Here is a 72,089-nt window from a genome sequence, read left to right as displayed (position 1 = left end):
TACTAACCATGATGCAGGCAGCCCTAATTCCTCTAGAAATCCTATTAACTCCACTGAACTTACAAAAATTGAAATGGAGCCTATGCCACAGCATGTTGATCCACCCCAACCAAAAGTTGAGTAGCCTCCAGAAGCTGAACCAGGACCAAATGGTTCTGAACAAGAAGATGAAGAAGTTGCAAAAGACACACAAAAACCCCAACATGATGAATTGGAACACTACCAGCTTGTAAGGGACATAACCAGGAGAGAGGTAAGGTCCCCTGCTAGATTTTCATATGCTAAACTAATTTACACTGCTTTACTTGCAGGTACAGAGGTGCAGAGAACAAAACCAATTTCATATAAAGAAGCTATGAGGTCTAAGGAGAAGGACAAGTGGAGGGTAACAATGGAAGAGGAAATGAGGTCATTAGAGGTAAATAAGACCCGGTCCTTGGTTCCCAAGCCAAAGGACTAGAAACTGATCCAGTGCAAATGGTTCTTTAAAGTAAAAGAATGTATTTTATCTACTAACCCCCCTAGGTACAAAGCTCGGCTTGTTGCCAAGGGGTATACCCAAAGAGAGGGAATAGACTTCAATAAAGTCTTTTCCCCAGTAGTAAAATATAAGACAATTAGGCTAATGCTATCTTTTATTGCCCACCACAAGCTAGAACTAGAACAATTAGATGTGATCATTGCCTTCTTACATGGAAATCTAAAAGAAGAAATTTACATGTGCCAGCCAACCGGTTTTGTAGATTATAGGGTGTCTAATCATGTTTGCCTCTTACATAAATCATTATATGGACTAAAACAGTCCCCTAGGTAGTGGTACAAAAGGTTTGACACCATTATTTTGAGCATAAGGTTTACTAGAAGTAGATATGATAGCTGTTTTTATTTTACCATGAATGAGAGCATGCCTATATATCTATTGCTATATGTGGATGATATGTTGCTGATTAGTGAGTCTAAGTCTAGAATACATGTTTTGAAGAATAAACTCAAGTTTGAATTTGACATAAAAGACATAGGAAATGCTAAGAAAATCCTAGGTATGGTTATAACCAGAGATAGGGAAAAATGTGAGCTAAAAATCAGTCAACATTCATATCTTAACAAATTGGTAACAAAGTTTGGAATGGCTGATTCCAAATTGGTTTCTATGCCTCTTGCTAACCATTTTCTGCTGAGTAAAACCCAATATCCCAAAACTGAAGCTGAATTAATAAGAATGGAATATGTCCCATATGCTAATGTAGTTGGATCTGTGATGTACGCTATGATAAGCACTAGGCCAGATTTATCTTTTGCTATCTCTATGCTGAGCAGATTTATGGCTAACCCTAGTAGTGAGCATTGGGCTGCTCTAAAGTGTGTTTTAAGGTATATTAACAGTTCACTTGATGTTGGGTTAGAATTTTGTAAAAGGCATGCTTCACTTGAGTTGGTTGGTTTTGTAGATTTGGATTTTGCAGGTGATAAAGACTCAAGAAAATCAACCACATCCTATTATTTCACTCTCGGTGGAAATTGCATAAGTTGGAAATCTCAGCCACAACCAGTAGTAGCCCTTTCATCAATTGAAGCAGAGTACATCGCCATTGCCGATGTGTTCAAAGAGGCCATGTGGTTGCAAGGGATATTATCTAAGGCAGGTTTGACTAAAGGGAAGGTAATCATCTACTCTGATAGCCAAAGCGCAATCCATTTAAGTAAGAATCCAGTTTATCACGAAAGGACAAAGCACGTAAATGTTCGCTTTCATTTTGTGAAGGATCTAGTCAACCAAGAGTAATTGATTTAAAGAAAGTTGCCACCGAGGACAATCCTACAGACATGGGCACAAAGATAGTCAATCTTACCAAGTTCAAGCACTGCTTGGACCTATTATTTGTGAAGTCGGCAGATGTGGCAAGAGCTATGAGGGACTTGGTTAATGAGCTTGCTACATTAAAGGAGTCTCAAGCCTTCAAGGTGGAAATTGTTGAAGTGAAGGCTTAAAACGGTGCTGCATTGGGAAGTTAATGGAATGCTATCGGTTTGAGGTTTAGTTGGGTTGGATCCTGACCTTCCATCCAAAGCTTATCCAATGGCTGCAATTCCACCTTCAAGTCAACAATTTAAAAGAGGGCAAATAGTTTAGTTCATATGGTTTTTTTTTTTTTTTTCTCTTTCATTTGGTCTTTACTGCATCAATTGTTCTCTGCTAGGATTGCAATTGTTTTCTGAAATTTCAGTTGTAACTTGAGTGGATCTTGAGTGATTAAGGATTAGTCATTTGGTAAGGGTGTACTTGCTCTTAATCTAGGGATTCCAGGTTGAGTCTCTCTAGGGGTCAAGTAACGGGTAGTTTCATGTTGAAGAGAAAGATTCGTGAGTTCTTGTAAATATTTGTACTCTTTGATACGTTTGATAATAGTGCAGCAAACTCTCTCATTTCCGGAACTCAACGTGGACGTAGCTTGCTCAAATCTTGAGCAAGTGAATCATGGTAAATCTTGGTGTTCTTGTGTGTGATCTAATTGTGTTTGTGAGTTTTGTGAGTTGGTTGATTCTGGATTGAAGTATAACAGTTAAGAAAGTCAATGTACCTAAAGATGAAATTTCAAGTGTTTATTCGACTCATTCAATATGGTAAAATGGAGTCCAAATCCAACGCAGCTGGCATTTGACAGACTGAGGCAATATGGTAAAATCTAACAATAGCCAACTCCACAAACAACATTCTTTTATCTTGAAATATTGAGAATTTGTGATCCATGAGTAAGATTTTAATAACTGAACGACACTGCAAAGCAATATTCTATTTTTGTATCTATCTCGCCGCAGCACAAAATAATTGGGATTTACCCTATTGTTGGATTTGTTGTATCCATTATATACAACTATTTAACGAGTGAGACTAGTTGATAAATATTTATATTAAACTATTATCCTTGCATGCATGTTGCATAAAATTATTTGTCATTGTTGCATTTGTATTTATCACTAACTTTTCTAATGTCGATCTAATAATAAATAGGCAATAAAATCATCAATATGTAGTAGTAAACCTCTCTCCTTATGGGTTATGGCTGGATGGTAAGTCCTTTAACTACTGGGGTTAGCTATACTCAAGAGTCTTGTGTTCGAGTTCAATTATATTGGTTCATTGGGTTTGTAAGATGCTCCGTGACCCTGAGGATTAGGCGAGCTTGGCTAACAATTGTACCCGGATACCTCTGATTTGAAAAAAAAAAAAAATGTATACAATATATATCAATTATAGAAAATAACACACCTATCTTTATACGTGTGATATTATTATAAAATATAAATGTTTTTTTTACTAATAGGAGAATTCTCTATCTAGCTAATTAATAAATTAAAGGGATCGACTAACAATTGTTCAAACCTTAAGAAATGGCTGAAAAATTCACCCTGTCTTATATAGGGATTATTTCATATCATATGCTGAAGTATTGTTACACATTTAAACTATCTATATCTAAATTACTACATATTCCATTTTTATAATTTTTTTTCATTTTTCATTTATCCATTCACCTCGATTGTTTTTTTTTTTTTTTTTTTTTTTTTTTGTGGTTAATTAGTTTATACAGATAATTTGTATATATAACATTATTCTATTTCTTATTGAAGGGATGTAAAATATTAAAAGCACTAAAATTTGAGGACTAGTTCAAAATGGTCACAATGGATACACCTTATAATTAACTCCAAACTTTAATTTAGACAAACACTATTCAATACAAAAGGTCAGAATCCTAAAAGTCTCTCACCTTATTATATATTAGAATCAGATATATTTGAATGCGAGAGTTGAAGTATGTAATTCCAATATCCAATTATAATCATTTTCATGTCCCTCCAAAAGCTAAAAGACAACAGAAATTTTAAAAGCTTCACCTGATCTGCCGAGTGGTACTCTCCCCATCACCCTCAAGACTTTTCAATATCCTCACCCTCTAGCTTCTCAGCCTGTTTTTGTGTTGGTTTGGTCCATTCTAAACCATTTATTTAATTCTTATGTTGCAAATGAGAACAAGAATTTATAACAATTTAATGGTGGGACTTCAGGAAAGTTTTAGTTTAATTTTCTTGGTTCCTGGACGATTGATTCCTGAAAGATCATAATGGAAGGGGAGGTGATAATCGTCGCGGTTGATGCAAGTAAAGAAATCAATGATATGCCTTGGATGGTCTGTTTGCAATGTGATTAAAGCAATGGATACTCTGGTTCTTCTTGCTGTTCTCCGGGATCTAGAGGTCGTCCTCCGGCTTCCGGGAGCCAGGCTCATCTTTTTCTATCCAGTGAGTTTTCTTCTGCATTCTTTTCCTGAAAAAAAAAAAAAAAAAAAGTGTTTGTCATGTGTCCCGAAAATGAATTTACGTGTTTTCATTCATAAAATATTTTCTTTTAACTGCTTTTTTTTTACAATACAACTTGAAGATGACGAAACCTGTTAATTAGATCATGTTTCAAAGTTTTTTTTTTTTGTGTGTTGTTCTTCGACCTACCCCCCCTTCCTCCACTTCCTCCTCTTCACCCTCTCCTCCTCTCCTTTCTACGTGTTTTTTGAGGTGGTAAAAATTGGTGGTGGGGAGAAAAAAAGAGAAGGTAGAGGGGGCGTTGGGGTTGGTGGGAGGGTAAATAAGGAGGGGTAGGAGAGCCATGGAAAAAAGAAAGAAAAGTTAAGTGGGTTTACTAACAAAAAGTAGGAGGGAGAGTGTAGTGTTGCATGAACGTTACGTTCTGTTAGGTTGTGCATCGGTTCAATAGGGGTGGACGGTCACTGTGCGGTGAGGTTGCTGGGCGTGCCCGCGGTGGGGGTGAGCCAAGTGCTCGTTGGGTTCGGATGTAGAGTGCATCGGGGCCGGGTTGCGGGTTGGTACATCAGGTAAGTTTGTTTGTGTGTGTTTGCTGTTGCAGAAGAGCGTACTAAAAAAAAAAAAGAAATTTAAGGGAATCTTGGTGGGAAAATAAAAAAAATCAATTCGCTCTGTAATCAGTTCCCCAATTCATGTTACGGATGTTGGTGATAAAATATTCAAGGCGTGACTGCAGGTTCTAAGTACTAAATTGACATTGCAGGCCTGTTACAAAAATGGGGTTATAAAGTTGCAGTGCCACCAATAAAGCTGAGTGGGGGGAGAAAACTGATATGATCCGCTATCATGCCTTACGCAAGACTGTCTACTTTCACCCCAGTACGTCTTTGCACGAGATACCATGGTATTAGTGAGGGCTGATGGGTGGTCAGGTGCTAACCGCACAGCTGTGATGTCAAGGGCAGGGTTAAGATGAATTGTGGGGCTTTCAGATTTGCTTTCCATAAATATGCTTGAATTCATTAGTGTTAGTTCTATGGTTTTGGGGTTTTTATTTTTTTTTTTTGGGGTTTAATGAGGTCTACATTTTTAGATTCTGAAAGCAAATTTCTTTGCTGGTTAAGAACAGGTGCATCAGACGTAAAAGGTTGTGGAGTGAGGTGCCATCAGCTGGGCTCCGTTTGCTCATCTCGTGTGGCGCGGCGGGAGAGGACAAGGTGTTGCACGGCGCGACCTGGTAGTGTCATAGTACTACTAGATAGGGTCCTCCTCATAAAAAAGAAAAACAACCAACAAAAAAGTCTTAAACAGTAAGCATGGTACCACTTGCTTTTCTATGTATATGGGATGAACAGTTTCAATGCGCATGGGAGAGTGCGAAACCTTGCATAGGGGGGGTGAAAAAGTAGTCGTCAGGCGAATTATTTGTTCGAAAAAAAAACTGAGGTGGATTAGGGTAGAAGTCAGGGGGGTGGGGTTTGGGGTTGGGGGGGGGTTGGGCGGGGGGGGAGGCAGGAAAAAGAAAAAAAAAATTCCCACCCAAGGTTTGCCTTAATGATATTTTCTCATCCAAAATTAATATTTCGCTACTATCCAAAGCTATTGGTAAGATTTTTTATTGACTAAATAATTTTTTCCCACCGATGTTTTCCTTAATGATACTTTCTCACTCAAAAAGTTTCAAATACTACTTTTCTACTTAAAGTTAATATTTCATTACTATCCAAAGCTGATATCGACAACAAAAATTCTCTCTATCACTATCATTTGAACCTCCGGTTTTCTCGCTACAAAACACCTCTCACTCCCGCACTTAATTTCTAAGCGATTGTCAACCACCATAAAGTTAGGTTTTCTTGTTCTTAGATGATTTTCGACGGCGAATATTCAATTGGTCACCATCATTTAATCCACTAGCCTTCAATCTACAAAAACTCTCTTACCATGGCTCCTAGTAACTCGTTAAACACCGACTGAGAAAGTGAAGTGTATTTTGGGTATTAACACAACGGAATATAAATATTGGATGGGAAAGTGGAATTTGGAAACTCTTTGGGTGGAAAAGTGTCATTAAGGCAAACCTTGGGGGGCCAAAAGTGTTTACTCGATTAAAAATCTTACCAATGGCCAACCCTATTTTTTACGGACCATGACATTAATTTGCTAAAAACTGTATAAGAAGTTTAAAATATATATTTTTCCCTTGCAAGTTAAACAATTGAATTAAATTAAAGTTTACACCCTCTTTATTAAACTTAATTTACCATGAAAACATATTATAAACAAAACCAATTTCTCACCCATCATTAAAAACTTCACAAATTTCTTCACCCAAAATTAAGTATCAATAAACAAATTCCTAATAACTTATTTCATATGTGATATAATTGTTTGACCACATATAAATATTAAAAAATTTTGGGAGATTGAACAACTCAACATTCAGAGATTACATTCAGATAATCTCTTCATACTAAAATATTAAATACTAAAGCAATATAAACAATAAACACATTTCTTATTTTCTGTTGACTCAGTTTCATTTTTACCAAAAAAAAAAAAAAAAAAAATTGCAGGCGCTTGAAGAAAGAAGGAGATTGCTGTCTCAAGCAATTAGCCTGCAATGTTGTTGTAATAGACCACGCCATCCCAAAAATCCTGAGAGCGGTTAATCCGATGACAGTCAAAAAAATTTATGCAAGTGAAGATGAAAGCGATCCAACTGTTGCTGATATGCTCGGAGTCAGTTTGCCTAAAAATGGTGCAACTGACAACACTAGTTCAAGTACTCTTAGCTCAGGAAGTCCAAGTTTCTTCACAGATGGTTCCTCCTCTCCCAATAAATCTAAAACCAGCCGGCGACGTTCGTTCCTTCATTTGAACTCCCACCGGGAACATAAAGCTGATGATCAAGTCACATTCGGTACTTCTGCTTCCTATAGTAAATCTCAAGAATTAATCACTAAGGCATCAAGTTTTGATGTTCTTGACTCACCTAGAAAATCACCAGCAAACTCCTTGAAAACAAAAATAAAAAGCCACAGTGGCCTTTTGAAGACAAAAAGTGGTAAGATTTCTGATTATTTTAGACGAGGTTTATGAAAACTTTTCATGATTTTTGGATAATTTGCTGATAAATTTTGAAACGAGTAAGGCCTGGCTACATTTAAGCTGCACCTTAGAGAAGGTCTATAAATGTTATTGATTTTTGCACAATTTTGAAACAGAAATGACAAATTTCAATAGTGTCAAGGCAATGAAGACACCACCTAATAATCAAGCACGAAGATCGATAGATTCACCGTGCCTGCAGCGAAAACCTGAAGGCCTGCAAAAGCAGTCATATGATCAGCTTATAACAAGAAGAAAGTCCTTGTCTAGTTACAAAAGTGAAACACTTGAATCATCACCAACTTCTTCAACTATAGAAAGAACCTCAAGCATTAGAAAAGCAATGTCTATTTCCATCAAAAATCCACCTATGCCACCACCCCTTTGCTCAATTTGCAAGCACAATGCTCCTATTTTCGGCAAAACACCGAGGAAATTCAGCTACAAAGAGATTGCAAGAGCAACTGGTGGTTTCGTGAACGAGAACTTCTTGGCTGAGGGTGGATATGGTAAGATATATCGGGGAGTCTTACCTGATGGGCAGGTTGTTGCAGTGAAGCAACATAAGACGTTGAGTGCACAAGGAGCCTCAGAATTTGTGTCTGAGGTTGAGGTATTGAGCTGTGCACAGCACCGAAATTTGGTGATGTTGGTTGGCTATTGCTTTGAGACAGAATGGCTTCTGATATATGAGTTTGCTTGCAATGGTTCCTTAGACAAGCATTTGTATGGTAAGTTCTACTTTGTTTAGTAACTAAAATCAATTGGAAAGAGTTATGCTATAATTCCAAGTTGCGTGTCACATCCCACATCATCTAGCGAATGAGTTTAAGATTCAGTTTATTAGGTTCGGATCTGCCTAACTAATAAAACGTGTTTTGAGTGAAGGACATTGGCGTGAAGCCAGTTGGACCCAGGATTAACATATAATGATAAAATCCACATGAAAACCATAATCAATACTACATCACTTGAGATGAATAGCATAATCATCATTATTATTATTATTATTTTTTGAGAAAAGCACTTTCACTGATTAAAATTTACAGGGAGAGAGAGTGATGAGGTGATGTCCTGGACTAACCGGATGAAGGTTGCAAAGGGAGCAGCAAGAGGTTTGAGATATCTACATGAAGATTGCAGAGTGGGTTGTATCGTACATAGAGATTTTAGACCTAATAACATCCTCCTCACCCATGACTTCAGACCAATGGTCAGTTCCATTTCTTCTGAAATTCATATTAAATTTTGATTCATTTAATTTTTCCAAGAAATACCCTGAATATATATACCAACATTGATTGTTATGTGTCATCACTATCACAAACAGGTGGGAGATTTCGGTTTGGCAAGGTGGCAGGCCGACGGACAGTTAGCAGAGGAGACACGTGTCGTAGGTGCTTTTGGGTACAAAAATATTCTCAGTCTTGCTGATATAGCTTTAAGGCCTATTTAATTTGTGATATTGATTCAATTCTTTAGTTTTTTAATGTAAGTAATGAATTAGACCTTAAGAAAACATATTTGGTTGAGAATTTTCAACAATTATTTACTTAATGTTTTACTATTGAATTTTCATTACCTTTTTTAATTTAGGTATTTAGCGCCAGAATACACTCAGACTGGACTCATAACAGAGAAAGCTGATGTATATGCATTCGGAGTTGTTTTGTTGGAGCTATTAAGTGGCTTCAAAGCAACCGATTTTTCGAGAAACACAGGAAAACAATTTGTAATGGATTGGGTCAGTTTCTTTACTCTTGTTTACATATCTGAAATAATACGAATGTACGATTAATATTCTACATAATTTATGGTCATCGATCACGCTGACATTGTCGAGCTAATTTATTTGAATATGGATGATGCAGGGGAAACCATTACTAGAAAAGAAAATGGTGAATGAAATAATAGACCCCAGATTGGATCAATTTTATGTGGAGAAGGAAGTTGAATGCATGATGTATGCAACTAGCTTATGCATTTCTCCTATTCCAGAACAAAGACCTACCATGTCTAAGGTTATTTTCTAATTTTAATAATATTACTATTAGTCAGAAAATTAGAATTTAATTCTCAGTTAGTTTTGTTAAATATTGTTCAGGTACTTAAAATATTAGAAGGAGATATAGCTGCTGATCATATGGCTTACAATTTATCTAGACATTGCACTCCTAATTACCCAAAAAAATACATAAACAACATCTACGGTGAAGAGACTCCGATTTGCCAGACACCAAACTCTAGAAATCCCCAAAATTTACTCCTGCAAGCGAAGAACAAAATGAATCTGAGTCCTCCCAGATTGATGCCATTGACAACGTTAAAACAACATAAAGTGGTAAGCAATGGAAGGGATTTGAACAAGTCTGATGAGCTTGTCAGTGAAGAATATCAAGAATATTTACATGAGTCATTGGCCAAGTTTATTCAAAATTTGAACGAAAAGTGAAAAACCTACTGAAGATGCAATAAGAGCAGAGTAAAAGAATTGTCTATATTTGATCCTCTTCATGTTTTGACATGTATCTTTGATGGGTTGAAGCATTTTGTATATAGCTTTTGTTTAGAAAATTGTATATTACATGTACATGCATGGCATGCGGTTTGAATTATTAATCGACTAAAGTTTGGATTATATTCAGGATGATGTTATATTTTCCAAGTTTGTATCTGAAGACAATATCATACAAAAGAAAAGAATAGCCTTGAAATTAAGAATGGAACCAAGAAGAGTTAAAAGAGCAAAGGCAATTAATTTCAGGATGGAATCATTTCAAATGATATCTACATGTATCTTTCTTGCTCAAATCATTCTCTTTTCTTTGCTTCTTTTACAGACTTTATCTTCTGTTATTCTTTTGTGTGTTTAATTATTCTTTTCCTTTTCATATTGTAAAAGAATGAGAGAATTTCACTGTAGTTTTATGAACACGGTATACAAAAGTACACAATATTATAAACCCAATACATAATTAACAGAGCGAAAACAATCATAGTTTTTAATCATGCTCAATCCAATACATCGAGCGGAAATAATCTCAATTTCTAAGATACTCTACCCATGGTGTTTAATAACTCTTACATCAAATGTATTTTGTCCTCACATTTTTTCATAACCTTGGAATTTTTCTCACCTCTATATTTATAGGTAATTTATGAGACATTCTATTTTTAATAGAATTCATGTTTCATTTCTTAATAGGATTCTCATAATTCTATTTCTATTTATAATTGTATTTCATTATTAAATAGTTTTCCTGAAGATATACAATTTTATATGGGAATTATTTGTAAAACGAACCACATATCCCAACAAATTTTGTCGTCATACTTATAACACAAAACGTTGTACAAACGTTTATACAGAAATCTAATAGACATATATTTATAATTCTTTACTCATGTCATGGTTAATTGTTCAAATTCCTTGCTTCATGCTTTCGCTTTGGGAAATAAATAAATTTATCATGTCAAGTAATTGTTTCATAGACAAGATCACAAGAATATATATTAGATTCTAACTTAGAACATTTATTAAAGAAAATAATAACCTTGCATGAATGTAACCAAAGAAGCCTCAAGAGCCAAGGCAAAGCATGGAATAATTTCATTTATTTTGTACTTAATTGCCATATGCTTAAATATACATTTGTAGGACTCTTTTAGGAAAAAATATATTTGTTTAAAAGGAGCTGCTACAGTACACTTTAATATTTTTTATTATTTGTTTAATATGGTTCTTCGTTTTGCAATAGCGTCTTATTTATTCTTAAAATTACATACAAACACAAGATTTATAATAGTTCATTATTTATATGTCCACTTTATTGCCATAGAATTTCATTATGAAGAAAAAAAATTACAAGAGTCTTACAAGCCTCAAGAATTAGCATTCTCACTAAACCTCTGTTTCATGGACTCTCTAATTGTGGCCTTGTTTTTTCTTTTTGTACTCTATTGTACCTATCTCTCATATTTAACCCATTTTTATATGTTATACATGAATACATTTTAATAGGATTCAACTCTCCTATTACTTTAATGTTAATTCCTAATACAATTTATATTCTTATTCTTAATTGTATTTCTCTTTTCCTAAAGAGATTACAATTCTATAATAAACATATTAGGAAAACCCATGTCCCAATTTAATCCTAATTTGACTTGAATTTGGTTCCACAATCTCAATGATTCTAACTAAGAATAATAGAAAAAAAAAAAAAAAAATTAAGGGTTGATCTAGGATTATTGTAGCTTTAAGTTTAATCATTTTTTTCCTACTTTAAAAATAATTAACTTAAAATATAATTTGAAATGTGTTTGGTAAATCATAATCTTAAAGTTATTTTTTATTCAATCTTAAAGTTTGAAGAGAATATTAAACTTGCTCAGATCGTTTTAAGATGGAATTAAGCATAGCCTTGAGTTGAGAGCAAAGGCAAAGATGTAATCACTTAAAACATGAATTTAAAAAGATTATGGCTATAAATTGTGTTTGTTTCCTATTTTTGCCCTATTCTATTCCTATCATTTTCAAAATACACATTTGTTTCCCTATTATGAAAATACTATTATATTTTATTAAATTTTTAAACCCCCTAAGTTTGTTAATTTAACTAAACACCCCCAAAAAGAAGTTTAGAAATTTATAAAAACACCCCCACCCACCCACATTTTCCAGATTCCAGCCATTACCGTCGGAAGGTGGCCAGAATCTAGTATAATGGCACACTATCGGCTGGATCTGACTGATAGTGCGCCGATCTAGCCTTTTTCAGTTAGATTCACCGTGGATCTAGCCAAAGAAAGGCTAGATCTGCGGCCAGATCTTTGGCCGTAGCTAGTTGTCAATGACATCCATATTTTTGGCTATCGTTGACGACCAAACACGGTCAGATCTGACCATCAATGGCTAGATCTAGTCATAGATCTGACCTTTTCGGGTTAGATCTATGATGGATCTGGTTGGAAAATGTCATATCGGTGCACGATTGGCTAGATCCAGCCAGTCGTGCGCAGATACGATGACTCTAGCCACCCTCCAGCGGTGGTGGCCAGCTACCGATATTTAATGGGTGAGTGGGGGTGTTTTTGTTAATTTTTAATATTTTATAACATGAATGTTTAGTAAATTAACAAATCTAGGGGTTGTTTTCGTTAATTTTTAAATCATATCTCGTAATAACCATCAAACTCTTACTTTTTAAAAAATATTATCTAAAATACTAAAACAAACGCACTCAAAGTGGGTACTGGGTTTTGTACCCTAGTTCAAATTTCATACTTTTCTAAGAAAATAAGGGCTTAAACCAATTACCTCCCCTATGGTTTCTGAAATTGACAAGTGGTCCCTTGGTTATGAGAATACTCCAACTATCTCTCCTGTTGTCAGATTTTGATGTTAAATATAACCGTTGACCGACTCTGTGCAATAACAAAATTACCCCTAAAAATGAATTGCTAAAAAACTAAGAAAACTATGTAATTTTTTTTAAAAGAATTAACTTCATGCAAATTTCAATAAAATTATGTAAAACATAAAAAATTAAAAAGAATAAAAAAACCCAAAAAAAATTAAAATTTTAAGAAATTTTTTAAACTTGCTAGTGGTAGGCTTTTATTAATTTTTCCCAAAAACATATATGATTTAATTTTTTTTTTTTTTAATGAATTTAACATAATTTTAAGAATTTTTTGGTATTTTAAAGAAAAAATTTCGAAATTTTTAGGCTTTTCTTTTGAACTTTTAAAAATATTTTTAAAGGGTAATATTGTCATTTGATGGTCAAAGTCGGTCAACAATTAGATTTAATGGCAAAAGTTTACGACAACAGAGGTAATTTGATAATTCGCATAACCAAGGGACCAACGGTAATTTCGGAAACTACAGGGGAGGTAAATGTAAAAATCCAAGAAAATAATGTAAATTTCTTTGAATTTTCATAATATTTTCACATTTTAGTTTACAACTTCTGCATTTTTCACTATCCTCAATGCCTCATCCTTTATTTTTGTTGGAAATATATTGAAATTTAGTTTGGTGATTTAACTAAAACAATTATTTTGGATAGGATTTTGGGGATAGTATTGGATAATTGAATATGGGAGTATTACGAGGTAAAATTTAAAAATTTATAGAAAAAACCCCTAAGTTTGCTAATTTCATAAATACCCCAACATGTAAATTGACAAAAATACCCCCACCACCTGCAGTGCCAGATTCTGGCCACCACCGCCGGAATCTGATCGGAAAATCGCGTTACGACACAGACCAGTCGGATCTGTGTCGTAACGAGTTGTTATGGCCTTTTCCGGCTAGATCCACCACAGATCTGGCCGGAAAAGGCCAGATCTACGGCCTCCGTGGCCGTCGATGGCCGAAAAAGGCCAAAACGATGGCCAAAGATATGGCCGTCGTTTTCGGTCAACGATGGCCAAGATTTGGCCGTCGTTCACGGCCAGATCTGGCATTTTCCAGCCAAATCCGTGGTGGATCTAGCCGGAAAAGGCCAGATCGGTGAACTTCCGGCCATTTATGGTCGGCAGGTTGGCCGTTGGATAGATTTCAGCTACCATCGACGGTGGTTGCCGGAATCTGGCGAGTATGGGTTGCGGGGGTGTTTTTGATAATTTTTAAACTTTTTTTTAGGGTGTATTTGATGAAATTAATAACCTTATGGGGTCTAAAAGTAATTAAAAAATAGGGTAATATTCTTAGAATAATGTGCCAAACGTTATTTAGAGAATAGGATCCAGAATCTGGATAAAAATAGTAAGCCAAACATAGTGTAAGGTTCTCCTGGTAATTAAACAGAATATGATAATTGAAACATTGCAAGAATTCATCAAATTCTTTTAGTTCTCTGGCTTTGTGAAACACATGAATTCTTAACACTGCTTTCAGGATGGAACTTTTCTCTTTTATTATATTAAAGTACAGCATAATATTCTTTGTTATTTTATTTTTGTCGATTCCTTTCTTAGAATGTAATTCATTGTTTATTCATGAATTCCTCGTTAAGAAAAGAATAACATTGCTTTATGGTTTTTCTTCACACTAAGCCATAAATTTGTCCTACACCAATGCTTGAAGTCCTACGCGTAATCCTTATTCAACTACAATCACTCAACAATTACAAACACAGAGAAAATGGACAGCCTGTTCGGTGCAGCATCCCATCGGCTTGGTTACAAGCGCCATTACATGGACAACATTGAAGAATTAATAAAGCAAACTGAGGGACTCAAAGCTACTAGAGATGGATTACAGCAAAAGGTTGACGCCGCTAAAAGAAATGGAGAACTTATCCCACGTGGTGTTCAACACTGGATTGCAGAAGTTGATAAAATTACTGCAGAAGTTGATAAAATTAATGCAGAAGCTGAAAATGTTTTGGAAGATGAAACCAAAGCAAATATGTGCCAAAATATCAGGTCACGTTACAAACTGGGTAAGGAAGCGACAAAGAAGGCTCTCAGGATTTTCCAACTCCAAGAGGAGGGAAAACTTGTAGTTGGAAAATTCGATAATCTGTCTCTCCTTACTCCTCCTCAACCTCAATCATTACAAGGTTCCACGTCTAGCCACAATGATCCCCAACGCGAGGAGGTAAAATCACTCTTCTTATTTTATAGCTTATTTTTTTGTTTAACACTTGGATACAGATTAGTTCTACTTAGTACTTATAATTGGTTAAACATATATGATGTGTTCATTTTCTACATTGATGATGTCTAAATAGGCATAATTTGCAAATCCCCAAGGGTTTGGTGCCCACTAGTTTAAAAAATTGGATCTTGACCCTTATTTTGTTAAACTTTATTGTTTTAACAGTAAAACAGTAAAGTTTAATGGAAGGCTATTATTCACCTTTTGCATTCATTAGAAAACCTTTATCTTGTTCTGCTTTCTTCTTTTATTTTTTTCCCTTGTCACCCTTTTTTTCTCTTTCCCTCCTTTTCTTCTTCATTCTTCTTCTTCCCCACCATTTTTGTTACCAAATCCGGCCTCTTCCAGCTATGATGAAGCAAGATCTAGCCACACTGGTTGGGATGAAGCCAAACAAGGCCTCTTTGCAGCTGCCCAAGGCTAGAAACAACCTCCTCGCAGCTATCAAAGGCTACAAATGACCACTTACAGCTGCGGTGAGGCTGGATTGGCCGTTTAAACCTCTTACCCCCGCAATGAGGTCGGACTGGCCTTTGATGGCTTCGAATAGCCCAAAACTAGGGGTCACCCTATTTTTTTTCTTTTTCTTCTTACTCTTTTTTCCTTATTCTTCTTCTCCCCCACCATTTTTGTTACCAAATCTGGCCTCTTACAACTGTGATAATACAAGATTTGGCCATGTTGCTGTGACGAGGCTAAACAAGGCCTCTCCACAGTTGCCAAGACTAGAAATGACCTCTTACAACTGCGATGAAGCCGGACTAGCCGTCTAAACCTCTTACAACCACAACGAGGTTGAGATGGCCTTCGATGGCCACATACAACCCGAAACTGAGGTTAATTACATTTAGTCCATGTGGTCCTGGTTCACTAATTTGGGGTTAATTACGTTTAGTCTAGGCGGTTTTGGTTCACTAATTAGGGGTTAATTACATTTAATCTATGTGGCTTTGGTTAACTAATTAGGGGTTAATTACATTTAGTCTATGTGGTTTTGGTTCACTAATTAGAAGTTAATTACATTTATTCTATGGTTTTGGTTCACTAACAGTGAACAACCCATTAATTTTTTACTTTCGAATTCGTCACTTGATAAATGTTAGTCTAAAATAAAAGGGTAAGGGGTAAATGTGTCTTGGCAGCGACAAATAGAATAAATATTGCCCTCTTTGGGCCCAAGCCCTCACGGGTTTACTTTTGGGTTTCATGCAAGTGTCCTTTACTAAAAACGCCTCGTGACAGTTGAGGAACTTACAAGTTATATAACTAGCCTTTACCCCTCTTTTCCGGGTGATACGGGATGTCACAATATTCTAACACCTTGGCCCACTATAAAGATATTGTCCACTTTGAGCCTAGGCTTGCACGGGTTTGCTTTTAGCTTTCACGGACACTTCCTTCACTCAAAATGCTTCTTGATGGATTAGGGGATCATAGGTCATGTGGGACGTCACAATTCACCCTTTTCAGATCTAGCGTATTCCTTTATGGGCTACTCTAAATTATCCTCACATCTTTCGGTCGGTTGATTTTGACTTTGATACCAATTGTTGCACTCTGATCCATTGTCAGGATATTATCCACTTTGGGCCTAGATCTACACATGTTTACCTTTGTGCTTCACCATTGTTCTTCATCCAAAACGCTTCGCCTTAGTAATGAGAACCAAGCCTTATAAATTGAACCCAAGGTTCATTCGCTAAGTAATGTGGGATGTGACAAACTCCCATTCTATCAGGTAGTGAGCTAGCTTTGATACCTTGTCAAATCATGAGTTCAACCAAGTAGAAATTGTTCGCTTTGGGCTTAAGCTTGTACGAGTTTGCTTTTGGGATTCTCATACGTGTTCTACACCTAAAACGTGTCTACTTAGTTATGTAGACCTAAGCATTATGCTCTCCGAGGGACTCGAACCTGTGACAAGCTTTGATATTGTTAGGATTTAATCAAAGAAATAGGCAACAGAAAAATAAAATTTACCAATTAAAACCCTAGAAGCCCCAAAATCCGTATATGAGAGCTACGATATTTACATGTTTTAAATCATCCAAAACTCATACAAGGTTTAGATTCTTACCCATGTTTGGAGGCTCCACCGTTTTTCTATCCAAAGAAAACGCTCACACTCTAAGGATAGGAGTGAACCAACAATATCCACACAAAGGCAAGAATCAACACACAATTAATATACTAGTTTGATTTGTGAGGTTTAAAGAAGATAGTGTAAGTGAGAAAGTTGAGAGAAAAAATTCTCTCAATGAGTTTCTCTTGGGGGCCAAATGAGCTCTTCTAAATAATTTAGGGAAAAGTGCTATTTTTTATAGGCACACCTTAGCATCCCTTGATTAATATATTTAAAATATGCCCTTCCACTAATTATTCAATTAGTATTCATGATTTCCTAACAAAATCCTAAGTTTATACCATTATTATTTTAATCTTCTAGTAATGATTTTTCAATATTTAAAACATCTATACACTAATATATATTTAAATAATGACGGTTTATTTATTTACTGTATATATGCGACATTATATATATTTAAATAAATAACCAATCTTACATATTAAATCTAATACAGGATTGGATCTATGCAAAAACCTTTCCAGCAAATTTAATTACTACATAAGATTTACCAAAATACCCCTTTGTCAACAAATGATGGAAATGCCCCTCACTAGTTATCTTCTTTAAATTGTCTTTTATGTGTGTGACCTAAAAACTCCTCATCATGTTGGTAGTGAGTAATATTGCGATCAACACTCTATTAATCATCTCATTACACATAGACCAAGATTGGCCTCTAATAAGACATCATGGCCACCTGACAGATTTGGATTCAGTGTATTCGCTACATGTCAACAGTATGGTTACCGTGCAATCAAATCATTTCATCTTCTATTATCTCATCAAGGTTTGAAGCATAGAAGTAATGTTAGCTTCAAGTATAAACCTCTTTGACATATTCAGATTCAATTATTAGATCAATCGGCCAACTAAGCATCAACTGGATTCCACTGTGGCTATAGATTCCAAGGTCGTTGTCCTTTACCACAATCTCACAGAGATAATTTCTTCTGGACCTAGGAGTGATGAATACTCTGTCGAAGCACCATCGTCATGATGTACTTCTCAATGTAGCAAATCACTGCCATACTGATAACCCTATCAAGATTACGTTTGATTATTGTCAAACTGCACCAATAGGTACACACGACACTTCGGTGATCTCAAGTCTAAGAACCACATGCACTACCATCTGTTAAAGGATGTATTCCATGGACATAAAGGTTACCATCTATATGGAATCTTTTGATGGGCCAGTCCGGTGAACTTGTGAATAACAAGCACCCATGCATCGCACCAAGTTATCACCAAACAACCTTGACATGTGAGATCTATCATTACTTTCCGATAGGGTCGTTCAACGCTATGATAGCCTTATCGTATTATCTGTGCCCTAGGTCAAGATAATATTAGGGCTACAGATGTTACTAGAATGGCCACCATAAGTGATAATAGAGATCTTACAATCAAGACTTATCACTACTTGATCCCTCGTCATGGTTCAACCACTCTAAGGGCATGTATTAATACATACATATGAAATATGCTTTACATAATGTAAACGACACCTTTCATAGATTGAATAATCATGATCCATAGAGTCAACATACAATAATACGATTGGCTTAGGGGCACCTACTCTAACAGATACCACTTGTTAGGATCAAGTGCTTACCACCAAGCCAAAAGATATAACTTGTAGTAGAGATGCAACTCTATTTTCTTATACCATCAACTCTACACTTACGACTTAAGGTGATTCGGCCTACCAGCCTCCACCATGGTAGGATGTTGGGCCACCAAACCAAAACAAGCCTTACAAACTAAATCCTAATCTCATTCGCTAGCTGATATGGGATGTGACATGTAAACATATCACATTTGATTATGCTAGATCGTACTAGACTTGATAATTCAACATTTACTAGTATAATTTAACATCCTGATTAAACATGCTGAACCATGGTAGACTTAGTAGTTTAGTACATTCCGACTACTTTTGTACCTGTTATTGTTTATTTAGGACAATTACGTTAACTCATGTGATTTTATGGCTAAAACTGTCTTTAAAACAAAATCTTTGCATTTTGAAAACTATAATTATTGATAAGACTATACAAAGGCACTTCTCATAAATATATCAATCATCTGTCATTTAATATTCACATAGATATATATTTATCATATCAAAGGAGGATATTTTAGGTAAATTAATTTACGAGTTTATCAAATTTAGAGTTTAGGTATAGGTTATGTAGTCTAACTTTTCCTATTCAATGTTTTTTTATTTGAAAATATGTGTAATTTGGCAAAAGAACCCTTAGTTTTAATAAAATGTGGAATGGTTCAAGCCAATGTTATAAAACCTAGCCCAACCGACTAGTTGAACCAGTTCAATTGGGACTTTGGGCTTTCACCGAGTCGGGTTACCAATTTCCCTATTCACCCAATATCTTATAAGTTGGTATGATGATCGGCAAACAATTGAAGGTTGGGATGTTGGGGCTTTTAAAGAGGAAGGGCTAATAAGTGTAATGGTGGTGACAGAAGTGACTTTCGATGAGTGAATCGACTAGAAATAGAAAAAAACTAGCGACAACAATAGTTGACTTTTGCCGGTGATTGGTGATGCGAACGGGGTGGGGTAAGATGGGTTTTGGTCAAGAGCCTGAGACAATATTTTTGTGTGATGGGGAGGGTTGTCGAGGTTGATAGTGGTGAGATCTGGCCGAAATCGGTCGACGTCGGTGTTGGTAAGATTTGACATGAATTGATCAATTTCGACCAAATCTTGGGTAGTTTGTTTTACGGAATGGGCTCAAGGGATGATTGAGATTGCATTTGGTGTGTCGCCGTGGCCAACCAATCAACTGCCGATTTGTAATTGGGGTATTATTTGATAAATTTCAAACATCTAGGGACTTAATAAATTTTTAGGAGTGTATTTGCTTAATTTTAAACTTTTTGCCACCTAGTTTGATTGGCCAGTGAAACCTGGACTCGAAAATTTGGTTGGATTTTACCTCGGGTTGGTTATTAAAACATTAGTTCAAATTTAAAAGATGTATAGGTTGAAAGGGCGGATTAATGATGTATAGGACTATTATCAGTGTTTTAAAACCCGACCCAGCCCAGCCAGTTGAATCGGTTCAACCGGGACCCAGAAGCTTCAATGGGCTGGGTTTATACTTTTCTTATTCACCCAAAACCCTAGGATTTGGGAGGATGATTGGTGAACAATTGATGGCTGGAATGTTGGGGCTTTTGAAGAGAAAGTTCCTGTGAATGCAATGGTGGTGACGGAGTTGATTTCCGGTGAGTAAATCGACCGAAAATCGAACAAAACTGGCAGCGGCAACAATGGGATTTTGCCGGTGATTGGCGAGGCTAACGGGGTGGGGTGAGGTGGGTTTTGGTCGGGAGGAAGAGGGGAGTAATTCCTGGGTGATTGGGAGGGTTTTTGACGCCGGCGCTAATGAGATCTGGCCTGAAATACCAACACTGACGTCGATGAGATCTGACCGAAATTGAACCTATTTCGGCCAGATCTTGGGTATATTTTGATGGAAATGGGCTCAAGGGACGATTGGGGTTGCATCTAGGGTGTCGCCGCTGCCAATCAGTTGCCAGTCAATTTGCATTTGGGGTGTGTTTGATAAATTTTATACTTATAGGAACTTACTTGTAATTTTTGGGGGGTGTATTGGCTAAATTTTAAAAGTTTTTGTCAAACCAATTAAACCGATCAACCTGGGACCTGGAAGCTTTGCCGGGTTTCACCTCGGATTGAGTTTTAAAACATTGGTTATTATCCCTCACCTCCACTAAGGTTTCAGTTTCATCATTGACACCCAGAGGTATACAAAATTCTTCCTAAGTTCCCTTCACGTTTGATAAATTATCTAATGCCTCTAGGTTAGAGGTGTATATGAGCTGAGTCAAACCGAGTATTTGTTGGCTCGAGCTCAGCTCATGAGCTACAGTTGTGAGTTTGAGTTCAAGCTTGAGCTATGTCGCGCTTGAAAACTCCAGCTCAAGCTGGAGCTCGACATCCAAAATGTATAATTGAGCTCAAGAGCCTGCTCAAACTCGTGAGCTGCTCGTGTATGGAGGACCTCCGGATGAAGATGGTCGGAACTTGGGGAAATACCGCTATACAAATTCATTTTCGGAGTAAATTCGAACACCAGGCTGTCCAAATTCACAACGCCTACCGTATGTCTCTCTCTCTGTCTTCTTCCCCTTTCTTCACTTCCTGCTTGTTATGCTAACCCTTATTTCTTCTTCTTTTTTCCTTTTTTCAGAATAATCGAACAAATAAGACTCTCTACTCTCTAGACACTCCTGGAAACAAAATAAAGGCAACTCAAAATCTGGATTTCTTTCTATTCTTAGTATCCACCATGTTTCCAACAGAGATTAGAGATTAATAATTGTTCCTCAAGATGTTTGTAGAAATGATCGAATGAAATTTGAAACTTCATCTTCAACTATAGTTGTTCCATCATCTCTAACACTGACTAAACCTTCAATAACTTGTTGTTCAGCATCTTCTTCGTCCACTAAATCCCAATGAAAGAGGAGAAATAAGGGGAAAAAAAAGAAGAGAACAGGGAGAAAAATGAAGAAGAAGAGATTCTCTTTTCACGATGAAGAAGAGGGACAAAAGAGAGAAAGAAGAGATATGGCCCATATGGGGGAGGGAAAAAAAAAATATATTTATTTTATGTTTTTTGACGACTCGGCTCGGCTCGTGAGCTTGATGAGCCGAGTATTTGGAACATCGAGACTCGGCTTGTCTATTGAGCAGAGTAACGCGAGCTTTCCTCGTGAGCTGATCGGCTTGGCTATCACCTCAGCTTAGAGCTGTTTGTTTATGCCCTGATGGTAAGGTTCACAGGGAATGCAACATTATATATTTGCCCTCTATTAACCTTCATAAATGGCAATTACCATTTGGCCCTTAATCAGGCATCTCCTCAGACGACGAAATGGTGCCATTCAACATATCTGAATGGTGATAACCATGATTCGTTGGCGTTTTTTGTCAGAGTTCCATTATTGTTCGGCTTATAAGTTGCGATCGGCAGCTCATTTGGTTACAATAGTAGCATCGGTTATCAAATTCAAACGTGGAGACTTTAGAGCTGGTGGCGGTACACTGACGCTTGTCAAAAAAATTCGAAGAAGTTACTTTGCAATTCAGCTTTTGGGCGGCGCGTTAGGCTGTTTCCGGTCATATTTTTCGTCGGAGATGGTGTTTATTAACTTTACGACATCCCTTACATCTCTTACTCACGGGGGTGAGATGAATAGAGGCGGTGAATATGGCAAAGCACTATGGCATGCGACTGATTCTACGGTAGTGCACCATGGGTTGCAGCTTCTCTCCTCTTGGAAATTTTACGCACTCGTTTGACCGTCACTTAATGGCTTTGAGGGAAGGTATTAGATAATTTCTGAAATGTGAAGGGAAATTAGAGATATTTTTTTTTATACCACTGCGGTGTGAGTGAGTAGGAGTTTTATCAAACACTATATAGACAAATCGTACTTCTTTGAGATACTCATATCAACCAACAGGTGTAATAGAATTTTTTTTTTATATTCTCTTTCATTTTCTTTCTTTATCAGGCCAAATATTCAATGTAAAAATCAAAATTCACTTTTTTGTTTTTTCTGTGTCAATATCTTCTATATGCAAGTACAAAAGTTTCTATTGGCTCTTTCGAATATGAATTTCTTTGTCAATGTTAGTTCCAACACCATTCTTTGTTTTTAGTACACTACAAAACAAGGAAAGGACTTGCAATTTTTTGATACAATATTTGGAAACTATAGTTTGAAATCATTTGCATTATTAAATTTTAGTTTACTCTCAGATTTAATACAACTTACGTCAAACTTAATGAAATTAATCTTGTTGTGTTTTAATTGGTGTGTCTCATCCTTCTCTTCTACAGGGATCATCTTTGGAATTTTCAGACACTTTGGATTTTTCAGACACTTTGGAATCAAGACGATCAATAATGAAGGAAATTGTGAGGTCCTTGAATGATGATAACGTCAGCATAATTGGAATATATGGGATAGGAGGCGTGGGTAAGACGACGATGGTCAAAGAAATTGGCAAACAAGCAAAAGAAAGAAAGTTATATGATGCAGTAGTGATGGCAGTTGTCACTAAGACCCCAAGTATTCTGAATATTCAAAGGAATATTGCTCGCATGTTAGGTTTTAAAATTTTGAATAACAATGCTACATCGTCAAGAGCACATTCCCTGAAGAAAAGAATCATGGAAGAGAATAAAATCCTTGTTATATTGGACAACATTTGGGGAAGAATTGAATTGGATGAGATTGGTATTCCTTTTGGGAGTAACCATAGAGGTTGTAAAATTATACTCACCTCACGAAGCAGAAATGTTTGTAATGAAATGGATTGTCAAAAGACATTTTCTGTTGGGAGCTTACTAAATCCAGAATCGTGGGGCCTGTTCAAGAGCACTGTTGGCTTGGATGTTGAAGATTCTGATATCAACCAATTTGCTAAAGAGATAGTTGCTGAATGTAATGGTTGGCCAATTGCGATTGTAACTTTAGCAAGAGCGTTGAAGAATAAGAACAAGCATTTGTGGAGCGATGCAGCACGACAACTTAAAATGTCCTCCCCAACAAACGTTGAAGGGATTAATGAAAAGATAGTTATAGCTCTGGAGTTAAGCTACAACTATCTAGAATGTAAGGAAGCAAAATCAGTGTTCTTATTCTGCAGCTTATTCCCAGAGGATTTCCAAATTCCAGTTGAAGATTTAGTTAGCTATGGGATGGGTCTACGGTGGTTCAAATATACAACGTCAATAGCAAATGTCAAAGTCAAAACACATAATGTAGTAAGTACCCTCACCTCATCCTTTCTTTTGTTCAATGACAATGAATGTGGTGAAGAAAGTGTAAAAATGCATGATGTTGTTCGCGTTATTGCATTAACATTAGCACATAAATACAATCACACATTCATGGTGGAAGATGGCATTAGACTAAGAGAATGGCCCAGCAGAGATGCAAATAAAGATTTTATAAGCATCTCGCTGATATCACATGATATTCGAGAGGTACCTGAGGAGTTGGAATGTCCAAACTTGCAAGCCTTATTATTGCAGCAAAACTATAAATTGGTGGTCTCCAACAATTTCTTTCAAAGAATGAAAGATCTGAAAATTCTAGACTTGAGTCGAACCTCGGTTTTTTTGCCTAAGTCACTTTCTTTACTTGTAAATCTTAGAACATTATATGTTAAGTTTTGCAAGTTGGGTGACTTATCTGTAATAGGAGAGCTGAGGAACCTAGAGATTCTTAGTTTTTTTGGTTCTAACGTTAAAGTTATCCCTACATCCTTTAACCAATTATGTAATCTAAGGTTGTTAGATCTGAGACAGTGTAGAGAGCTAACTGTAATATCACATGGTGTCCTTTCTTGTCTTCATAAATTAGAAGAGTTGTACATGATTAAAGGTTTTAGGCACAAGAATTTTCAGGGTTCCAGAAGAGTTTTCGCTAAGCTTGATGAGTTCAGGGCCTTGTCTCATCTAACAAGCTTGCAAATTTTTATACCAAATCCCATTTTGTTGCCTGATAAAATGTCGTTCCAAAACTTATCTAGCTTTATCTTAGAGATAGGTCTGCAAGATGATTATTGGAATGCAGATCAGTACTCAAGAAATTTGATGCTCTCACAAATGAAGATTGTTGACAAATTTGATTGGATTAAAAGTTTGCTACAAAGAAGTGAGAATTTATTTTTTAGTGAAATTTCCAATTTCGATACAGTCTTCCGTGACCTAGCTAAAGAAGGCATCAATGAATTGAAGTCTCTTGCTATCAAATCTTGTGAGGTAGAAAGCCTGCAAAATACAATAAAATGGGCAGGGAACTTAAATTTCCGCAGTTTGGAAGAATTGCATATCAATAAAACTCCCAACTTGGTTGAAATATGTCATGGTCCACTGCCAACTGACTCCTTTGGTAAATTAAAATTTTTGGAGGTGAAATTGTGTGATCTGATGGTAAACATTGTTCCAAGTCATTTGTTACAAAGATTACAAAATCTTGAAACTTTTAAAGCATCTGCTTGTAAATTAGTGTTAAATATATTTGATTTTGAAGGGCTTGAGAACAAAATTGGAGAAACAAAGTTGTTTACAGCGTTGAAGGATCTAGAGTTGATCATGCTGCCTAAGATGACACATATCTGGAAGGGTGACATTCAATTTATAAGCTTGCATAGCTTGAAGAGAATAAATTTGGAACATTGCCAGAAGTTGGTAAAACTATTTTCACCAGCTCTATTGCAAACCCTTGGTTGTTTGGAAAAATTGGAGATAAGTTATTGCAGTAACTTGGAGGACATCTTTGGAACAAATGATCAAGCCACAAGCTCTCCAAGTTTGGGAAATCTGACATGCATTGCCATAAGTTATTGCAAGAAACTGAAAAGGCTCTTCGATCCCTCCATTGTCAAAAGCCTAGTAAAGCTCAGAAAACTGAAACTATTACATTGCTCAGCAATACAAAAAATAGTCACAGATGAAGGAGAAAAAGGTGGATCAACAAGGAAGATTGTGTTTTGTCGTTTGTATTGCATGGAACTTGAAGATCTGGACGGCCTCACTTGTTTCTACTCAGGGGTCAATGCTATTGAGTTCTTAGCTTTGGAAACATTAATTATATGTCAATGTCCAAAAATGAAGACTTTTGGTTACGGAAACCAAGTGACACCCAAGCTCCAGAACGTACATGTGAAGAACGTTGGATTAAGAATTTCATCAGAATCCGTTATTTCTTCAATGGACAGGTGTGTGAAGTATTGTTTAAAAGTTACCATCACTTATATTCTTGAATTGTTTACATCAATCTCTTATTTTCTTTGTCTGCACTTAATTTTTCATCAGAATTTAAACTACTATTATTTTTAAAATTAATTTTTTTTTTTTTAAACAATATCATATTAGTTTTGAACCTTAACCCTGATAATCAATTTCTCTTACAATTCAATGCATCTTTTTTAGGCATGAAATTTTTTTATAATAGTTAAAGGTGATTCACAGTTTTCTTTTGTCTCTCTTTTTCAATTCTTTTGGTATATATCCAAAATTGATCATTTTGTGAATTTGTATACGTTGAATACGGATTGTTGATAAACTGGCATTTATGAAATTTAATTTGTAAAGGTAATTATCAATTGGGAAACTGTTCTCTGTTCTCCAGCAAGTGTTTTATGCCAGTCAGCTTGAATCTTCAATTTGATATTTTGTGATTGAGAAATACACTCTAATCAAACGCTGAAACCAAGATAATATTTTTGTAGAGATGCTTATGAGGATGCTGATGCTAATGCTGATTATGAAAGCATGGAGATGCAGGATACTGGTATGATCTGTCTGTCTTACATGTTTATAGAAAGTTAAAATGATTTTTGTTTTTCTCTTTTTTGTTAATTTAAATGGCTTTTCAACTCCAAAAAAGCTTTTTTTGAAACCATTCTAATATCTATATCTTGATAAACAATTGGTAGAGAAACAATTCAAGTACGTGATCCTTGGTGGTGGCGTGGCTGCTGGATATGCAGCTAGAGAGTTTGTTAAGCAAGGTGTTAAGAGAGGAGAGCTTGCAATTATCTCCAAAGAAGCAGTGGCTCCATATGAACGTCTCACACTTAGCAAGGAATATCTTCTCCCTGAGCGACCTGCTAGACTTCCAGATTTCCATGTGTGTGTTGGAAGTGGAGGAGAGAGACAACTTCCTGAGTGGTACATAGAGAAAGGAATAGAATTGATCCTTAGCACAGAAATTGTTGAAGTAGAGCTTACTTCCAGGGATCTTGTTAGTGCATCTGGCCAAGTCTTCAGGTATCAAACATTGATAATTGCAACTGGTTCCACACCGGTAAGGTTGAAAGATTTTGGTGTACAAGGAACTGATGCGAAAAATATCTTCTACATGAGAGACATTGATGATGCTGTAAAATTGGTTGATGAGATTAAGGAGAAGAAAAATGGGAAGGCTGTGATAATTGGAGGAGGATACATAGGTCTTGAAGTTAGTGCAGCTTTGAGAGTCAACAGTTTTGATGTTACTATGGTTTATTCTGAGCCATGGTGTGGGCCTTGGTTCTTCACCGCTGGTATTGCTACTTTCTATGAGGGTTATTATGCCAATAAAGGAATCAAAATTATTAAGGGAACAGTTGCTGCTGGATTCACAATTGACTCTGATGGAGACGTCAAAGAAGTGACACTAAAGGATGGCAGGGTGCTAGAAGCTGACATTGTTTTTGTTTATGTAGAAGCTAGACCTCTGACATCATTATTCAAGGGGCAGGTTGAAGAGGCGAAGGGTGGAATAAAGACTGATGCATTTTTCCGGACAAGTGTTCCTAATGTTTATGCTGTGGGAGATGTTGCTACTTTCCCTTTGAAATTGTACAATGAGATGAGAAGATTTGAGCATGTTGACCATGCCTACAAATCAGCTGAGCAGGCTGTGAAGGCTATCAAGGCAAGTGAGACAGACAAAACAATTGAGGAATATGACTACCTCCCTTACCTTTTTTCTTGTTCTTTTGATCTCTCGTGGAAGTTCTATGGTAGCAATTTTGGAAGGAGTTTACTGGTTGGAGACACTGATCCTGCAACAGGAAATCATAAGTTTGGAACGTTTTGGATAGAAACGGGCAAGATTACTGGAGCTTTCCTTATGAATGGGACTTCTCAAGAAAATGAGGCCATTGCCAAAGTTGCCAGGGTCCAGCCTCCAGTTGATTATTTGGATGTTTTGAAGAAGGAGCTGGGTTTTTCCTCTAAAGAAGAAGACAGGTGAGAAATATAAATATAATTAAAGTCTGATATACAAATTTGGAAAAGATAGTATTACTCAATTTCAATATAAATATTAAAAAAGAAAAAAATTATCTCAATATGGAAGCTAGTTTTTAATGTCCATCAATCTCGAAAATGAATGAAAACCTATGTATTTGATACCTCTATATTCGTAAAAGCTAAAATTAGGCCTAGAATGCAATATTCAATAATCCGGTATGAATTGCATAATAGAAACATAGAGGACACAGTATTGTATTGTTTTACTTTTAAAGAAATATTGCATTATATATGAAATACTTTTTTGAAATCAAGAGAAAACAAATCTTGATAATCTTTTATTTCAAGCATATATGATTGTATTATAGACCTGCGTTTGTATAATTGAACTAAGATCCAAGTAGATAACTCTTAGACTAGGATTAGGTCTCTTGACTGATATTCTCTCTTTTTATTTCAATCGTTTAAACAATATAAGACTTAGATAATTCCTAAATTGATCATATTCTAATCTAGAAATCCTACACTCCCCCTCAAGCTGGTGAATAGATATTTATCATTCCTAGCTGGGAAGCTAGATTATCAAACAACTGTCTAGGCACTCCTTTTGTAAGAATATTTGCTGTTTGCTGACTTGTAGGCAAGTAGGTAACACACAACTTATCTTCTATCTTCTCCTTGATGAAATGTCTGTCTATTTTAACGTGCTTAGTCCTATCATGATGCACCAGATTGTGTGCTATCCCAATCGCAACCTTGTTGTCACAGTGCAACCTCATAGGCTTCGCACTTTTAATTCCGAGCTCTCCCAAGAGTCTTCTTAGCCATATTAGTTCACAAATCCCATGAGCCATAGCACGAAACTCATCCTCGGCACTACTTCTAGCTACCACGTTCTGCTTCTTACTTCTCCAAGTTACTAAATTTCCCCAAACAAAAGTGCAATAACCTGAGGTCTATCTTCTATCATCTACAGAACCAGCCCAGTCCGCATCTGTGAATGCTTTTACTTTACTTTCATTCTTTTTACCAAAAAGTAGCCCCTTCCTAGGGGTTATTTTAAGGTACCTCAGAATTCTACTCAATAGACTCAAAATGCTTCTCCTGTGGGTTATGTATATGTTGACTCACTACAGTCATCCGAAAGGCTATGTCAGGTCTAGTATGAGATAGGTATATCAACTTCCCAACCAGCCTTTGATACCTACCTTTATCAACCAGAGCATCACCACTCATTTTCTCAAATTTCAGATTTGGTTCAATGGGAGTCTCAGTTGGCTTGCAACCTAGAATACCTGTCTCCTTTAGTAAATCCAACACATATTTTCTATGTGAAATTGAAATTCCCTTTTTACTCCTAACAATCTTTGTACTAAGCAAATACCTCAACTGCCCCAAGTCTTTCAATTCAAAATCCCGAGCAAGAACCTTCTTAACAGCATCCATTTCTTCAAAATTATCTCTAGTAATAATAATATCGTCTATATAAACAATTCTAATAGTAATCTTACCTCCAGAGGTTTTAAAGAATAATGTTTGATCAGTCTGCCCCTGAGTAAAACCATACCTCTTAACATCCTTTGTGAATTTTGCAAACAAGGCCCGTGGAGACTGTTTTAGATCATTTAACGATTTCTTCATTTTGCTCACTTTCTGTCCTTTCCACTCCCTTCAAACCCTTGTGGCATTTCCATGAATACCTCTTTTGCAAGTTCACCATTGAAAAACGCGTTTTTCACATCTAGTTGCTGTAGAGGCCAATATAGATTTGTTGCAAGAGAGAAGAGCACCTTGTTAGTGTTTAGCTTACACATCGGAGCAAAGGTCTCCTCATAGTCTACTCTCTAGGTTTGTGTAAATCCCCTTGCCACCAGTCTTACCTTATACCTTTCAATTGTTCCGTTTGCCTTATACTTAATAGTAAACACCCACTTGCAGCTCACAGTTGTTTTCCCTTTAGGTAAACTCACTAGCTCCCAAGTCTTGTTTTTCTCAAGAGCCTCCATCTCCTCTATCACAACTTTCCTCCACTTTTCATCCTCTAATGCCTCATGTACTATTGCTGGAACCTTCGCAGCTGAGAGATTAGTGGTGAATGCCAAAAAATCATCTGCCAATTTATCATAAGCCACATACTTAGCAGTAGTTTACAATGTACAGGATCTAACATCCTTCCTTAGTGCAATAGGTAAATGTAAATCATCATGCCCTAATTTAGACTCATCAGAAGATAGTTTTTCCTTACCTTGTGACTGTGAATCATTGGTTTCTTCCAGTTGGGATGTTTGCTCATGTAGATCATTAGGTTTCCTTCCACTTTGATAGTCAGTTCTCCGAGAATAACGTTGGAGACCCGACTGATTTAATCTCTCCAAACGTACCCCTAGTTCCAATCTTTCATGAAATTTTGGTTTATCAAGAGTGGGTTGTATAGTTGGAGTAGGACCTAAATTGGTAGGCTGAGTAGGAGACTGACTCATCCTTATAGAACTAGGCTGACCCATAGGAACCTGACCTGAACTAGGCTGAGCTATAAGAACCTGACTTGAAGGCTGAGTAGGAGACTGGCTTAAGTGTGGTTGTAAGAGTAACACTACTTCCCACGAATGACCTTCACAATCTCTAAAATTCTCCCCCTGAAGGGAAGTGGGAAAGAATGGATGTGACTCAAAAAACGTAACATCACTAGAGACATATAATTTTCTCTTTATAGGACAATAGCATTGATAGCCTTTTTGTGTGGGAGAATATCCAAGGAAGATACATTTAATGGTCCTAGGGTCTAGCTTTCCTCTATTAGGAGACATAACATGTACAAAAGCAACACATCCAAACACCTCTAAGGGTAAAGTATTTAGGATCCTACATCTAGGAAAAATCTTTAGCAAAGTCTCAAGAGGTGTATGAAAATCCAGAATTCTAGTAGGTAACCTATTTATCAAATATGTAGCTATTAAAACCGTATGACTCCAAAAATACTTTGATACATTCATGGTAAACATTAAGGCTCTAGCTACTTCTAATAGGTGCTTATTCTTTCTTTAAACTATCCCATTTTGTTGTGGGGAATTAGCACAAGAGCTTTGATGTACAATCCTATGATGTAGCAGGTAGTTTCCTAGGATAGAGTGAAAATATTCCTTACCATTATTAGTCTGTAAAACCTGGATTTTTTCTCGAAACCGAGTTTCAACCATTAAATGAATGTTTTTGAACAATTGACCTACTTCAGACTTGTTTTTCATTAGGTATACCCAACATACTCTAGTGTGATCATCGATAAACGCAATGAACCACTTAAACTTTACAATATTTGTAACTCTAGATTGCCCCCAAATATCACTATGAATTATTGAAAAAGTCCTAGAGCTCTTATAGTTATGAGTTGGATAAATAGACATGGTGTGTTTTACTAGTTGACAAGTTTCACACTTAAAAAGAAAATAAACTTTTTATTTCTAAATAACAATGGATACAATTTTTGTAAATAAGGAAAGCTAGGGTGTCCTAGTCTACGATGCAATAGCATAATTTCCAAATCAGTTGAAGTAGAGAAAGAATTACACCTAGAAACTATGTCTTTATTTCCACCGTTATTCTCAGATTATGCTTTATCAAAGTAGTAGAGTCCCCCTCTTGCTCTAGCATTGCTAATCATCCTTCCCAATGAAAATCCTGAAATTCACAGCAAGTAGAGGAAAACTTAGCTACACAATTCAGTTCTTTAGTCAATTTGTTAATAGACAATAAGTTACAAGTTAAATCTGGCACATGGAGAACTGAATTTAAAGTCATATTTCTTGAAAGCTCAACTGTGCCTTTACCAGCCACCTTTGCCATTGAGCCATCAGTCGTTTTCACGCTCAAATTCCCATAACATAGGGTATAATATATAAAAAACATTTGAATTACCAGATATATGATCAGAGGCTCCAAAATCTATGACCCATAGCTTAGCCGTTTCAAGATCTACAAATAAGGTTGTATGAGAGTTATCTGTTTTAGCAAAAGAACATGAGTGCCCAACCAAATTAGATTGATTGAGAAGTTCCTACAAATGCTCCAATTGTTCTCTACTGAATGGTAAAAACTCCTTTCCTTCTGAATTCTGGACAATATTTCCTTCAACTTCAGCAATAAAACCTTTCCCTCCATTCTTATTAGCCGTCCAATTTGTAAGCTTTATTGGCCTACCATGTAATTTCCAGTAGGTCTCCTTAGAGTGCCCTGGTTTACGGCAATACTCACACCATTTCTTCTCTCCTTTCCTCCACAATTTTTGATCTCCCGTTGAATCCTTCTAACCCTTAGATGCTAGGGCTGAACCTTCTGACCAATGTAACAGAATTTAAAATACCAGAAGAAGCAGATCCACCCATCATTACTTTCCTCCTACTCTCCTCTCTTCTGATCTCTGCACACACGTCTCGAATAAAGGGGAAAAGATCTTTGCCTAGAACTCTACATCGTACTTCATCAAGCTCCTCATTCAGTCCAGCCGAGAACTCAAAAATTCTTTCTTTCTAACATCCTTCTATATTTAACGTTGTCCAGAGTACAACTCCAATTAGACTCCACAAACATGTCCAGTTCTTGCCATAATTGAGCTAAAATACTATAGTACTGAGTGACTGACATACCATCCTGTTTGGTCTCCCTCAAGCGTGTTTTTAACTTAAAAACCTGTGCTGAGTTTCCCATGTCTGAATATGTCTCTTTTGCCATCTCCCAAATGTCCTTCGCAGTGGGAAGAAGTAAGATGAGCTGTTTAAACTCCTCTTCCATTGAGTTGATCAACCAAGTCATAACAATGCTATTCTCGGCATCACTTTCTCATATGCTGAATCATCTTCTTCTGGAGCTTTAACACTTCCAGTTAAGTAGCCCAACTTTCCTTTCCCTCTTATCATTAATTTCATAGCCTGAGACCACGGTACATAATTTCTACCATTCAGTTTATGAACACCAATTTGAATGGAGTTCTGGTACACATTATTATGACCAGTTAGATGAAGCTGATCCTTGCTGCTTGAGGAGGATCCTGACCTTGATTCCCTTGGAGGACTCTTGCTCCATGGAGGACTTGGACTTTCTCCTGTCTTCTACCGGTTATAGCAGTCTTCGCCATTATTAATTTTTCTGGCCAGAGGAACCTGCATACATGATTGTATTACAAACTCTCTGTTTATGTAATTGAACTAAGACCCAAGTAGATAACTCTTAGACTAGGATTAAGATCTAGACTAATATTATCTCTTTTTATTTCAATCTCTTAAACTAGATGAGACTTGGATAACTCCTGAATTGATCATATTCTAATCTAGAAATCCTACATTTTTTTCATTTTTAAAGTTTTATATTGCTAATTGTTCCTTATAGGAAGAATGGGAATACTTGACATTTTGTTTTTGTCTTCTTTTTTTTAGAAATTATGCAAAATCTAGAAACATAAAGCAGTTAACAAAAGTACTCTTGCTGGAACAGACCTACCATAGTTTTTGCACATTCATTTAATAGAATTTCATCAATATATATATATATATATATATCCTCATCCATTTAAAATCTGCAATAAATGCATTGATTTTCTTTTGCCTTTATGGTGGTAGCTTTATTTTCTCAATAAATATGAATGTGGTGAGATTCTGATGGAGTGTACGTTAATGATGCGATAGCCTGTTAAAGATTTGATAGAATTTAAAAAGCTTCAAAAGCAATCCACAGTTTAAAAAATTAGATCATGAGGATCAGTGAAAAAAGCCTTAAAAATTATTGTCTCCAAAAAAAAAAAAAAAAAAAAAAAAAAAAAAAAAAAATTAATAATATATAATAATAAAAAAAAATTAGACTTTTTATCTCAAATGATGTATATCAATTTGTGCTTGACTTTGGATTATGTGTTACTGTGGTTTATACTATGTAATTTATAGTTTATGCATGGAAGTTTTGTAACTCAAATTTTGTATGACAGATTATGTGTCATATTTACGAGGCACAGTACCTTATATGGTGTTTTTATTTTCAAAGATAAATTCTCTTCTCAAAATTTGGGTTATGTAAAATTTTATCATGTTTCGGAAACAATATGCTAATTATTAGTTTTCCTTTCTCTCGATCAATCTCAGAAATGAAGTAAAATCTCTCTTCTGGATAATGAACTTATCCGCTATCTCTGGATGATTTAATGTCTTAGTTTTACGCATCATTGCCTTTTTAATGTTAAAAGTTTCCATTTATTAAACTAATTCCCTTGCTTATTCCTTTGCTTATGGAATTGACCACTTTGGTGAATGAATAAATATGTTAAATAGTGGTGTCTTTAGAACTTTATCATACATAAGACATGCATCTTCCTTAATTAGTTATATACTCATGTTATCTTGAAATTGAACTTTTGTGATTAAGTAATATCATCTGTTCGAATGCTAATTTGGATATATTCTTTCGCAGAGCTGCCAGTGCTGATTATGAATTCTTCAAGTATGTGATCCTTGGTGGTGGTGTGGCTGCTGGATATGCAGCTAGGGAATTTGTTAAACAAGGTATTAAGCAAGGAGAGCTGGCAATTGTCTCAAAAGAAGATGTGGCTCCATATGAACGTCCCAAAATTAGCAACAAATATCTTCTCCCTGAGACACCTGCTAGACTTCCATATTTCCATGTGTGTGTTGGAAGTGGAGGAGAGAGACAGCTTCCTGAGTGGTACATGGAGAAAGGAATAAAACTTATCCTTAGCACAGAAATTATTCAAGTAGATCTTGGTTCCAAGGCTCTTGTTAGTGCGTCTGGCCAAGTCTTCAGGTATCAAACATTGATAATTGCAACTGGTTCCACGCCGATAAGGTTGACAGATTTTGGTGTACAAGGAAGTGATGCGAAAAATATCTTCTACTTGAGAGAAATTAATGATGCTGATAAGTTGGTTGAAGCGGTTAAAGCAAAGAAGAAGAGGAAGGCTGTGGTTGTTGGAGGAGGATATATCGGTCTTGAGGTTAGTGCAGCTTTAAGAATCAATAATTTGGATGTTACTATGGTTTATCCTGAACAATGGTGCATGTTTCGACTCTTCACTGCTGGTATTGCTGCTTTCTATGAGGGTTATTATGCTTATAAAGGGATCAAAATTGTTAAAGGAACACAGCCTGATGGATTTACAGCTGACTCTAATGGTGATGTAAAAGAAGTTAAACTAAAGGATGGCAGAGTGCTGGAAGCCGACATTGTTTTTGTAGATGTAGAAACTAGACCTCTCACATCGTTATTCATGGGGCAGGTTGAAGAGGAGAAAGATGGAATAAAGACTGATGCATTTTTTAGGACAAGTGTTCCTGATGTGTATGCTGTGGGAGATGTCGCTACTTTTCCTGTAAAATTGTACAATGAGATGAGAAGAGTTGAGCATGTTGACCATGCCTACAAATCAGCTGAGCAGGCTGTGAAAGCCATCAAGGCAAGTGAGGAAGGCAAAACAATTGAGGAATATGACTACCTCCCATACTTCCATTCTCGAGTCTTCGATCTCTCATGGCATTTTTATGGTGAAAATGTTGGCGAGGCAGTGTTATTTAGAAACAGGAGTCCAGCATGTTCGGTGCGTAAGTTTGGAACATACTGGATAAAAGAGGGGAAGATTGTTGGTGCTTTCCTTGAGAGTGGGACCCTAGAAGAAAATAAGAAGATTGCTGACGTTGCTAGGCTTCAGCCTATTGTTGATAATTTATATGACGTAATAAAGGAGTTGGGTCGTTCCTCGAAAGCAATATACAGGTTAGAAACATTATATATGGATCAGTATTAACGTAAAAATGCTAATGGTATATGAACCATTCTTTGCATCTAAGTTTTTATCTATATCACTTGAAACACAAGAGGTCGAAATTCAAACTTAGGAAAGGTAGCATTACTGAAATTCAAAATACATACAAAAAGAAATTCGCTGTCTCCATTCCTAAGCTATTTGTTCATCTCAGTGATACAAAAATTGAGGTAAAGTCTCTGTTTTTGATACCTCTATCTTGATGATCCATTTCTTTGTAATCCATCTTTGGTTGGATTTTCTCTCTCATTGTAACTGTGTTATTTTTCAAACTAGTGTTAGGTTCGAATAAATGTTCTAAGTTAAAGATAATTAACAAATATTTTTTTTATTTCATTTAACTTATGTCTTGATATATCTCTAATCAAGCATGTGCTGAATTTCCATGGGTTTGGATGTAACTTGCATTAGTTGCATATTGATATTTTATCTTTTGCTCTCTATTGTGAAACTTTATGTTGTGTACTACTTAGCTTAATTCTGAAATTGATGATTTGTGATTGACACATCAAGTACATGATCCTTGTTGTGGCGTCGCTCTTGGATGTACAACTAGGGAGTCATTATTTTAGACACGCATATGGAATTTGTGAAACAATATCAAATTAAAAAATGAAAAATAAAAAAAGGAGTGATTGTTTTGTGTTCTAAATTTTGAAATTGCAACTTTTACTGTTTTTCGTAAACAATATCAAAAAATGATGGTAAAAGGTTAGTTTGCTTATAGCTTGTGATAAATATGAATTATTTTAATGAAGCTGAGAATGAAACATCATGGTTTATCTTCTATATATTTTAAATCTTTTAGTCATATATGTAATTATTTATTTTCTTTTCTTTTTTTGTGTCTTTTAAAACAAAAATTGACAAATTTGCAAATGTTTGCTATTTTTACAGATAAAATATAGAATGAAAACTTAAGAAAAAAAAAAAAAAATCAAACGAACGTTAATGGATCACCTTAAACTTTTTGATGCCACATTGTTCACAAATATTATTCCCAACTACTTTGCTCTGCATCTGTTTTCATTGAGTGGGGCTACATGTACAAATAAAATAAAAAAACTGATGTGTCACTACTGTTTCATTGACATGCCATTCATCTATGTTTAGTAAACAGTTTTTGAGTTGACTTTTTACATGTATTCATCAATTCACTTTATGACACATAAGTTCCTATGAAAGAATTTGTACATCTAGTATTATCCATTCTGCTTTGTTTAATCTCTTTGTTTTTTAAACTGATGATTCTAGTGAATGTGTTATAGTAAACCTTTTCTGTTTAGTTATATATTTATGTAATCTTGAACTTTTAACTTTTGTGACTAGGAAATATCATCTATTTTAACGCTAAAACCAATATCATCTTTTGTAGACGTGCTGATGCTGATTATGAATTCAAGTATGTGATCCTTGGTGGTGGTGTGGCTGCTGGATATGCAGCCAGAGAGTTTGTTAGGCAAGGTGTTATGAGAGGAGAGCTTGCAATGATTTCCAAAGAAGCAGTAGCTCCATATGAACGTCTTACACTTAGCAAGGAATATCTTCTCACTGAGACACCTGTTAGACTTCCAGATTTTCATGTGTGTGTTGGAAGTGGAGGAGAGAGACAACTTCCTGAGTGGTACATAGAGAAAGGAATAAAATTGATCCTTAGGACAGAAATTATTCAAGTAGATCTTGCTTCCAAGGCTCTTGTTAGTGCGTCTGGCCAAGTCTTCAAGTATCAAACATTGATAATTGCAACTGGTTCCACACCGATAAGGTTGACAGATTTTGGTGTACAAGGAATTGATGCGAAAAATATCTTCTACTTGAGAGAAATTGATGATGCTGATAAGTTGGTTGAAGCGGTTAAAGCAAAGAAGAAGAGGAAGGCTGTGGTTGTTGGAGGAGGATATATCGGTCTTGAGGTTAGTGCAGCTTTACGAATCAATAATTTGGATGTTACTATGGTTTATCCTGAACAATGGTGCATGTTTCAACTCTTCACTGCTGGTATTGCTGCTTTCTATGAGGGTTATTATGCTTATAAAGGGATCAAAATTGTTAAAGGAACACATCTTGAGGGATTTACAGCTGACTCTAATGGCGGTGTCAAAGAAGTTAAACTAAAGGATGGCAGAGTGCTGGAAGCTGACATTGTTTTTGTCGATGCAGAATCTAGACCTCTCACATCGTTATTCATGGGGCAGGTTGAAGAGGAGAAAGATGGAATAAAGACTGACATATTTTTTAGGACTAGTGTTCCTGATGTGTATGCTGTGGGAGATGTTGCTACTTTTCCCGTGAAATTGTATAATGAGATGAGAAGGGTTGAGCATGTAGACCATGCCTACAAATCAGCTGAGCACGTTGTGAAGGTCATTAAGGCAAATGAGAAAGGCAAAACAACTGATGAGTATGACTACATCCCATACTTCTATTCTCGAGTCTTCGATCTCTCATGGCATGTTTATGGTGAAACTGTTGGTGAGACGGTGCTATTTAGAAACATGAATCCAGCATGTTCAGTGCGTAGGTTTGGAACATACTGGATAAAAGAGGGGAAGATTGTTGGAGCTTTCCTTGAGAGTGGGACCCTAGAAGAAAATAAGACGATTGCCGAAGTTGCTAGGCTTCAGCCTGCTGTTGATAATTTAGATGTCGTAATAGAGGAGTTGGGTCATTCCTCGAAAGCAATATACAGGTGAGAAACTTTATATATGGATCAATAATAATTTAAAAATGCTAGTGGTATATGAACTATTCTTTGCATCTAAGTTTTTATGAGTGTCACTTGAAAGAAAGAAGGCCGAGGTACAAACTTAGGACAGATAGTATTAGTGAAATTCAATAAACATACAAAAAGAAATCCGTTGTCTCTATTCCTAAGCTATTTGTTCAAGTCAGTGATATAATCCCTCTATCCTGATGATCCATTTATTTGTAATCCATCTTTGGATGGATTTTCTCCCTGATTGTAACTTAGTTATTTTTCAAACTAGTTTTATGTTCGAATAAAGTTTCTCTGATATAAGGATAATTAATGAATATTTTTTTCTTTCATTTAACTTATGTCCGGATATATCTCAAATCTAGCATGTGGTTAATTTCCATGGGTTTAGATGTAACTTGCATTAGTTGCATATTGAAATTATAACTTTTGCTCTCTATTGTGAAACTTTATGCGGTAAACTGCTTAGCTCAATCCTGAAATTGATGACCATTGATTGACACATCAAGTACACGATCCTTGCTGGTGGCATTGCTGCTGGACGTACAGGTAGTGAGTCATTATTTTAGACATGCATGTGGAGTAAAACAATGTCAATTTAAAAAATGAAAAATAAAAAAATGAGATATCATTTTGTGTACTAAATTTTGAAATAGCAACTTTTACTGTTTTTTGTAAACAATATCAAAAAATGAAGAAAACATTATATTTTATTAATAGCTGGTGATCAATATGAAATATTTTAATAAAGCTGAGAATGAAACATCATTATTTATCTTCTCTATATTTTAAATCTTTTAGTCATGTATGTACTTATTTATTTCCCTTTTTTATATTTGTTGAAATTTACAAATGTTTGCTCTTTTCACAGATAAAATATTGAATGAACGAAAAAAAAAAAAAAAAAAAAAAAAAAAAAAAGAAAACGGATACCAAACTTTCGATTCCTCATTATCACAAACATTATTCCTAGCTACTTTGCCTTGCATGTTTTCATTGATTGGTGCTATATGTACAAACTGATGTGTCACTACTTTTTCATAGGCATGTGATTCATCTGTATTTATAAGCAATATTAGGTGACTTTTTATATGTATTCATAAATTCACTTTATGATAAAAAGTTCGTGTGAAAGAGCTTGTACATCTGGTATTATCCGTTTTGTTTTGTTATCCCTTTGTTTCGTAAACTGATGATTCTGGTAAATGTGTTATAAACCTTTTCCTTTAGTTATATATTTATGTTATCTTGAATTTTAACTTTTGTGACTGAGAAATATTATCTATTAGAATGCTAAAACCAATATCATCTTTTGTAGTACTGATGCTGTTATGAATTCAAGTATGTGATCTTGGTGGTGGCGTGGCTGCTGGATATGCAGCTAGAGAGTTGTTAAGCAAGGTGTAGAAGAGAGCTTGCAATTATCTCCAAGAACAGTGGCTCCATATGAACGTCTCGCACTTAGCAAGGAATATCTTCTCACCTGGCACCTGCTAGACTTCCAGTTTCCATGGTGTGTGTGGAAGTGGAGGAGGAGACGAGACATTCCTGAGTGGTACTAGAGAAAGGAATAAAATTGATCCTTAGCACAGAAATTATTCAAGTAGATCTTGGTTCCAAGGCTCTTGTTAGTGTCTGGCCAGTCTTCAGGTATCAAACATTGATAATTGCAATTGGTTCCACACCGATAAGGTTGACAGATTTGGGTACAAGGAAGTGATGCGAAAAATATCTTCTACTTGAGAGAAATGTGATGCTGATAAGTTGGTTGAAGTGTTAAAGCAAAGAAGAGGGAAGGCTGTGATTGTTGGAGGAGGATATATCGGTCTTGAGGTTAGTGCAGCTTTAAGAATCAATAATTTGGATGTTACTATGGTTTATCCTGAACAATGGTGCATGTCGACTCTTCACTGCTGGTATTGCTGCTTTCTATGAGGGTATTTATGCTTATAAAGGGATCAAAATTGTTAGGAACACAGCCTGAGGATTTATAGCTGACTCTAATGGTGATGTAAAGAAGTTAAACTAGGATGGCAGAGTGCTGGAAGCGACATTGTTTTTGTCGATGCAGAATCTGACCTCTCACATCGTTATTCATGGGGCAGGTTGAAGAGGAGAAAGATGGAATAAAGACTGATGCATTTTTAGGACTAGTGTTCCTGGGTGATGCGTGGGAGATGTCGTACTTTCCTGTAAATTGTATAAGATGAGAAGGGTTGAGCATGTAGACCATGCCTACAAATCAGCGGAGCAGGTGTGAAGCCATCAGGGCAAGTGAGGAAGGCAAAAATGAGGATATGATACCTACCAGACTTCATTCTCGAGTCTTCGATCTCTCATGGCATTTTTATGGTGAAAATGTTGGTGAGGCGGTGCTATTTAGAAACATGAATCCAGCATTTTCAGTGCGTAAGTTTGGAACATACTGGATAAAAGAGAGGAAGATTGTTGGTGCTTTCCTTGAGAGTGGGACCCTTGAAGAAAAGAAGACGATTGCTGAAGATGTTAGGCTTCAGCCTACGATTGATAATTTAGAAGTTATAATAAAGGAGTTGGGTCGTTCCTCGAAAGCAATATACAGGTGAGAAACATTATACATGGATCAGTAATAATCTAAAAATGCTAATGGTATATGAAATATTCTTTGCAAACAAGGTTTTATCTATATCACTTGAAACACCAAAGGTCAAAGTACAAAAATAGGAAAGATAGTATTACCAAAATTCAATATACGTACAAAAAGAAATCTGTTGTCTCTATTGCTACGCTATTTGTTCATCTCAGTGATACAAAAAATCAGGTAAAGTCTCTGTTTTTGATACCTTTGTCCTGATGATTCATTTCTTTGTAATGCATCGTTGGATGGATTTTCTCTCTGATTGTAACTTTGTTATTTTTCAAACTAGTGTTAGGTTAGGATTAATTTATCTCTGATTTAAAGATAATTAACTAATATTTTTTTCTTTAATTTAACTTATGTCCAAATATATCTCAAATCAAGCATGTGGTGAATTTCCATGGGTTTAGATGTAACTTGCATTAGTTGCATAGTGATATTATATCTTTTGCTCTCTATTGTGAAACATAATGTTGTATACTATTTAGCTGAATCCTGAAATTGATGACCTGTGATTGACACACGAAGTACATGATCCTTGGTGGTGGCATTGTTACTGGGTGTACAGCTAGGGAGTCATTATTTTAGACATGCGTATGGAATTTTTGAAGCGATATCAATTAAAAAAATAAAAAATAAAAATGGAGGTATTATTTTATGTTTTAAATTTTGAAATTGCAATGTTTAGTGTTTTTTGTAAACAATATCAAAAAATGTTGAAAACATTTTATTTTATTAATAGTTTGTGGTAAATATTAAATATTTTAATAAAGCAAAGAATGAAACATCTTTACTTATCTTCTTTATATTTTTAATTTTTTAGTCATATGGGTAATTATAGAATGAAAACCAAGGAAAAAAAAAAAAAAAAAAAGATAATGGATCAGAAAGGTAATGGATCTCCTTAAACTTTTCGATTCCACATTATTCACAAACATTATTCCCAGCTACTTTGCCCTGCATTGGTTTTCATTGAGTGGTGCTACATGTACAAGCTAAATATACAAACTGATGTGTCAGTACTCTTTCATGGGCATGTGATTCATATATATTTATTAAGCAGTTATTGAGCTGACATTTTATATGCATTTATACATTCACTTTATGACACATAAGTTCGTGTGGAAGAGTTTGTACATCTAGTATTACCATTATGTTTTGTTTAATCTCTTTGTTTCTTAAACTGATGATTCTGGTGAATATGTTATAGTAAACCTTTTCTCTTTTGTTATATGTTTATGTTATCTTGAACTTCAACTTTTGTGACTGAGAAATATTATCTATTAGTATGCTAAATCCAATATCATCTTTTGTAGTACTGATGCTGATTATGAATTCAAGTATGTAATCCTTGGTGGTGGCGTGGCTGCTGGATATGCAGCCAGAGAGTTTGTTAAGCAAGGTGTTATGAAAGGAGAGCTTGCAATGATTTCTAAAGAAGCAATAGCTCCATATGAACGACAAACACTTAGCAAAGAATATCTTCTCACTGAGAAACCTGCTAGACTTCCAGATTTCCATGTGTGTGTTGGAAGTGGAGGAGAGAGACAACTTCCTGAGTGGTACATAGAGAAAGGAATAAAATTGATCCGTAGCACAGAAATTATTCAAGTAGATCTTGCTTCCAAGGCTCTTGTTAGTGCGTCTGGCCAAGTCTTCAGGTATCAAACATTGATAATTGCAACTGGTTCCACACCGACAAGGTTGACAGATTCTGGTGTACAAGGAAGTGATGCGAAAAATATCTTCTACTTGAGAGAAATTGATGATGCTGATAAGTTGGTGGAAGCGGTTAAAGCAAAGAAGAAGAGGAAGGCTGTGGTTATTGGAGGAGGATATATCGGTCTTGAGGTTAGTGCAGCTTTACAAATCAATAATTTGGATGTTACTATGGTTTATCCTGAACAATGGTGCATGTTTCGACTCTTCACTGCTGGTATTGCTGCTTTCTATGAGGGTTATTATGCTCATAAAGGGATCAAAATTGTTAAAGGAACACATCTTGAGGGATTTACAGCTGACTCTAATGGCAGTGTCAAAGAAGTTAAACTAAAGGATGGCAGAGTGCTGGAAGCTGACATTGTTTTTGTTGATGCAGAATCTAGACCTCTCACATCGTTATTCATGGGGCAGGTTGAAGAGGAGAAAGATGGAATAAAGACTGATGCATTTTTTAGGACAAGTGTTCCTGATGTGTATGCTGTGGGAGATGTCGCTACTTTTCCCGTGAAATTGTATAATGAGATGAGAAGGGTTGAGCATGTAGACCATGCCTACAAATCAGCTGAGCACGTTGTGAAGGTCATTAAGGCAAATGAGAAAGGCAAAACAACTGATGAGTATGACTACATCCCATACTTCTATTCTCGAGTCTTCGATCTCTCATGGCATTTTTATGGTGAAACTGTTGGTGAGGTGGTGCTATTTAGAAATCCAGCAAGTTCAGTGCGTAAGTTTGGAACATACTGGATAAAAGAGGGGAAGATTGTTGGTGCTTTCCTTGAGAGTGGGACCCTTGAAGAAAATAAGATGATTGCCAAAGTTGCTAGGCTTCAGCCTGCTATTGAAAACTTAGATGTCATGACAAAGGAGCTGGGTCGTTCCTTGAAAGCAATATACAAGTGAGTAACTTTATATATGGATCAGTAATAATCTAAAAATGCTAATGGAATATGAACTATTCTTTGCATCTAAGTTTTTATCTATATCACTTGAAACACAAAAGGTCGAGATACAAATTTAGGAAAGATAGTATTACTGTAATTCAATATATATACAAAAAGAAATTTGTTGTGTCTATTTCTAAGCTATTTGTTTATCTCAGTGATACAAAAAATGAGGTAAAGTCTCTGTTTTTGAAACCTATATCCTGGTTATCCATTTCTTTGTAGTCCATCATTGGAAGGATTTTCTCTCTGACTGTAACTCTGTTATTTTTCAAACTAGTTTAGGTTCAAATTAATTTTCTCTGATTTAAAGATAATTAACAGATATTTTTTTCGTTTATTGAACTTATGTCCGGATATATCTCAAATCAAGCATGTAGTGAATTTGCATGGGTTTAGATGTAACTTGCATTAGTTGCATAGTGATATTATATCTTTTGCTCTCTATTTTGAAACTTTATATTGTATACTATTTAGCTCAATCCTGAAATTGATAACTTGTGATTGACACATCAAGTACATGATGCTTAGTGTTGGCATTGCTGCTGGGTGTACAGCTAGGGATCCATTATTTTAGACACGCATATGGAATTTTTGAAGCGATATCAATTAAAAAAATTAAAAATAAAAATGTAGGTATTATTTTATGTTCTAAATTTTGAAATTGCAATTTTTAGTGTTTTCTGTAAACAATATCAAAAAATGATGAAAACATTTTATTTTATTAATAGGTTGTGATAAATATGAAATATATTAATAAAGCAAAGAATGAAACATCATTATTTATCTTGTGTATATTTTAAATCTTTTAGTCATATATGCACTTACAGAATGAAAACCAAAAATAAAAAAATAAAACGAGCTATAATGTATCACCTTAAACTTTTCAATGGTACATTATTCCCAACTACTTTGCCCACAGACTGACGTGTAACTACTCTTTCATTGACTTATCATACATCTACATTTATTAAAAAGTTATTGAGTTGACTTTTTATATGCATTCATCCATTCACTTTACGACACATAAGTTCGTAGGAAGACTTTGTACATCCAGTGTTATCCGTTTTGTTTTGTTTAATCTCTTTGTTTTTTGAACTGATGATTCTGGTGAATGTGTTATAGTAAACCTTTTCTCTTTAGTTATATATTTATGTTATCTTGAACTTTTAACTTTTGTGATTGAGAAATATCATCCATTAGAATGCTAAAACCAATATCATCTTTTGTAGAGATACTGATGCTGATTATGAATTCAAGTATGTGGTCCTTGGTGGTGGCGTGGCTGCTGGATATGCAGCTAGAGAGTTTGTTAAGCAAGGTGTTAAGAGAGGAGAGCTTGCAATTATCTCCAAAGAAGCAGTGGCTCCATATGAACGTCTCACACTTAGCAAGGAATATCTTCTCCCTGAGCGACCTGCTAGACTTCCAGATTTCCATGTGTGTGTTGGAAGTGGAGGAGAGAGACAGCTTCCTGAGTGGTACATAAAGAAAGGAATAGAATTGATCCTTAGCACAGAAATTGTTGAAGTAGAGCTTACTTCTAGGGATCTTGTTAGTGCATCTGGCCAAGTCTTCAGGTATCAAACATTGATAATTGCAACTGGTTCCACACCGGTAAGGTTGAAAGATTTTGGTGTACAAGGAACCGATGCGAAAAATATCTTCTACATGAGAGACATTGATGATGCTGTTAAATTGGTTGATGTGATTAAGGAGAAGAAAAATGGGAAGGCTGTGATAATTGGAGGAGGATACATAGGTCTTGAAGTTAGTGCAGCTTTGAGAGTCAACAGTTTTGATGTTACTATGGTTTATTCTGAGCCATGGTGTGGGCCTTGGTTCTTCACCGCTGATATTGCTACTTTCTATGAGGGTTATTATGCTAATAAAGGAATCAAAATTATTAAGGGAACAGTTGCTGCTGGATTCACAATTGACTCTTATGGAGACGTCAAAGAAGTGACACTAAAGGATGGCAGCGTGCTAGAAGCTGACATTGTTTTTGTTGATGTAGAAGCTAGACCTCTGACATCATTATTCAAGGGGCAGGTTGAAGAGGCAAAGGGTGGAATAAAGACTGATGCATTTTTCCGGACAAGTGTTCCTAATGTTTATGCTGTGGGAGATGTTGCTACTTTCCCTTTGAAATTGTACAATGAGATGAGAAGAGTTGAGCATGTTGACCATGCCTACAAATCAGCTGAGCAGGCTGTGAAGGCTATCAAGGCAAGTGAGACAGGCAAAACAATTGAGGAATATGACTACCTCCCTTACCTTTTTTCTCGTTCTGTTGATCTCTCATGGAAGTTCTATGGTAGCAATTTTGGAAGGAGCTTACTGGTTGGAGACAATGATCCCACAACAGGAAATCATAAGTTTGGAATGTTTTGGATAGAATCGGGCAAGATCACTGGAGCTTTCCTTATGAATGGGACTTTTCAAGAAAATGAGGCCATTGCCAAAGTTGCTAAGGTCCAGCCTCTGGTTGATTATTTGGATGTTTTGAAGAAGGAGCTGGGTTTTTCCTCTAAAGAAGAAGACAGGTGAGAAATATAAATATAATTAAAGGCTGATATACAAATTTGGAAAAGATAGTATGATTCAAATTCAATATAAATATTTAAAAAAAAAAAATATTGTCTCAATATGGAAGCTAGTTTTTAATGTCCATCAATCTTGAAAATGAATGAAAACCTATGTTTTTGATACCTCTGTATTCATAAAAACTAAAATTAAGCCTAAAATACAATATTCAATAATCCAGTATGAATTGCATAATAGAAACATAGAGGACACAGTCTTGTATTGTTTTACTTTTAAAGAAATATTGCATTATATATGAAATGCTTTTTTTTCTTTTTAAAGTTTTATATTGCTAATTGTTCCTTGTAAGATTTAGGTATACTTATAGGTGTCGGCTATGACAAGTTCTGTCTCAGCTATGATGATTGGCTGTACTGATTTTCTACAGTTTTATATTGCTAATTGTTTCTTATAGGAAAAATAGGAATACTTGACATTTTGTTTTTGTTGTCTTTTTTTGTGAATTATGAAAATTCTAGAAACGTAAAGCATTTAACAAAAGTACTCTTAGTGGAACAGACCTACCATATTTTTTGCACATTCATTTAATAGAATTTCATCAAATATATATAAATTTTATCATATTATCACATTCTCCATGTGCTCATCTATTAAAAATCTGCAATAAATGCATTGATTTTTTTTTTTTTTTTGGGCTCATTGTGATAGGTTATTTTCTCAATAAATACGTATGTGATGAGATTCTGTTGGATTGTGTTAAAGATTGATAGAATTTAGGAAGCTTCAAAAGCAATCCACAGTTTAAAAAATTAGACCATGAGGATCAGTTTAAAAAAGTCTAAAGAAGCTATTGTTTTTATATATATATAATATTATATATATATATTATATATATATAAATTTAAATACTTTTTTATTAAAAAAAAAAAAAAAAGACTTTTTATCTCAAATGATGTATTTCAATTTGTAATTGACTTGTGGCTTTTGTGTTACTTTGGTTTGTACTATGTAATTCCCCTGCTTATTCCTTTGGTCAATGAATAAATATGTTAAATAGTGTTGTCTTTAGAACTTTATCATATATAAGACATGCATTTTCCTTAATTAGTTATATACTTGTGCTATTTTGAACCATTTATTTGAATGCTAATTCGGATATCATCTTTCGTTGAGCTACCAGCGCTGATCCTCGGTGGTGGCGTGGCTTCTGGATATGCCGCTAGGGAATTTGTTATGCAAAGGTATTAAGTGAGGAGAGCTGACAATTATCTCGAAAGAAGTCATGGCTCCATATGAACGTCCCACACTTAGCAAGTAATATCTTCTCCCTTAGACACCTGCTAGACATCTGCTAGACTCCCATAGACAAGTAATATCTTCTCCCTTAGACACCTGCTAGACATCTGCTAGACTCCCATAGACCAGTCATGAAAAGCAGTTCTAGCTTGGTGGATGAGTAGTCATTATGTTATTTTGTGGTGGGTGTCCTTATACCCTTATAAATGATTTGATTTTGCTTTTCATGACTGGTCTTTTTGAATTCCTTAAAACTCTGTTTGAGCGGCAAATTTGATTTCCTATTTTTCTTAATTAATGCCAGAGTGTCTCGAATCCTTTCTGAAACTTATAATTACTATTATTATTATTCTTTTTTAATGTATCACTGGTACTATAAAATTACAGCTTGGAAAAATCGGTACTACAAAATATTGATATTGATAAGTGGGAATCAACAGAATGTAGAGATTCCTGTGTAAATTAGCTTTGTCATCTGATACATTTGTTTATATGTAGATTTGTTTTGTAACTCTATTTACAAATGCTTAACAAAAAGCATAATTGAACAACATACGCACCGTTAGAGTAGAATCCTTAATAAATTCACATATCCTATGTCAAGTGAAGCTGAGCTCTGCTAGTGAGATCAATCCAGGGACGTAGATATATCACTTCACCAAAGGCCAATGTCGGAGACTCGACCCCAGAAAATTGGCGAGGTTGAGTGAGCTCCTTCTCACGTAAGCCCACCTTGGAAGGCACAACAAAATAACAAATTATATATATATAAATAGAATGAACAACGTTGGAGTACTTCTGATTATGGAGACCAGCGTATGGTACACTTTTCTTAATAGCATTTGTAAAATCCCGTTTTGAATACATTTTAAGATATGATTATGAGAATATATTTGAAACATTATTGGAAAATATTTTCTTATAATTTTTAGATTACTTTTAACCCTTATATTTGTTAATTTAGTTAAACACTCTAATAATAAAAGTTTAGAAATCATAAAAACATCTCTATCCACCCAATTGAGTTCCAGCAGTAGGCCACCACTGTCAGATGGCGGCCGTTTGTCATTGGAATGACGCGTGATCTGTTGAATCTAGTCGTCAGTGTGTCGATCTTTCCTTTTTCGATTAGATATATGGCCAAATTTTTAGCCGTCGTTAATGACCAAAATCTAGCTATCAACAATGGTCAAGATATGGTCATCATTAACGGCTAGATCTAACCATATCTGGCCATCAACAGCTAGATTTCTGACCGTAGATTTGGCCATTTTCGGCTATATCCACGATGGATCTAGCTAGAAAAGGTAGGATCGGCTCAGGAGGCCGATGGTCGCAGTTGTAGTGGCTAGCAGCGGCGGTAGCTTCTAGCGGGTGATAGTGGCTTGGGGGTGTTTTTATCCATTAAGTTTAGGTAATCCTCCAAATGCCAAAAACCCCCAATTTTGAATCCATAACATAAAGAAGTGGGTTGATCGTGGGAAGTGGCCTCAGTGCGTACCCTGCGGTGCTCTGCTATGGCCATGCCTGCAATGGTGTCGGTGGCAACAACTGCGACTTGGAATTTAGGTTTGAACATATTATTTTTTCAATCTTTGTGTTTGATCTACTGGTGATGCAATTTAGGTGTCAGTTAACGCTTATGTTTGAACTTAACCAAAAAATTATAGTTAATTTTGAGTTAGTGCAGTGAAGTTTAGATTCAATTAGAGATGGAGATGTGCTTGTAAATTTGAGATTAAATTTATGTCCCAAGTGAGAATTTTAAATCTCTGTAAAGACATGGAGTTTGACGAAAGTACCATAACGTCCGTTAATTTTAAGTAACCTCCCTTTCTTATGGGTTTGTACATATAGACAACGTAGAGTAAAAGAAATCTGATTAAGAATTTCTTGGAGTGAATGTGAATCTAAGCCTTATTATATAGAACAATGAAGATCACTTTTATAATAATTTTTTGAACCAAACATTCAGAGGTTTGTCATATTGATAGGTGCTAGAGAAGAACTCCAGAGAGGCATTTTTTTTACTTTTATAGGTGAATCAGAATTGTGTATGTAAATAAGAATTTTGGCAATATTCTTTCTCCGTAACTTTTCTCTTTTGTCATACAACACAATGGCTTCGTTTGGCTCAAGTTTGGAATACTACTTTTAGTATTCCCATAAAGTTAAACAGTAAATTGCAAAAACTCACAATATATTCAACGTTTTTTAAACCCCCTAAATTTGTTAATTTAATTATACCCCTAAATATTTTTTTAAAATTGCAAAATAACCCCAGCAATCCACATTTACCAGATTCCGGCCACCACTGTCGAAGATGGCCGTAATCTGGTATAATGGCGAGCCTTTTCCAGCCAATCCACTGTGGATGTGGCCGAAAAGGCCAGATCTTTGGCCGTAATCAGTCGTCAACGACTGCCAACACGGTTATCGTTGACCATCAACGACAGCCAACAAACGGTTGTCGTTGATGGCAATACGACCAGATCTGGCCGTCAATGGCTAGATCTCAATGGCCAGATCTACCGTGGTCTGGCCGAAGGCCATATCGACGCACGACCAGCAAGACCCGCCGTCGTGCTTCGATATGGCTTTTCCGGCCATATCCTTCGACAGTGGTGGCCAGCTGTCCGTCTTTGATGGGTGGGTTGGGGGTGTTTTTGTTAACTTTTAATATTTTATTATAGGGGTGTTTTGTAAATAAACAAACATAAGGAATATTTTTATTAATTTGCAAATCCTACGTCGTAATACTCGCCCAATTCAACTTTTTTCAAAAAACTTTTCTCAAAAACGTAAAAATGTGAACCAAATTTTGGCAAATATTCTTTCTTGTTTTTATCTTTTTCTTTCTCTTATCATACACGCTTACAGTTTAATTGAAAGATTATTCATGAAAAGTGCTCAACAATATTTTCTTCAAATTAAGGCATAAATTTGTCCTAAACCTTTTGCATTAATCTCCCAAAAAAAAAATTGTTGGATAAATTTGTTCATGTAGCTTTTCCGTTTCTTACATTTTCTAATCAGACTTTTTTTTGATACTTTTGCTTGAACAGGCCGAACCCATATTCAAGGACCCCAAGAGATTTCCGGATATGGCAGATCTTCATCTTAAAAATGCAATTTCCAGAGAGAAGTTTGAATCAAGCAGTTGCAATATAGCAGCCATGTGCCTAGAACGAACCATCGACTCGCCCTTTGATGAGTGATGCTGTGGAAACTCTCAAGTTTCCTTTTAGAAGATACATAAAAGATGTGCCCAAATGGGAATGAGCAAGGGAATTTTTTATTAGGATGGTAAGTATATGGGGATTGATCAGGATGAAGATTACTCAGATGAAGAAATTTCGAAGGGAGGATCTTCTAATTGTCCTGAAATCAACGAAGGAAGTTTTCCTTCGAGATCACACCAAAAGAATAGCAATAAAAGATCAGTGGATAAAAGTGTTTCTTAAAGATCATTTACAACCAGCAAGATTTCACAGGATGGAAATGCTTCTTTATACACCGAAAGCAGCCCCGAATCGAATGATGTTAGTGTTATTTCAAGTAACAGAAGCAGCAAGGGATTAGGTTTTGGCATTTCAGGCCAATATGGTAGTAAAAGTTGCAAAGTTCATTAACTTTGAAGTGAAATGGAAGCGATTACTTGAGCAGCGCGAAACAAATTAATAAAACAGAATATCAAAGGCAGGAAGTACCGGTTTAAAGTCAAAGAAGCATAAAATTCAAAGATATAACCATTTCTTAAGAGGCGTAAAAGTGCCAGGAAATCCTATGAAAGTTTAGATGACGCAACAATAGATACACATTCAAGAATGTCAGAAGATCCGATGAGTGAAGTTACTCTTCTTCATCCATAGCAATAAGCAAGGAATCATAGGGTGGAAAGTTTTATTGAAAAATGAAAATCTCCAACTAGTGATCACCATCAATGTTCTGAAAACTGGGTCGGCCTGGCCGGTCAAACTGGTCGGACCGGTGACCGACGTCCTCTTCGGTCCGGTTGACCATTTTCAACTGTTCACCAAATCCCTAATTTGACCGTTAGTGAACGAGGAGCTTTCAAGTTTCGAAATTAAAAGGGTTTTATAGAGTAGAGGTCGATGGTTCAAGGGATGGTGTTGGATTGGATTTTAGACACCAAAATCAGTTGGAATTTTGTTGGAAAAATCAACCTAATCGCGATGGTAATGCAAGTCATGACCTGTGAATGGGGGGCTACCTAGTGCCGAGGTTAGAGGGGTTTTGTAGAGTGGAGATCGGTGGTTTAGGTGGTGGTGTCAGATTGAATTTTGGCCGCCAGAATCAGTCAAAATTAGGCTGGAAAAATCAAACCGTAACTATCGCAGGGGTGTGTTACCAAGATTTCAAACCTGTAGGGACTGATTATCTTTTAGGGGTGTGTTTGCAAGATTTCAAACTTTCTGGAAATACAGTGACAGTTTAATTGAAAGTTTATTCATGAAAGTGCTCAACAATATTTTCTTCAAATTAAGCCATAAATTTGTCCTACACCCTTTTGCATTAACAACCACCTTCAGTGAGGATGTTGAGGATGCCAGAACCCCTTCAGTGACGACGGTATCATTGTTGTGAACTAGTACTGAGGTTAGAATTAAAATTCATTTGGATTGTAGCTTTTGTTTCATCAAATTGTGTAGTAGTAGTAGCTATTCATCACATGATTTTTAAACAATTAATCAACTGTACCGTTATAATTATAAGTTCGATCTTTGGTTTATTGAAGTAGCTCAAGCTACGTATAAGGATGAAACCAAGCAGCCTTGAGAGAAAAGGAAAAGAATGGACGCATTTCAAGATGAATGAATACATATCTTGCTCATATCACTCAATATTTTTCCTTGATATTTTTCTTTTCTTTATGTTGCAAACTTTTCTTTTCCGTAGATTTATTCTTGCTTTTATGCTTTATTAAAAGAGATTCATTCAATTCTCTTTGCTACTTCAATAAACTGATTACTTCCACTTTCTGAGCAGGGAAGATGGAACTTCTTAGCTATGCAAGACTTGGGACGTTAATATAAGAACTCATCAATTCAGTTGTACATAAATAAATACTTAAAAGAGTGTTGTAAATATTTATAGTATTAGAACAATATTTGGATGTAAGACATTATTTTTTCTTTTTCCGGATTTATGCATAATTTGTAAAATCTTAATGGTATCTCAGATTCTGTAATAGATTCATGATTATTCAATTGAATTCCTAGCTCTGAAGATATTATGGATGTGGGCATGTCCAAAAATATTGGAGACCTTTGTGATGGAGACCACTGACATATCAAACCTTCAGAAAGTGTATCTGAGAGATGAGATCTTTACTGTATACGTAACCTTAATGCCAGGCTAAAAAAAAATGGTAAATGATCAAAAATATGATACCAGTTAGCAATTCTTTCGTTAATTTAATACTTTTTCGGTTTATTAGTTATTGATTGTTGGCCGAGTGGACCAGCATCCTAACGTGGCAAGAACCAAGGGGCCGAGTCTCGTCAAACCGTGGGCACACGGATGCAAGGGAAGATTTTTGGCTAGGTGGACCAGCATCCTAACATTGCAGGAACCAAAGGGCTGATCGGTCGAGTCACGTCAAACTGTGGGCACAGGGAAGCAGGGGAAGATTTTTGGCTACGTGGACCAGCATACTATCGTTGTAGAAGCCTAGGGACTGAGTCATCTCGAATGTGGGCACATGACTGTTGATCTTGTCAGTCCTGCATGTTAAAGTGAACTCTATTTAACGATTAGATATTCATTTTTAAGTGTAGCGGAAAAGATTTATCAATTTGATTAAGCAATTCAAGTTAGAACACATCAACTACAAATGAGGTAAATAAAGAACACAATCATATATATGATTCGGCTAAAATCCATTTTAAACCTACATCCATGGGACCTTGTCCAGATCGAAGTTAATCCACTAAATCAAAACACATTACAAGATATAGTTCAAAGTTGATCAAAGTTATAGTAAAAGAACTCCTTGTTCTAGTTACACTTAGCACCACACTCTGAATCTTTAATGTATTGTTGCTCCTTGGATCCTCTTCACACCGGGAACACACCTGAACAAAGCTTAAGAACCACCCAAGCTTCAATCATTGATGCCACACAGTAGCATCAACAAAGGAACTACTTTCCAATAGCCATTCAAACAAGTATGAGATATGGTAAGGGTTTGGCACAAGAACAATAAACCTTTGAACCTTTAAAGAAAATACTCTAAAGATTTCAGAGTACAAAGAAGAATAAAATATCAAAAGGTTAGATTCAAATAATGCAAGAGAATAATTATATAGAGAATGGTTTCTTGCTCAACAATTTGTGCCACGTCAACCAACAGGGCTTGCCCATGTTTGCCAAATAAGGAAAAGATTCCTTCTTTTGGTTTGGACCATAAACAAATCGAGAAAAAACAACTTTATTCTCTAGGACCACAAATGGATATTTTGACACTTGTAAAGGTCCTAAAAAGCTAGCAAAAAGATAAACAAATATCGTTGATACTTTATTAGAAATACAACCCATGCAAGGTTGCAAATATCTGAAGAGAGTGTGCAAGCACAAACTGTTGTGCACACACACTCAATATGAAACAAGCCAAAACATAAGTTTGGCAACCTATGTACACACACAACTGTTGCGCACACGCAAGTCATAAGTTTGACAAAAATAATTTACATTCTCCCCCTTCATCAAACTTATAAACAAGAACCAAAGTGATCAAGAACAAACCTGTCTCAACCAGGCAAACAATCCTGTAAACAAGAAAGATACAAGAACATAAAAGAATTGAACAAAAGCAACACAAACACAATGTTAGCCAACAAAAACAACAAAGCAAAAAAAAAAACTAAGCACAATAACTTTTAAAAACTGAAAAGAAAACAACCAGCAAAAAATAACTCCCCCATGGAGAGATAACAACACATCAAATTTTTGTAGTTCATAAGAGCTTGAAGAAAAATTAAAGAAGCTAAAATAAAAGTTCACATCAAAGAAAATCAAAAAAAGATATCACCAACACTCTGCATCAACTTTAGCTCTCCGATAACTCAACTCCCTCTCTTTGTTCATATGTTTGAGTGCAGTCTTACTAATTTGTGAGAGGGCACCGAGGATCTTTGATCTTTTCTCTTAACTCTCTTTTTGGGTTCAGACTACACAGGAGAAGCAACATTGTCTTCGAGCTGAGCAACAGCTTTATCTTCAAGTACAGGTGCAGTTCAACATGAGAGGTGGGAGCTTTTAGCAATTTCTTCACTGCATTTTCCAATTTGTCCAGTTGATCATTGAAGGAGAAATGCATCTCTTTCACATATTGCAGAACATTCTCCATTGACATTTCCAGATCCTACATGGCATCAAACAACTTGGATTGCCAAGTGTTAACACGAACATGTTCGGTTGTGCAAGAGGTGGGGATATTCCTAGAGGGCTGCCTAAATGACTTATTATTCACAGTTTTGATTTTCAAAATAGGCTCCACTTCATGATATTTCGATTTGTAAGGAGCTATAATTTTGTGGATAATAGATGGGATGGGTAAAATCTAAAGAGCATGGGAGGATTGTGTAGCCACTATAATGCTAGTATATATAAGGGATCCCAAATAAATATTTTTCCCTAAACCTATCCTGTATGGAAGCTGAGCCCTGTCTGGCCTAACCGTAGAGTTGTGCATTAAAGGGGACTAATTGGTGAGGGAAATCTTAAAAAGCAAATAGTAGAGAGGTGTGAGGGAACTAGGCTAAAGGAAATCACTTCTCGACCACTTTGCGACAAATCCACCAATCAATACCTTAACAATTTTATCCAGCTCCAAAAACTGAACAACTTAAATGTTTTCTTAATAGCCGGTAGTCCTAAAACATCTCTAACAACTTTTTAATTAAAGAGAATCCATTTACCCTTAACATAAACTCTGTCATCATGTTCATCAGATTCGGGGTCAACATTATCAAAGCCAAAATTGGCATAAAACTCTTGAACAAGAGTTTGAATGGGAGCAATCAAATATATAACAGACTTGACCCATTTTTGATGCTTCATCATTTCAACAAAAAAAAAAAAAAAAAAAAAAAACTCATGAAAATCCTCAATTTTAACAATGGCCTCACTCACAATTGTCCTTTTGACAATGTGGTCTCTAAACCTAACCTTGACTTTAGGAGAAACAAAATAGGGAATTTTACCAGAAGGTGTGGCTTTCATGACCGCTTTCCCCTTTTTCTTTGCCTTCTCTGCTGTGTTGGAGACTTCGACGAACCAGCCTTTGCCAGAGCAGCTTTGCAAGATTTCAAAGATGCAATAGGAACCCTGTTTGAGGCACTGTCTAATGCTAAAGAAGAGGACTTTTCAGGTGAGGGAGGATTCGACTCAGATGGTGTGCACACAGAGTCTTCATGGTCATTTGAAGTAGGAGATGAACTAGAGGATGAGTGAGAAGACTCTTCTTCTTCTTATTCAGAATCTGGTGGAGTGGATTCCCTTATTGGAGTTTGACTATGCAGCTTGGCCTTCTTCCAGGTCAAAAAATCCTTTTTGAAGTTTGCTTTGCTTGAATCCATGAATAAAACACAAGGAAGAAGATGGCTTAATCGATTAGAGAAAAAAATCGTAACAGGAAAAAATAAAAAAGGGCAGGGCAAATAGGGTTTAAAGAGGAAGACTGACACGAAAGAGAGTTTTTAGGGTAGACAAAAATAGAAAAAAAATCAATTAAACGCCCTAAAGAAAAGTCTTCCTAAAACATGACTCTATCTTAAATTGATGTCAGCATTGTGCAAGCATGTGAGCACTAACAATTCAATTAAATGAAAATCATGTGGAAATTTCATGCAAAGATGAGTGAGCACAGCATCCCAAAGAAACATCAAATTTGTCAAAAGAACTGACATTATTAAAAAAATGAAATGCTTCACTAAAGTTTTTGAAGGTCAAGATAAACAATATGTGCTGATCATCCTAATAGATCAATTTTCAATCTTGAAAGGCACAAAAACTCACAAGGAAGATGTCAACATAAAACAATCTAAACAAGACTTCCTTAATCACAAACAAGAGAGGTAAAGTCACAATAGCTTATCTAAGTGTGTGATAGTGTCCTCAAGGCGGGGACACATTGGTCAAATAAGATTTTGCAAGAGAAACTCCCCCTTCCCTGATGCCCTACAACATTTTTCATTTTTTCTTTTTCAGCATAGAAGATATTGATTTGATATTTTTCTGTTCATTTTGAAACAAAGGGCAATAAACTTTCAAAACATAACCAAATGTGGCTTTTATACTTGCAAGAAGGTAGTCATCTAAATGGTAGATTTTCCAAAGCATAGGGGCCTCTACATTTCAGAAAATTACTCAAAATGACTGTCACACTTCAAGCAAGGTAGCTCTTTCACAATGATGACAAGAAAGGACAAACAACTCAGGATGAGATAAGGTCATGCTAGAGAGAGAGTCAATAGTGGCCACAACCTACCAAAGTTAGCACACAAACGAGAGAGAATTTACGATCAACGTGCTAGCACATATTAGAGGACTTGACAAGCAAAAATAAAAAAAGCATGTTCATGCTTTATTCATCATAGTCAAAGAAAAACTACTTAGGTTGAACTAGTCCAATAGACTTCCTAAAGAAAACAATTAAATCATAGTCAAGAGCTTTTGTAAAAAAATCAGCCAATTGGGATTTTGTGTTCACATAAGCAAGTGCAATGATGTTCTCTTCAACTAAATCTCTAATGAAGTGATGTCTTATGTCAATGTGCTTAGTCCTAGAATGTTGGACTGGATTCTTAGAGATATTAATGGCACTCGTGTTATCACAAAATATTGTCACATAATTTTGATCAATACCATGATCACACAACATTAGCTTTAAATTTGAGTACAACAACTCCCTACAACAATATACTCAGCCTCGACAGTGGATAGGGAGATGACATTTTGCTTCTTGCTGTATCATGTAACAAGAATGTTTCCAAGATAGAAAAATCCACCCGAAGTGTTCTTTCGATCATCCAAACTTCCAACCCAATCGGCATAACTATATCCAACCAAGCAACTATTAGAATCAAATGAATACCAAAGGCCAAAATCACAAGTATCTGAAACATATTTCATAATTCTTTTCACTGCATTCAAGTGCAACTCAAATAGGTTAGCTTGAAACCTAGCACAAATTCCAACATTAAAACAAAGATCAGGTCAGCTAGCTGTCAAGTAAAGAAGGCTTCCTATCATGCTTCGGTATATTTTGGTATCTACCTTTTTACCATGTTCATCTCTAGATAGCTTAAGGGTAGCACTCATAGGGGTTCTAGCATACTTTGTACTCTCTAAAAAAAAACTTTTTCAACATGTTTCTAGCATACTTAGATTGAGAAACAAACATGTCATTTTCCAACTGTTTAATTTGAAGACCAAGAAACATGTTTAACTCTCCTACCATACTCATCTCAAACTCATTTTTCATCAAGCTAATGAATTCAGATGCATGTGAGTGAGAGGTAGAACCAAACACAATATCATCAACGTAAATCTGTGCACACAAGATTTCACTGTTAACACGCTTAATAAAACGGGTTTTGTCGACACTACCTCATTCATAGCTATGCTCAAGGAGGAAAGTTATCAACCTTTCATACTAGGCCCATGGGGCTTGCTTCAACCCATAAAGGGATTTCTTTAATTGAAAACGTGATTGGGTTTATGGCAGTCTTGGAAGCCAACCGGTTGTTCCACATACACTTCTTCTGAGAGCATCCCATTTAAGAAGGAACTTCTGACATCCATTTGGAACAATTTGACCTTGAGGCAGTAGGCAAACAAAAGATGGATTGACTCAAGTTGGGCAACAGGGTGAAAGTTTCATCAAAATCGATTCCTTCCACTTAAGTATATTTGGGCATATGCATAGCTTTGTTCCTAAAACATTACCAAACTCATCATTATTTTTAAAAATCCATTTGATACCTATTATGTTTATTCCTTCAGGCCTCGGCATAAGAGTCCACACATCATTCCTTTCAAATGTTCTAATTCTTCATGCATGGCTTCAATCAACTCTCATCTTCTAAGGCTTGCTTGACATCTTCGGCTCTATAAGGGATACATAACAAAGATGGTTAATTTCATTTGTTTCTCCTTCTTATAACCATTACCTCATTTGATCTCTAATAATGGTTGCTAGAGGATGAGCTTTCTGTATCCAGTGTAGAATCTTTTCTTCTTGGGTTCCCAAGTTCTTTTGGAAGAAAAACCATTGTTAGCATGGGATTCACATTAGAAAACAAACTTTAATTTTCAAGAACTTTCTTCAAATAAGCAATAAACCTGAAGCTTGGGTCTAATATGACATTTTCTGTTACAAAAATGACAAACTGGAATGAATTTTGATACTTCAGAAGGAGTTTCGGTGCTTTAACGAATGTGTGGGACCAGAAGTTGATGTTCTAGCACCAGGACTAAAACCCAAGCCATACTAATCTCCGAAAGACTTTCCTTGACCAAGGACTTCATCAAACTTGAGAGAACCTCCATTCAACTATCAATAATGGCCTTAGTCTTAGTTAGTTCAATAGTTAGAACAACACTCTTTCGGACAAGGTTTTATTTTGCTTCAACAAGGTTGCATTTTCAATTCCAAGGGATTGCAACCTTCATTGCTTAGTCATTGATCATACATCTTATCATACGCTTCTTGTTGTCAACATAGATACAATAATGTCATCCAAAGACTCACTTTTACCATCTTCTTGGTTCATGTGAAAGCAAGAAACGTTTTCATCATCACTCGAATATCTTCATCACTCTCATCTTGGTCACTTTCACTCAAAGTGGCAGCCATGACCTTATCTTTCCTCTTTTTAGCATGTTAGCACACTCAGATTGTATATGCCCAAATCCTACACTCAAAACACTTGATACCCTTATTTTCTTTTCTCTATCTTTTTGAAAGGCTCGAGGTTTGACGGTCATAAGACTTTTTCACAAAAGGTTATGCCATTTCCACTCAAAAGGCTTTTTCATGTTTTTCTTAAGAAATTTAGCAATGTTTGTAAGTAAAGACATTATCGTCATGCAAGCTACTAAAATCAAATTATCAAAGGGATCAAAATCACCTTATGTTTGAGAGCCAAACCTTTGCTCAGTTATGATTATCCCATCATTTCAAATTCAGCCATAGGTTTGGAGAGAACCAATGAGATTATCAATGTTCATGACATCCGCATCACGACATTCTTCAATGGTAGTCACTTTAGACCTAAATCTCTGGAAAAGAGAAAAGAACTTTCCTAACAAGTTTAGCATAGAATTGTTTTCCCAAAGCCAAACATTTATAGATATGTCACAAAACCTATCATAAAAGTCAGTAGTCTCATCACTGCATGTTAAGATTTTCTAAATTAGTCACAAGTTCCTAAGTCTATTCATTTAACAGCACTAGTGCCTTCATTTTTTACTTGAAGTTTATCCCAAGCATCCTTAGAACGTTCATAGTGTCTATGACTTTCATTTGATTAACATTACAACATTAAACAAAGCATGAATGGCTTTAGAGTTATAGTTTGAAAGAGTTAACTCATCAGCAGTCCAACTAGCGACCGATTTTGGTCTTGACACCTCATTTTCAACAATAACTAGAGTTGTCCAACCATCCACAACTGTGGACCATACTCTTTCATCAATTGATTTGAGAAAGGCAAGCATCTTAGTCTCATATATAGTATTAAGACCTTCAACAAAGGTGTTCTATGAGCCAACCCTCCTTCAGTAAAGAGGTCATGACAAAAAACACAGACAAATGTTAACACAGCAAAATGAAGTGGCACACACAAACATGCAACAGATAAAAACAACGCGATAACAGATTAGATTTCGACTAACTTAAAAACAGATCAGATGCACACGAAAGCAAGCAAAATGGTGGGAGTCAACTGAAATAAACTTATCATAACATGCTCAAATACCACTTGTTAGAGTTGGTGAACTCTATTTAATGATTAGATACCCATATTTAAGTGTAGCGGAAAAGATTTACCGAGTTGATTAAGCAATTCAAGTTAGAACACATCATACAAGTGTTGTAAATAAAGTACACAACCACACACATGGTATTTTAATATCCACTTTTAGCCTACATCCATGGGACCTGTCTAGATCGATGCTAATCCACCAAGTAAACACATTACCAGAAATAATTCAAAGTTGATCAAAGTTATAGTAAAAGAACTCCATGTTCTAGTTACACTTAGCACACCACTCTGAATCTTAACATGTTGTTGCTTCTTGGATCTTCTTCACATCGAGAACACACTTGAACAAAGCTTGAGAACCACCCAAGCTTCAATCACTAACACCACCACCAGCATCAACAAAGGAACCACGTTCCAACAACAATTCAAATAAGTATGGGATATGGTACAGTTTGGCACAAGAACAATAAACCTTTGAACCTTCAAAGAAAATACTCTAAAAGATTTCATAGTACAAAGAAGAATAAAAAATCAAAGGATTAGATTCAAATAACAAGAGAAGAATTATATAGAGAATTGTTTCTTGATCAACAATTTGTGCCATATCAACTAACAAGGGTTGACCCATGTCTGTCCAAATAAGGAAAAGATTCCTTTTTTGGTTTGGATCACAAACAAATTGGGAAAAAGCAACTTTATTCCCTGGACCACAAATAGATATTTTGACACTTGTAAAGGTCCTAAAAAGCTAGCAAAAAGATAAACAAATATTTTGCTACTTTATCAGAAATGCAACTCGTGCAAGGTTGCAAATATGAAGCGAGTGTGCAAGCACAAAGTATTGTGCACACACAGTAATCGAAATGAAACAAGCCAAAACATAAGTTCGGTAACCTGTGTGCACACGCAAGTCATAAGTTTGACAAAAATAATTTCATTGCACTTTATTCCATAATTTTTATGAGAGGTCAAAATGGGTTAGTATTTTAGAGTTTTTGTTTTGTGTTGTTTATTGTTTATTTGTGTAGCTTTTTATGTTTTTTTTAGTTTGGCCTGTTTGTTGGTCATTGTTTGATTTGTAATCCTATGGCATTAGGTCATTTTGCATCGCCTCCTTGAGTCTGTCCAAGGGGAACGGATTGAGGGGGTGCTTGCCTTTCTATATTCTTTTTCTTTTCTAACAGAATTATCGGTTTACCCAAAAAAAAAAAAAGAAAATCAAAAACCTCAATAAATAAATAAAACAATTTCTTTTGGGTTTATAATAAAACAATTTCCTATTAATTTTTTGAAATAAGTCAAATGCCCTTTCGGTTAGCGTGTCATACAAATGATAAATTTCAATAGTGCCTGGTTAATTCAATTAGATCGATATCTAACTAGGTTTCGTTCGGTCTAAGATTCTAAGGTAAGCTATACAAATTAACATGATATGAATATGAACGAACTTACCATGTTAAGTTATATCTTAAAATTTTTAAATAATTTCATCATATAGGCAAAGATTAAGAAGCGAGATGTGGAGCAACCACGAGAATTACCTGAAAATACCTCAACTGAGACTTGATTGTTACTCTCATATAAATCATACTCACTATCATAAAGATTTTGTCAATATTAACTTATTCATGTTTTGTTATAATTATAACAATTGGCAATTGTATAGCTTGTAGAAGAAGATTGAGATCGAGCCAGTAAAGTCGGACAAATGAGTGGCCCTCACTATGGTGAGTTGGTTTTAATTTCTTCATTTCTTAGCTTTATGATAAATCTGAATGTTGTGATCATCCTTCACTTCCAGATTCCAAGCAGACTCAACTCTTTATTATGTACAATTGAATTGAGTATTTGTATTAGCATCCCAAGCTCTTCACTTCCAGATTCCAAGATGGAATCTGGAAGTGAAGAGCTTGGGATGCTAATACAAATACTCAATTCAATTGTACATAATAAAGAGTTTTGAGTGTTGTGATTTTTATACTAATTGAACAATAGTTGGATGTATAACATTTCTTTCTTATTTTCACTTTTATTTTTAGTTCATTGATGCGTAATTTGCAAATTGTTGATGGTATCTTAGATTCTGGAATTGATGGACCCTTACCACATTGACCACAAATTGGGCATATTTAATTTCAGAAAATGGCAATGGAAAATTCAAGGGAAACAAAGTAATAAAAGGAGACAAACTAAAGAGGAAGGAGAACCCCGAAAATTGGTATGTAACACAAAGCACAATTCCGTAGAAACTTAGAGTAGTTGGCAATTTCTGTAGCTTTAACTTTAATTAATCACTTCATTCTTAATTTATGCTAAAACTGTTTGGTAAGCTACTTTTGGAAGTGATTATAAATTTATAATTCAATCATATTCTAAAATAATCAGTTTCCTAGATAATTTCAAAACCTACCTAGGTCTAATATGAGATTGTTGTAACTTTAAGTTTAATCAACTTTAACTCAACTTTGGAAATAATCAGCTTTAGAAAGCTTTGGCTGCCTTTTGAAGTCAAATGGCTTGTCGTAATCGGGTGGAACCATTAGAATTCGACAGATCGGTGTCTTCTACCAATATAACACGAAAAGATGCAATTCTCTTTCATATCTTCTCGTTATAAGATAATCCATGATCTATTTTATAACTTTTATTTAAAATAAAGGAAAACCTATCTTGGTCATTAAAGAAACACTTGAAATATATTTTTGAAGAGTTGTATATGATAATCTATTTTCACCTAAAACATGTTTTCATAAACACCTTCTCAACCGAAGCTGTAATTAATTCAAATTTTTAATAACATTTGTAGTCTATTAATTCAAGCACTTTGTTTATTTATTTGCAAACGCCAATAACAAACTAAGAACAAGAATTTGCTTTTCTTCTTTCTCTTTCTCCTTGTTAAAGCGCCCATTGTTTATACTAGCCAGTCTTCTAAAACTTAATTATTAGACCAAGAAAATAATTAAGAAAACCAAAGCTGTTAGTAATGTCCCTACGTTTTTGCTTTTCCAATCTCTAAAAGATTACATAAATCAAGAAAATTATATTTATTTACAAAGTACAATTTTTAAAATTAAAGCAAAGGAAAAATTTGTAACTTGCTCAACTACATAGAATAAAGTTACATTGTATCATATATTAAAATTAAAGCAAAAGTATGTGTAACTCTTCAAGATTACTTTCCAATGTTATTTTTTCTGGGTGAAATTTATACTCATCACATTCAAAAAAAAAAGAAAAAAAGAAAAAAGAAAAAAGAAAGTCATAATTTTTTACGTAATAAAAGTGTTTTGTATTAGCAAATATATTATCAAATAATTAAAAACTTATTTATATCTATTTTATATTATCAAATTAAGTTACACTATATCATATTATTAGATAAAAATGTTGCTCTTCAAGATTCCTTCCCTATGTTGCTAGGAAGAGAATGGAGAAGAAATAATTAAGAGATTATTAAACTTGATCATATCATTTATTTAATTAAGATGGAATTAATTAAGCAACCTTGAGTTGAGAGCAAAGGCAAAGGTATTAAATGCGTTCCACACTTTTCTAATCTGTAAATTAAAATACATTATTTAATTTCTTGTTGTTATGCTATACTTTACTTATGATAAAGGCTAGGCATTGATCATTAATTAATTCCTAAACCCGGTAAATAATTTTCATCCATCCAAGGTAAAAACTTATGAAATTAATTCATCCATCTTATGTTAATTCATAAATGCTAGGCATTGATCATTACTCTTTGTGTAAAATTAAGATGGTTTGAATTATCAATTATTAGTAGTGTGAAAAAAAAAATCTACAGATCATGTTTGCTTTCTGCATAAATTTTTTTGTCTGTTCTCTTGCATCGCTAGAATTAATATTATGGTAACTTCCCAGAAATACAATTTTCATAGTAACACAATATGTAAATGTTCAAGAGAAGACTCAAACCCCATTTGTTAATATGGGAACAAAATAGAGGTCTGACCATTCAACTAACTCCTTAATGGTAATAAAGTGAACTGTTATGTACCAATTTTATACCATAACACCAAAAGATGCAATTCTTTTTCATACCTTCTCGTTATAAGATAATATATGATCGATGAAATTATTAGACCAAGAAAATAATTAAGAAAGCCAAAGTTGTTAATAATGTCCCTACGTTTTCTACTTTTCTAATCTCTAAAAGATTACATAAATCAAGGAAATTATATTTATTTACAAAGTACAATTTTTAAAATTAAAGCAAACCAAAAATTTGTAACTTGCTCAAGTACATGAGAATAAAGTTACATTGTATCATATATTAAAATGTTAGTGGCCGACACAAATTCTTATCTCGAGACAAAAGTATCTAATTCTGGTCTTACCTTCTATTATACTCTATTGTATATATTTATAAGATTTAACTCTTTCTTATAGATAATATAAAAGATACTATTCTTAATAGAATTCTTAAAGTTTGAAGAGAATATTAAACTTGCTCAGGTTTTAAGATGGAATTAAGCATAACCTTAAGTTGGGAGCAAAGGCAAAGATGTAAATGAATATTAAAATTGAAGTGGGTTTTCAGTTTTGTACGCAGGTTCAAATTTCATACTTTACTAACAAAATAAAGGTTTAAACCAATTACCTCCCCTGTGGTTTCCGAAATTGATGAATTGCAGAATTGGTCCTTTGGTTATGCGAACAATCCAACTATCTCCTTTGTCGTCAGATTTTGCCGTTAAACATAAATGTGGACCGATCTTGTGCAATAACAAAATTACCCCTAAAATTGAGTTGCTAAGAAATTAAGAAAAAATATGTACATTTTTAAAAAAAATTCAACTTCACATGCAAAATTTAATAAAATTATGTAAAGCATAAAAGCAATTAAAAAACCCATATATATATATATATTTTCTTTTAAATTGAACTTGGTAGGTTTTTATGAATTAGTCCAAAAAAAATTTATGATTTTAATTTTTTTTTTAATGAATTTTACATAATTTTAAGATTTTTTTGGTAATTATAAGAAGAAATTTCAAAAATTTCAGGTTTTCTTTTAATTTTTTTTAATAAAGGCTAATATTGTCATTTAACAATCAAAGTCAGTCAACAATTCGATTTAATGGCAAAAGTTTACAGCAAGGGAGGTAATTGGATAATTCATATAACCAAGGGACCAACTGCAATTTCGGAAACTATAGGGAAGGTAATTTATTGTTAAAAACCTCAGAAGATAATGTAAATTTTTTTGATTTTTTATATAAGATTTTTACATTTTATTTTTCATCAGCCTCATCGTTCATTTTTTTTTTGAAATTATATCCAAATTTTGGTAACTTTTACTGACATTATGTTCTCTGGCTTCATGAAATACATGAATTGCTTTAAGGATGGAACCTTTCTCTTTGATTATATTAATTAAAGTACAACACAACATTCTTTCTGATTTTATTTTTATCCATTTCTTTCTTAGAATGTAATTCATTGTTTATTCATGAATATTTGTGCCCAACAATATTTAGACAGTTCTAAAGGAAGAAGTCGAAAAGAAGGCACCTGCTAACCTCCTAGCTTTTCTTCACATTAACCCATAAATTTGTCCAATTCCATTGCTTGAAGTCCTACGCATTATCCTTATTCAACTACAATCTTTCAACAATTACAAACACCGAGAAAATGGGTAGCCTGTGGGGTGTAGCACGCCACCGGCTTCGTCACGTGCTCCATTACAGGGACAACATTGAAGAATTAAGAAAGCGAACTAAGAGACTCAGAGCTACCAGAGATAGATTACAACAAAAGGTTGAAGCTGCTGAAAGAAATGGAGAAATTATTGAAACTGGTGTTCGAGACTGGATTGCAGAAGTTGATAAAATTACTGCAGAAGCTGAAATTGTTTTGGAAGATGAAGCCAAAGCAAAGATGTGCCTCAATATCAGGTCACGTTACAAACTGAGTAAGGAGGCAACAAAGAAGGCTTTCAAGATTTTCCAACTCCAAGAGGAGGGAAAATTCGATAATGTGTCTCATCTTGCTCCTCCTCCACCTGTATCATTTCCAAGTTCCACAGCTAGCCACAATTATTCTGAAAGCGAGGAGGTAAAATCACTCTTCTTATTTTGTAGCTTATTTATTTATTTAACACTTGGATAGAGTTTAGTTCTACTTAGTACTTGATTGGCTTAACATATATGATGTGTTTATTTTCTAAATTGATGATGTCTAAATAGGCATAATTTGCAAATCCCAAAGGGTTTGGTACAATAATCGAAACCTCCGCTACTTTAAGAAATTGGATCTAAACCCGTATTTTGTTAAACTTTACTGTTTTAATAGAAAACAATAAAGATTAATGGAATACTATGATTGACCTTTTGCATTCATTATAAAACCCTATCGTTTTTTTATCTTGTTTTCGCTTTCTTAATTCTTACTTTAATCTTTCTCAATTTTCACCCCTTTTTTTTTCTCTTTTTCCTCCTTTTATTCTTCCATCTTCCCCCCCACCATTTCTATTACCAAATCTCGCCTCTTCCAGTTACGATTAGACCTGGCAATTTGGACTCGTTCTACATATCTATTTAGATTTTAGACCCCTTTTTTTAGACCTGGCCTTTTTTTTACGGGTGGGCTGAATAAGGGGGTTTTTGTCTTATAAGTTGGTCAAACTAGCTTGTAAGCTCTAAAATTAAGTTGACTTATTTGTTTATAACTTTTTTGTGCTTATAAGTTCAGCTTAGAAGCCACCAAAAAAATTAATAATAATAAGTTTGGGGGGGGGGGGCGCAGGTACTTTTTTTTTTCCCCTTATAAACACTCTGCTTATAAGCTAGTTTGACCAAGTATATTACCACATTATCCTTGTTTAATTTTAAAATTTCATAGTATACCCTTGTTTAATGTAGTACCCTTTTTAGTCATTTTATAATAAAATGTACTTATAAGCCACATTTTGTCAAACATGTCAACTACTTATCAGTCACTTATAAGTATTTTAACCAAACACGTAGTTGCTTAAAATTTCAAATGAAATTAGCTTATAAGCACTTGTTATTTATAAGCTAATTTTCATAAGCTTAGACAAATACCCCCTAAACCTATGAGTACCCATAAAAAAATAAAAAAATAAATAAATTCCAATTCAATTATCAATCTTCCCAAATCTTAATGCCTTTACTTTTCTGTAAAAAATAATAATAATAAATAAATCTAATTCAATTATCAAGTCTTCCCAAATCCCAATGCCTTTGCTTTGTTAGCTTAACCTTTACCCCGCTCTCTTCAATCTTTTCTACATCACTTCACACCTTTCACACAAAAACCTACCATTTTTCCAACTCTCTTTCTCACTCTCAGCTCAACTATCTACTCTTTTCACCACCCATTTCTAAAAGAAAGGTGAGTGTTTTTTTTCTTCTTCTTCATCTTCTCTCTTTAAGCTCCTCCACATTTGCTCATAATGGTCACTTTCTGCTTCTTCTTCTTATTCTTGTTATAAAGATGCTATCCACTTTTGTTTTCTTAATGCTTGTTGTATGCAACTTCAATGGTTTTATTGAGTCTTTGAATGGTGAAGGCTATATGCTCTTCTGTCTTTTAAACAGTCCATTTTTTAGGACCCACAAGGGTCTTTGAGTAACTAGAACTCTTTTGATGAAAACCCTTGTTCATGGAATGGTGTTTACTGCAGGACACAAAGCGGGTGGTTTGACAATCCTTTGCACTTCTCAGATTACCCTTTGCCTAGAGTCCCATCACCCAGCCTCGATTACGTACCCTTGAGGACTGATTTTGGACTCTTTGTGGGTTGCTTTACAAGGTACCCTTGGACTCGTAGTTGTTGGCCTGACCTGTACCCACTTGGCTCGCCCGTTTACTAGGTCTAGTTATGATGATGAAGATTTGGCCATGCTGGCTACAATGAGGCCGAACAGGCTCTTTACAACTACCCAAGGCTAGAAGCAACTCCTCCGCAACTATTAAAGGCTAGAAATGACCTCTTACAGCGCAGTGAGGCTGGACTAGCCTGTCAAAGATCTAACAGCCGCGATGGGTCAGACTGCCTTTCATGTCTTTGAATAGCCAGATACTAGGGGTCACCCCTATTTTTCTTCTCTTCTTTTAACTCTTCCCTTATTCTTCTTCTCTCCTACCATTTTTATTACCAAATCTAGCCTTTTACAATTGTGATGATGCAAGATTTGGCCATGCTGGTTGCGAGAGGTCGAAGGCCCTCTACAGTTGCCCAGGCTAGAAATGATCTCTTACGATTGTGGTGAAGCTAGACTGGCCGTCAAAACCTATTACAACTGTAGTGGGTCGATTTGGCCTTTGACGGCTACAACAGCTCGAAACTAGAGGTTAATTACATTTAGTCCATTTGATCTTGGTTCACTAATATGGAGTTAATTACATTGTCTATGTGTTTTGGTTCACTTATTAAGTTAATTACATTTAGTCATGTGGCTTTGGTTCACTAATTAAAGGTTATTACATTTGTCTATGTGGCTTTGGTTCACTAATTAGGGGTTAATTATATTTAGTCTATCCATTATAGTTCACTAATTAAGGGTTCATTCTTAGTCTGTGGTTTTGGTTCACTAACAATGAACACACTATTTTTTTACTTTCGAATTCGTCCTTCACTCAAAATGCTTTGAAGATTAGGAGATCACATGGTATATAACTATAGGAACCCTTCAATACCTCAACAATTTGCTAGGCCATGGGTCTTTCATGGGCTTGGGTAGAACTCTCCTTGGAAAACTGGCTTGCCAAGGGAGGTGCCCAAGCCTTTATAACCCATATGCCCACCTTTTTCCCTTTCAATGTGAGATCCTAACATCATCCACACACTTCTGCAACGACATCCACGTCGCCTTTTTACCCCCTCGGCCTCTTTACCCCTTGGTGACTACGCATATCCCTTTTCCCTGGCCTCCATGCCCTCTCTTAGGGTAGCACCCGGCCCAAGGTCAGCCTACCACAAGTCAGCCTACCACCATGCCTGCCATAGGCACATGATCATGCTCTATACAATTGAAGGAACCCACTCCTCCAGATAGCTAATCGTTACCATCTTTTGAAGAAATATTCCTTCAAGCGGTCTACAGAGGCACAACACTTTTGAAAACTTAAGAGAGCCATGGTTTCCATTCTATGTTAGCCCTCCAAATTTCACTAAGACCTTTAGGTACATACAGATGCCTCGGCATGGGCATGGGCTGGTTCTGTTGATGCAACAAGGACGACCCATTGCATTCCTCAATAAAGCTTTTCTTCTTCTTCCAGACAAAAATCCTTGTATGAAACGAATGATGGCCTTGTTTTCGTCGTACACAAATGAGCTACTACTTGTTTGGGCAAAATTTATCATTAAGACTGATCAAAGGAGTTTACAATTTTTGATGAAACGAGGCCAAGGACTCCAAAGCAACATAGATGGATTTCCAAATTGCTAGGGTACCAATTTGACATCCGTACAACCCTGAAGCTCCAACAAGGTTGCTGATGCACTTTTCAGGCGAGAATCAGACCGGAACATCATGAACTTCATGCTCTTCTGTTGAGCTTCCAGGTTGTACTGGCCTTTTTTTTACGGGTGGGCTGAATAGGGGGTTTTTTTGTCTTATAAGTTGGTTAAACTAGCTTGTAGCTCTAAAATTAAGTTGACTTATTTGTTTATAACTTTTTGTGCTTATAAGCTCAGCTTAGAAGCCACCAAAAAAAATAATAATAATAAGTTTTGGGGGGGGGGGGGTGGGGGGCCCACATCTGCTTATAAGCTAGTTTGACCAAGTAATTACCACATTATCCTTGTTTAATTTTAAAATTTCATAGTATACCCTTGTTTAATTTAGTACCCTTTTTAGTCATTTTATAAATAAATGTACTTATAAGCCACATTTTGTCAAACATGTCAACTACTTATCAGTCACTTATAATATATTTTAATCAAACACGTAGTTTGCTTAAAATTTCAAATGAATTAGCTTATAAGCACTTGTTTTTATAGCTAATTTCATAAGCTTAGACAAATACCCCCTAAACTATAGTACCCATAAAAAAAAAAAATAAATAAATTCCAATTCAATTATCAATCTCCCCAAATCTTAATGCCTTTACTTTTCTGTAAAAATATAATAATAAAATCTAATTCAATTATCAAGTCTTCCCAAATCCCAATGCCTTTGCTTTGTTAGCTTAACCTTACCCCGCTCTCTCGTCTTTTCTACACTCACTTCACACCTTCACACAAACCTACCATTTTTCCAACTCTCTTTCCTCACTCCAGCTCACTATCTACTCTTTTCACCACCCTTTCTAAAAGAAAGGTGAGTGTTTATTTTTTCTTCTTCTTCATCTTCTCTCTTTAAGCTCCTCCACATTTGCTCATAATGGTCACTTTCTGCTTCTTCTTCTTATTCTTGTTATAAAGATGCTATCCACTTTTGTTTTCTTAATGCTTGTTGTATGCAACTTCAATGGTTTTATTGAGTCTTTGAATGGTGAAGGCTATATGCTCTTCTGTCTTTTAAACAGTCCATTTTTTAGGACCCACAAGGGTCTTTGAGTAACTAGAACTCTTTTGATGAAAACCCTTGTTCATGGAATGGTGTTACATGCAAGGAGCAAAGAGTGGTGGGTTGACAATCCTTTGCACTTCTCAGATTACCCTTTGCCTAGAGTCCTCATCACCCAGCCTCGATTACGTACCCTTTGAGGACTGATTTTGGACTACTTTGTGGGTTGCTTTACAAAGGGTACCCATTGGACTCGTACGTGTTGGGCCTGACCTGTACCCACTTGGCTCGCCCGTTTTACTAGGTCTAGTTATGATGATACAAGATTTGGCCATGCTGGCTACAATGAGGCCGAACGAGGCTCTTTACAACTACCCAAGGCTAGAAACAACCTCCTCGCAACTATTAAAGGCTAGAAATGACCTCTTACAGCCGCAGTGAGGCTGGACTAGCCGTCTAAAGATCTAACAGCCGCGATGAGGTCAGACTGGCCTTTCATGTCTTTGAATAGCCAGATACTAGGGGTCACCCTATTTTTCTTCTCTTCTTTTAACTCTTTCCTTATTCTTCTTCTCTCCTACCATTTTTATTACCAAATCTAGCCTTTTACAATTGTGATGATGCAAGATTTGGCCATGTGGTTGCAATGAGGTCAAAGGCCTCTCTACAGTTGCCCAAGGCTAGAAATGATCTCTTACGATTGTGGTGAAGCTAGACTGGCCGTCTAAACCTATTACAACTGTAGTGAGGTCGATTTGGCCTTTGACGGCTACGAATAGCTCGAAACTAGAGGTTAATTACATTTAGTCCATTTGATCTTGGTTCACTAATATGGAGTTAATTACATTTAGTCTATGTG

The 72,089-nt window shown here is 35.5% G+C and overlaps 2 protein-coding genes across 4 annotated transcripts; both read left to right on the top strand.

The window, feature by feature from the left end:
* The first annotated feature begins 7,333 nt into the window (after nt 1–7,333).
* LOC116131870 (inactive protein kinase SELMODRAFT_444075-like) lies at nt 7,334–9,883 on the top strand. Its single transcript, XM_031417533.1, has 7 exons — nt 7,334–7,387; nt 7,548–8,162; nt 8,481–8,644; nt 8,762–8,838; nt 9,028–9,175; nt 9,303–9,452; nt 9,536–9,883. Exons 2-7 carry the CDS (start codon nt 7,550–7,552, stop codon nt 9,881–9,883), a joined length of 1,500 nt encoding a protein of 499 aa, XP_031273393.1. The 5' UTR covers nt 7,334–7,387; nt 7,548–7,549.
* A 27,364-nt stretch (nt 9,884–37,247) lies between these two features.
* LOC116131942 (monodehydroascorbate reductase, seedling isozyme-like) lies at nt 37,248–48,173 on the top strand. Of its 3 annotated transcripts, none has more exons than XM_031417620.1 (4): nt 37,248–38,373; nt 43,639–43,818; nt 45,096–46,409; nt 47,591–48,173. In XM_031417620.1, the coding sequence occupies exons 1-4, from the start codon at nt 37,334–37,336 to the stop codon at nt 47,631–47,633; spliced, it is 2,577 nt and encodes an 858-aa protein (XP_031273480.1). In that variant the 5' UTR covers nt 37,248–37,333; the 3' UTR covers nt 47,634–48,173. The 3 variants fall into 3 exon arrangements, with proteins under 3 accessions (XP_031273480.1, XP_031273478.1, XP_031273479.1); XM_031417618.1 differs by having other exon boundaries at nt 37,248–38,553; nt 42,514–43,818; XM_031417619.1 differs by lacking the exon at nt 37,248–38,373 and adding an exon at nt 40,923–41,161 and having other exon boundaries at nt 42,514–43,818.
* Nucleotides 48,174–72,089: the final 23,916 nt, after the last annotated feature.

This window comes from Pistacia vera, unplaced genomic scaffold (assembly GCF_008641045.1).
Source record: "Pistacia vera cultivar Batoury unplaced genomic scaffold, PisVer_v2 Contig246, whole genome shotgun sequence".
Classification (NCBI taxonomy): Eukaryota; Viridiplantae; Streptophyta; class Magnoliopsida; order Sapindales; family Anacardiaceae; genus Pistacia; species Pistacia vera.
This window is presented reverse-complemented; position numbering and strand designations above follow the sequence as displayed.

Bases quoted from the DNA above. Each gene is read 5' to 3' on its own strand.
- LOC116131870 (XM_031417533.1), top strand. From the start codon at position 7,550: ATGACAAATTTCAATAGTGTCAAGGCAATGAAGACACCACCTAATAAT. The intron at 8,163-8,480 runs GTAAGTTCTACT...TAAAATTTACAG, and splicing joins CTTAGACAAGCATTTGTATG to GGAGAGAGAGTGATGAGGTG. The intron at 9,176-9,302 runs GTCAGTTTCTTT...TGGATGATGCAG, and splicing joins AACAATTTGTAATGGATTGG to GGGAAACCATTACTAGAAAA.
- LOC116131942 (XM_031417618.1), top strand. From the start codon at position 37,334: ATGAGAGGAGAGCTTGCAATGATTTCCAAAGAAGCAGTAGCTCCATAT. The intron at 43,819-45,095 runs GTGAGTAACTTT...CATCTTTTGTAG, and splicing joins TCCTTGAAAGCAATATACAA to AGATACTGATGCTGATTATG. The intron at 46,410-47,590 runs GTGAGAAATATA...TTGAGCTACCAG, and splicing joins TCCTCTAAAGAAGAAGACAG to CGCTGATCCTCGGTGGTGGC.